This window comes from Saccostrea echinata, unplaced genomic scaffold (genome assembly GCF_033153115.1).
Source record: "Saccostrea echinata isolate AGI-Se365-2 ecotype Australia unplaced genomic scaffold, CSIRO_AGI_Sech_v1 ptg000042l, whole genome shotgun sequence".
In the NCBI taxonomy this organism is placed as follows: domain Eukaryota; kingdom Metazoa; phylum Mollusca; class Bivalvia; order Ostreida; family Ostreidae; genus Saccostrea; species Saccostrea echinata.
In genome coordinates this window covers 2,411,191-2,483,279 of record NW_026889791.1, presented here as the reverse complement: position 1 = coordinate 2,483,279, position 72,089 = coordinate 2,411,191, and the positions used below count along the sequence as shown (strand labels likewise).

The 72,089-nt window shown below is 34.0% G+C and overlaps 3 protein-coding genes, 1 long non-coding RNA gene and 1 pseudogene across 4 annotated transcripts; all 5 read right to left on the bottom strand.

Moving 5' to 3' along the window:
• Positions 1-17,292: 17,292 nt before the first annotated feature.
• On the bottom strand, positions 17,293-38,530 carry LOC133201158 (uncharacterized). Its single transcript, XM_061336943.1, has 3 exons — positions 38,465-38,530; positions 19,484-19,927; positions 17,293-17,537 (listed from the first exon to the last, which is right to left on the bottom strand). Exons 1-3 carry the CDS (start codon positions 38,465-38,467, stop codon positions 17,508-17,510), a joined length of 477 nt encoding a protein of 158 aa, XP_061192927.1. The 5' UTR covers positions 38,468-38,530; the 3' UTR covers positions 17,293-17,507.
• On the bottom strand, positions 29,324-32,231 carry LOC133201104 (P2X purinoceptor 7-like; annotated as a pseudogene).
• Positions 38,531-40,441: 1,911 nt separating the features above from the next.
• LOC133201024 (uncharacterized) lies at positions 40,442-41,593 on the bottom strand. Its single transcript, XM_061336828.1, has one exon. It carries the CDS (start codon positions 41,591-41,593, stop codon positions 40,442-40,444), a length of 1,152 nt encoding a protein of 383 aa, XP_061192812.1.
• A 12,982-nt stretch (positions 41,594-54,575) lies between these two features.
• On the bottom strand, positions 54,576-55,551 carry LOC133201103 (uncharacterized). Its single transcript, XM_061336898.1, has 2 exons — positions 55,457-55,551; positions 54,576-55,058 (listed from the first exon to the last, which is right to left on the bottom strand). Exons 1-2 carry the CDS (start codon positions 55,475-55,477, stop codon positions 54,690-54,692), a joined length of 390 nt encoding a protein of 129 aa, XP_061192882.1. The 5' UTR covers positions 55,478-55,551; the 3' UTR covers positions 54,576-54,689.
• Positions 55,552-66,719: 11,168 nt separating this feature from the next.
• Positions 66,720-67,982, bottom strand: LOC133201106 (uncharacterized). Its single transcript, XR_009723041.1, has 2 exons — positions 67,555-67,982; positions 66,720-66,917 (listed from the first exon to the last, which is right to left on the bottom strand). It is a non-coding gene; the product is annotated as an uncharacterized LOC133201106 (long non-coding RNA).
• Positions 67,983-72,089: the final 4,107 nt, after the last annotated feature.

Genomic DNA, 72,089 nt, shown 5'->3' with positions numbered 1-72,089 from the left:
CAAAGCTGTCCATCAAACTCCAAAGAAATTTGAAATTTCGATCGCCTCAGAATTTAAAATGCATATTATAGACGATATATATTCTTTTTACTCGGTTTAATAAAAACTCAAACACGCTTGATAGCTAAGTTAGATTGCTGAACAACTTTCGGAAGATGTTTATTGACGTCATAGATATAATTTCAAAAAAAATCTCCTGCGAAGTGAAGAGTTACAAGAAAATTGAAATTTCCTCCATTTTTTCATTGGCTGCTATTTATGCCCCAGACCCACACTTAAAGAAAGGGGGTGAATAACCTTTATATGACGTCATAGTATGACGTAGCATCATTTATTTAAAGCCAATGAGAGCGATTCAATGTACTTGTTTTACGAGGTTGTAGGGCTGCTATTGATCAATGAAGTGGACTCCGGATAAAGCATGTTGTTTTGGGACTCTTACCTAACTCTTTAAGACTCTTAATGACTTGGATAGGGGGTGAACAGGAGTGAGAGTTCAGGAGGATCTAGGGGATTCTAGATAAAAATATGGTTATTTTTTTAAACAATCTGTTAATCACGTTTTAACTATTGTATATCAATCGTGTTTTTTCTAAGTACGAAACATATCATGATTCAAAAATGAACATATATTGCATGTTTCCAGAGGCCTGTTCAACAGAGCGAGTGCTCGCGAACATTTCTGTTGGAGGGATAAGGAATTTTGGCGAGCGCTCGCAAACGTTCGCTCTGTTGAACAGGCCTCAGGTGTATACAGATCTCTCTCTCTCTCTCTCTCTCTCTCTCTCTCTCTCTCTCTCTCTCTCTGAAATCTTCGATTCAACCATAACAATGTCATGTACATGTGTATAAGGAATTATAATATTGCAGGCTTTTCGTTTCGGAATAATACCTTGCGAGTGGGTGTAATTGCTTGTTACATCATGTGATATTACGACTTGAGCGGCTATAGGTAATGATTTCATTACAATTGTGCATAAAGACACCATGATTAGATTTAGAAAAATAAATATATGCATAAGTATCTGTCGTGACTTAAACGAACTTTTTTTTCAAATTTTAACGAATAATGATTTTTTTTCAAGATTGAATTTTTCTTTCATAAAAATTTCAAAAATCAAAATGGGAATCCCAGTTTTTCCTTTCCTTTAAATTTGGATGCAATGACAATATTTCAATGCATACAGTGATTTAATTTAAATAGACTATGATAAAAATATCTCAAATAAGACCTTTACATATACTTAAATTTTATATAACATAACCTATACTTTGTTAATCATTTTACGTGGGAAGTGCAGTCAAAATATGCAGTTTCAGAATTAATTTGGTATTTTTTGCGTGGTAAAATATAATACAATTTCAATCGTTTGCCACTCAATAACGCTAAGGTAACAAATAAGAACAAGATATAACGTAACAAAAAAGAAAGGGGGTCTAATTCATACGGAAAAAACGTATATTTAAGAATGATAAACTATATTCAAACTTCCTGTTGCATGCAATTTTGTAGTTAATTAAATCTGACTCTGCAAAGTATATATATAAAAAAAGAAACTGCGTTGCACTTGTCAATGTGTTTGCAAATATAATTGATAGACCATTAATTTGAGTGTGATGTCTTGTTAAAAATTTTATTCATATATTTTATTTACATTTCCTAGCAGGCAGCTGGTAATCTGATGTTGTCGTATACATGGATTTGTATGAGGGTACATGAAAGGGTCTTGATAAATCGATCTATTGCAAGGGCTACACTCAACGGATTCTTTGAAGCTTTTCGACATAAAACTTATAAAGCACTGTAATATTCGAAAAGTACAGAGAACCTAATGAAATATTGCAAATGAATTATTTATTTTTTTTTATTGCAAAGATCAGGTGAAAAAAAACTCAGCACGCGGTCTTATAAAGATTATTAAACAAAGAAATAATAGAAGTTGTCTAGGTTGGCAGCGATTTTCTAAACTACAAAAAGCCTTAAAAATATCTGTTCCTTAAACGGAATGACTTTTAACTTGACTATGTCCACACAATATTGAAATTTTATAGATGACCTAAATACTGCAGATGTATTTGCTTAAGCCAAGTGGTTACCACATCATATGACCAAGCAGTCTAAATATAAAATTTTGTTGTCTAAATGTGTACCTGTAACCATATTATCTTTGTCCGACATTGGTAAAGTTATAAAAAGAAATGCGCTTCCTAATAAAGACCGTACTTTTATCACAATAACTGAACTGCAAATTGTCATGACTAAAATTCAACGAAAACTATATAGTTAATAAAATAACAACATGCACTCTAATGAACAATTTACAGAAAAGTACCGTACACAAACATGATAATTCTGACAATAGCACAATAGAAACCCCCCCCCCCCCCTTTCCGGAACTTAGATCTCGGGACATAAAAAGTAGTGGTAAAAAATTATGGTAAAACTTTATGACATTCGATCTTAGGATAAGTTTATTTCATTGCTTTCTAATCATTATCTACAAGACTAGTATGTTGATAACTTAAAGTTAACCTTTTTTTATTTTTAATTATTTGCTGTACAGTAAATATTATGAAATCACTTATTTTCATGGCGTTAAATTTTCGTTCTTTTTTCGTTGTATTAAGAAACCCACAAACTCATGAAGCCGAACTCGATTTTGGATTAATCTCTTTTATTGGGTAGAAACAGAAGGCAGCCTGTATAATTACAAGAAAATTCTAATTATATGTAATGAACTATTAAACAAAACAACATTCAAAAATATCTAACAATGATGTCACATTATATGCATCAAGATACATATTAATAATGTAATAAGTTACACAAATATTGCTAGGACAGGTCAGGGTCGTATGCCCACCTAAATAACTATAGTAATATAGGGTAACAGCAGTTATTCTGCAAATATATATCAACACTCAAAATGATCATTATGCCATTCACTGGATAGTGTTGTTATAAACACACAAAGCTACTTACACACATATAGTCAACATTATAATACATTCCTAATAGAGCACAACCCAACTGGTGTTTATAATTTCCTGTCATAAACAAATTATGTGTTTATTTAACTACCTAACAAGGATACTTATAATCACCTTTCTCAACCTTCCTAGCTTAGCACCTCATAATACACACATGTATGACTAGAATGCATAATCACTAACTGTACTTGAGTATTTCATAAAGAAACCATTACCACCTTGTCAAATATCAAACAAGTAATCATCATAACTACAGATTTCGTTTTTCATCTCAAAATCAGCATGTGGAAACAATGCAACGGGAAATTCTATTTGCTACACAATCACTGAACCTAAATTGAGACTTTAGTATGAATGGAAATGCAGTTTCCGGAAAACCTAACCACGTTTCTGATACACAAGATAAATTTACAAAAGCGATATAAAACTTATTTCCAGTATTATATAATTAAAAAAAAAAACAGCTAATAATTGTTGTCAGTACTACTAGATAAAAGTATTTCTACAGATAAACATCAAACAACTGGATGGTGAAGCTACCGAAATGGCGGGAATACACAATTGTGATAAGTGTATACATGACATTATTCAAAAGTTACAGATGCTTTTAACTATTAATCTTAGATAAAAATATATAATAATACACATTTAAATATAAGTACACACCTGTGGAGTCGCCCAGGTGGCTCAAAGTAGCTGACACTACATCAAACAGAACAGCACATGGCATCTATCGGTTACTCGTTTTACGTCATAAAGGTAAATGATAAAACAATAATATGTAACGGTAAAGACACAAAAATCTGGAAAGAGGGAAGCGGATCTACGATTTTGCACTTGGCTACACTCATGTCCCCCATTAAAAAGAATTTCTTACTACAGTATCATGTTTCTTCTAAAACCATGAAATAAATTCCCCCCGAACCAATATTTTCCGTCAAACCTTGAAAATTTTATCCAAATAAAGAAAAGTTTGTTTCATAATACATAATATTTACATTTGCTGAAAATTTTCTACTTTATTTCTCGTGAAAATGTATTTCCGTTAATCAATGGATTGTATCTGAACCAGTAAGAACCGGTTTTTAAAAGCTGTCTGGATGAAAGATTTCTTGAATGAAGAGTATTCTTCCATCAATGTAACATATTGATCAACAATACTTTTTTTTTAAATTACTCTCAACCACTTTATATATACAAATAAAGTTATAAATAGAAACAATTAAATCTCATTCGAGGGCTTAAAGTTGCTACTAATGCACAGAAAAGAAATTTAATTATCCGCTCATGCGGGTTATGTGTTTTTTCCTGCAATGTCACAACGATTTTATGAAATCTCTGATTTTAGTCAACAGGGATCTGGTGGGGTTGAGGAAGGGGTTGGGGGTGGGTAGGGCAAATATATGCAATCACTTGCGTTACTTAGTATGTAGTAAATGTATCGTCATTCATATTGTTTTTTTATATGCATATGATCATAATAAGAAATCTTAGATTTCTCTTTTTTTCATTTTTTCAACATTAATTTATTAGGTATTCAAGTTGGATTTCATGAATATCTATTGATAATGAAAGACAAACTAGTGGTAAATGCAACACACAAATCTCTGTACGGGTTGTTCAACAAATAAAAGCTGAGGGAGTGGGGGATCGAGATGAAAGTGATTTTTTGTATAATCTTGACATTATGTGACTTTGATATCAAAATAAACGTGTTTTGCATTTTGAAAAGAATTTGAAAGGGAATTATTTCATCGACAAAATTTCGGATTAAGGATTTACACTTACAAAAGCAGCTACGTTATGGGCATTTTCTTTATCAGAGTATGATAAAAGATGTTTTGCTAAATAACTCTCGCTTTCCGATTTTAAAAACTTGGAATGGTGCTTCTGTCATCATTGCAGAAATTGGACGCTTACATCATTTGCCGAAGTTTTTTCGCTATAGGACCCGCATAATATTATAACTATGTAGGTTTGTGTGATGATATAGAATTGGCATCGTAAGGTACAAGTAAATTGATTAAAAAACTAAACACTCAAACATTAAAGATGTACATTATTAAATGCATCACTTTTACAAACAATTAGAATAATATAGAAACTCTTTAGCATAAAAGTCCTGAAAATTTTCACCAGAAATACAAGCTTTATTTTCATAATGCAAAAACAATGAGAGAAAAGCTGAAAAACTTTTAAACAGATTGATTATTTCTTTTGACAATTAACAAAGGGCTTTTCATATTTTCATTTTGCTTCGAAATGGCTTTTGGATACACAGTGTCAAATTCTGTATACATTGCACAGCAATTCCTTGATTAATGTCTATTCTTGAGGCATTTGCTTTATAATCCGGTAAAGAAAAGAGAGAGAAAAATTAATGGATTCCAAAAAAAAAAAAACCAAAAAACAAAACAAAACAAAACAAACAAACAAACAAACAAAAAAACTAGAGCCGAGCTCGTTGCAATGCAACGAATAGGTCTTCCGTCGGACCTCCGGACAGGACAGAGCGACCTTGAGTCAAGGTCATGCAACATTTTAAGGTTATAAACAATCCTGTAAGGGGCATCAACTTTCAATGTTTCAACAGTAGAAAGACAGTAAAGGAATGTAAAATTCCCCTGTCAGTGAACTTGAACTTGTCCAAATAACCTTGCGTCAAGCCATGACACATTCTGCAGCTTGTTAAGAGCAAACACCATCTTTATGTCACCGACATAAAAAAATTCACAGTCACGTCTTCTTTCAAACTATTAATCCAAAACGTCATATTCTAAGTGACCTCGAATTTAAGTCAAGGCCATTACACACTCTGGATAATATATTTAATATCATCTTTTCAGTGAAATGCAAATGCATGCAGTTTTTTCTATTACAAAATTATAGACTTTTTTGTTTATTTGTTTGTATGTTGTTTAACGTCCCTTTCGAGAATTTTTCACTCATATGGAGACGCCACCATTTGCCGATGGAGATCTGCAAATTTTGACCTATACTCTGGACACATGGCCATTGAGCAGTGAGGGATCTTTTTCGTGCCAAAACCTACTGCCAGACGGGACCTCAGTTTGTACGGTCTCATCCAAAGGATCAGTCTCTGCGTCCCACAGTGGGATTCGAACCTGCGACGTAAGGATCAACTCCTTAATCCACGACTCTAGAGCAGACACTCTTACCACTGCGCCACTTGGGCGACTAGACCTTTTTGAATTTTACACTTATTACTAGTATATCCGTGACCTTGAACTTGCCTAAATGACCTACGTTAAGGTCAAAAACAACCTTTGAACAAATTATGAGCTTCCAGTGATACTCAAATACAAAGATATACCTGAAAAAGAATATTGCACTTTTCTTTCAGTGACCTTGAACTTGCCAGAAAGACCTTGGAACAAGGTCAAAACACATTCTTGGATCTTAAGCAATCTCTGTATCAAGTAAAAGCTTCCAGTGATTTTATATAACAAAGTTATAGCATGGGGAAAAAAAATAATATTTATCTGCCAGTGATCTTGAACTTGCCGGAAAAACCTTTGTTCAAGGTCAGGACAAACCCATCTCAAGCAATCTGAGAAAAAGTTTCCTGTGTTCCTCCCACCCCTTATAAATTTATAATCCAGGCACGAATTTGCCACTTCTTCTGCCAGTCTGGTACTATGTTATCTCAAACCGGTGGATCATAAGCAATCTTTGTTCCAAGTATGAGCTTCCAAAATTATAGCACACACAGTAATTTTACACTTTTCTGTCAGTGACCTTGAACTTACAGGAATGACCTTGGATGAAGGTCGTGTCAAACCCTTTAATTTTGTCATAAGCAATTCCTGTATCAAGTATGATACTTGCTATTTTTTTTTCCAGTGACCTTGAACTTGCCGGAATGATGTTGGATCAAAACCATGACGCATCTTCGGATCATTATTAATCTTTGTACCAAGTATGACCTTCCAGTTTCTTCATAACAAAGTTATAATATCCTTGGCAAACTATCACGTAGAGACGGACAGCTAGGCAGACGGACAGTGTGATTCCAAAAGACTCAAAACACCCCCACCCCAAACCCACACACTTCGTTTGGGGGAATATATAAATTCCTATGTTAAATTATGAACACTCTTTCCGGCCCAAACCTTCTCCCTGGAATCAAGATTTGAAAAAAAAAAATGAATGTATGCTATGTTGGAAATTTTCTCATTCTAGTCCAGGGATTCTTGAGAATACTAATTTCAAATGACCCCATGCGCTGATCTAGAGGGGGTTGGGGGGGGGGCAGTTAAATGTATATATGTATATACTAAACAAGTAAAAGTGACCATGCCCTCCCCCCCCCCCCCAGAAAACGCGGACCCTTCCTCGAAAACGCGGATCTGTGTTAAAATGGTATGAAAAGTCTTAGGTATGAAGCTTTAAAAGTCAACGACCCCCACTCCCCCCCCCCCCCCCCATTGACACACACAAACACACACACGAAATAGGTTTTTCACGTTTTGGAAAAGAGTTTCTTTTTTTTTTTTGGCTCGTCAAGAAATTTCTGGGTTGAAATATTTTTTTTTATTGGGATCCCCTCCTCCCCCCCCCCCCCTCTCCATGGAAAAAAATTCCTTGATCTGCGCCTGGACCCCATCTAATTTTTACTACATGTATCCGTTAAAAGAGGATGTGACCCTTCATTTGAACAAAACTTTACCAAAAATATTCTGTGTTAATTTTTGTTGTTATGGTCCAGTGGTTCTTGATAAGATAAAAATGAGAAAAATTTACGAGTAGCTTTAGAACAACAACAACGATAATGCTTATAAACACCAAGATAGCAAACAGAGATGAAGAATTATGAACAGCAAAAGCTTACTTGGGTCTTTGGCTTGGGAGATGAGATACTTATTAAAAATTGAAATTATTTTTTCATTTATTTTACAATCGACGGGCCTGCATTTCAAAGAGAGAGAGAGAGAGAAAGAGAGAGAGAATTTCTAACTAGGTCTTAGAATAACAGTGAGATCGGTTCAGAAAACCAGGTCCCTAGGAATGTACATGTATATAAAATAGGTAGGGCCTTTCTCTCAGAATTCATCACCTGCTTCTGTAAAGCTCAAACCTCACTTGTACTTAATGTACCTGGTTAAACCAACCGACTGCGAAGGAAAACATTCTATTTATTTCGAGGATGGGGGTTTACGTATAGTGATGAGAGAAAATTTATTCATCTATACGTTTATTAAATATGAAAGATTGCTTCTGAGTATTTGTATACGATCGCACGACTTTCGTGTTAGTTTATAAAAGTTAGATTATGAAAGCAAAGAACTAAACTAACATTTGTTGTAGATGAATTAAATACATGTAATTATTTAGCCGTTTATAAGTTTTTTTAACATCTATAAGAACCACTTTATTTTAAAAAACAAATAATCGTCCTATTTTGGGCGCCCATGATATATTAGACTAGGTGTTTAAATAAAACATAATTCAGATATCGACATCCAAGAGAACAACACATTCTTTTTCAGTGGCGGATAAAGGAATCTTGAAAAGGGGGCCCGACCAGTTTTGTGTCGGGGTAGGGCCCCAAAGCCACATAATAAATTGATTTATTAAATCTTGTGTATATTTTGGATACAAAAGGGCGTCATGAGCGGATACAGGATTTGTGATTGGGGGGGGGGGAGGGGCGTGGATAACTTCGTTCAGGCAGGGGGTCTGGGGGCCGCCTTAAGGCCCCCAGTGGGTCCAGGGCGAAGCCCTGGTGGTGGCCCAGGGCGCGAAGCCCCCGGAAGCTCCTGGGTTTACGTGAATTTTAAGAGTCAGTAAAACCAGACACAAAAATAGTTGTATTGATTACTTCCTTTACACAAAAGCCTATTAATAAGATATGAATTTAGTTTGTAACTTACAGTACTCTAAAGTCTTTGTAGGAATTTCACGTCTGCTTCAGAATAATGCACAAATTTATTAATCATTCGATAATTTTTATTTCAAATTTACTCTTGAGAAAGCAGAAACTTTGTGTATCTCCGAACTTCGTGAATCTCCGAACTTCGTGTATCTTAGAAGTCGTTCTGAATCATTGTTATTTCAGCAAGGATGCTAGTCAACCTGATATTTGTATGTAACTCTAATGTTATTCCAAAAAGTGTTGTTTTTTTTTTTAAATTCCATTCACTGGCCTACACATGTATCTCCACCGCAGCCAACGAAACAAAATAAACAAACTCGCTGTAACGTGCAGTTCCCTTTATAGCAGTATGAAATAAACGAAGCACAATGATGCACAAAGAATATCTGAAAAATTAAATATTGCAACGTTGTTTTTATAAGTATTATACATATGACAGATACACTGTAGGGTAGGGTGGAGATAGGGTGGTGTAATTTCGACTGATTATTTTTTTATATTTAGATTTGTTCAAGTATGTCACTGCCTATTACATGTATTACGCTCAACTTTTACTGGATCCTTTTTCCTTCGGAATGCCTTTTATTGTTCAGATTAAATTGTCAATCGCAACTTTTCGGGCCTCTCCGACTAGCGGAAAAACAACCTCGAATGTATTACATAGACGCCGTGACACCCCCCCCCCCTTTTCACAAACATTGAAATAAATGTGGGAAGACCTCTTATCCGTGGAGTATGGAGTTTAAATTTATTGAATGTAAAGATATACCTAAAATATACCATAGAAGGGACTTTGAACTCCGTCTATCCAATACTTAAATAAATAGGAAGAGACTATGTTGTAAAAATTTTTAACATCCGGTGATGTTAATACATTCGAGGTTGTTTTTCCGACCTCTGACGGAAAGGCCCGAGATGATGCGATTGAATAAATTGTATTATATGTATTATTCGTCATGATATAAAATAAATGTGTTCCATTTACAAGATATGTGTGTTGGGTAACTTCGACCGCACACGGGGTATTTTCGATCGGTGTGCAAATATAAATGAAATTATTCGCGTCATCTCTAATTTAAAAATATATATATATATTAATTTAAATTATTCTGTTGTAAAACATAAAAGATTGTGAAAAAATGCTGACAAAAAGAAAAAAAGTAATTTTCAAAATGTACCTAATTTGAAGACATTAAAGTGCACCAGGTGCCTAGAGACTGATTTACCGATTTGTCAAGGCATGCTACAAATGTATATAAATGCGCAGGCATCTAAACCGCATGTAAACAAAACAGATGATTTTTTCACGGTTATAGAACTAGTTTCTACGGAGTATTCTTGTACATAATACTTATCCTAATACTTTTTTATACGGACGGTGGTCATGATTTTTTTTCTGGTAACAAATAGCATTGCGTCATTTTCATTGGTCGAACTGAGTTACCTGCTGACGCCGTATTCATGCAAAGGGTAACTTCGGCCGATTTCTGTTCAGCTGATTTGCATTTTATTTGTAAAAACTAAATACTATAAATTTAAAAGGTATGAATTTAAGTGCAAATTTAAACATAGTTGATAAATTTCACGCCAGGAATATCCACTGTGTCTTTCTGTATATACAAGATATTTTCAGAGGTGATAAACTGATAATTCCCCGCAATGGTTTAAATATACTCGTCCGTAATTTTTCGGGCGATAAAGTTTCTTCTTGGATGTAATTTTCCATTGAAGAAATAAATTTCGCCTATTATTATCGACATTGATTTGTATATGAAAAATGCATTTTCTTTCTGCATAAAATAGATGTGTGTACACTATAATGGGTCATAAACAAATTATTTTAAGGTATTTATGAACGGTCGAAATTAACCAGGTGGTCGAAGTTACACTGTGACCATCCTAACCTATATCCTGACGTTAAAAAAAAGTCTTGTATCTATGTAAGTAAATTACTGCATAGTTACACCATTTGATAAATAAATACATCAATCAGTGGATAGGTTTGTAACGTAGACCGTCTGATTTTAAATTCGTTAATTTACCTCACTCGGCACACCTCGGCCGATTCGTACCTCATCTGGATGATGGTGACGGAATCAGCCGAGGTTTGCCGAATGTTATTTACCTTCGACCCTTATTAGGACCTAATTTTCTAACCTTAAATATCCATCCTGTATTAAATACTTTATTAATTCAAAGCATTTTAGAGTAGTAAAGGATTTACCAAGAGAAATTTTCAAAAATATAATTACCTAAGCAGTAATTAATTAATGAAGATTGCATTGATGTCTATGGGGACACGCAAGTTTTTGAAAATAAAAATTTAAATACTATAGAGGCATATCCAAAAATGCTGTGGTGGAAAGATGTATTCAATTATAAGGAATAGAAAAGCGATTGAAAACTAAAGTTTTACGAGATAGATTTCTTTAGAATTGATTTTTATTAAATAAAAGCAAAGGGGGATAACTCTTCAAGGACAGGACAAGGTCAAGAATTAGGACACATTCCGCTCTTACATATTGATACTAAAACATGAAGATTAATATGTCTACATATACTGAGTATTCAGCCAATATATATCTGTTATACATTCAAATTCACTGAATCTGAGGCTATTATGGGTCGGATAACTTAAATATTGCAGTATTTTTCCTTGCATCATGATAGGATATTGACAAGTGCTGTTTACCCTTCAAACGAAATCGGGAGACGTTTTCCGGTTTGAATAATTATGAGATAATATTCATAGCCTAGAGAAGGCAATGTTTTCAGACTTGATTTTTAAGAAAACCGATATTTGGTCATAAAATAAAATTACCATTTTTTAATTGACCATTAATTATAAAACCAAAGTATGGCATTATTAATATTAGTCATGTCATATTTTGAAAATTTTAGGGTGGGGGGCTTGCGCCCCACCCCCCACCCCACCCCCCTTAAATCCGCCAGTGGGGGGAGGCCCCCTGAACCTCCTCTAAATCTGCCAGTGTTTTCTTTCATTATAAGGACTTGCAGAATAAGCGAAATACTCCAGACATTTAATAAAAATCTCAAACCCGGTCTAAAACGCGTTGACAAAGTCAAACCAGACGGTTTTAGTTTTTAGGGCATTTTTACAGTGATATGAGAAAAGTCGGATAATTGCTGTTCATTTTAAGAAATAAAGTTCTGCATTTTTCAACCTCGTTCGGTATAATATAATTTACTGATAATTTTTTCCGTTAAGGAGGAACAAATGGACGAAGGATAAAAAAAAGCGGTATTCTGCATGACTTGTACAATGTACATGTACACATCATTGCTATAATTGTGTACTCGGGATTAAACCCAAAATCCTTCGTTACATTGTACTTGGGTATAATTTTCACATGTTCTCAGGCGGATAATCATTTATTTTTATCTGTCTAAAGACAATAATTTCAGTTAATAGAGAAATGTTTTATTTCGTCGTTTTTTCCCATCCTTTTGGTTTACACGTTTGCTTTGTACACTAAAGCGTGTGTTCATATACCGCTGTTTCTACACGCTATCGATGTGATCAGGGAGAACATGATATCCTCCAGCAATTTACTTCTTATGAAAACACTTAATGAAAACATATTAGGTGAAAATATATATACCCGTTAGTATCTTAGTACCTTAGTATCGACCTGTTTAATTGCAATGGCCCCAACCGTAACGATCGCTGGCCAGGACTTGAATATAATTTATTACCGTTATTAAAACAACTCGTCAACTGAGCGGACCTATGATTTAAACAGTAAAATAGGGAAATTCCAGAGTTCGAAGTGTATTTATTTTGGGCGCTCTTCCACATAAACAAATTAAACCGCATTTACGCGTACTTACATGCATGTACCAGTAATTCGTGTCATGGGTAAATTCAGTTTATTAGATGAAATAAAACAAATGCATAAGATTAATCTTCCCAAACAACACGTTTTTAAAACAATCTATCTGATATAACTGACGGTATAAAATAACAAAGAAAATAACGGGTTTGTGTTTGTATTTAATTTGGGATGAGAACAAATCTTAACCTGTCAAATCACTTATAAAACATACTTCGTTTTCCAGACACTAATTGTCATGCGTAATCTTCACATGCACTGACCAAGATGTCACAAGTTTGAAATGTATGGCTTCTCATTGCGCGAGTTTTGTCAACACATGTCGGAGTAGACTATCTAAGCCAATTGATTCCCAAAGAAAACTGCATAGGAAGGGTTTTTTTGGGGGGTACACTTTTTAACGGGTAAAATTCATTCGACGCTCGATAGAATTTTCAAATACAAGTGAAATATTTAGGTTACTTGCACCCGACCTAGTATTTTGTATGCAATAATATTGTAAGTTAGGAAGAAAATAATACAAACTCAAAAGTACTTAATTTTGTTTTCGATTTTCCTGACAATTAAAAATGTGACCTCAACATACAATTATCATGATAATTATATACATCCTGTTTCATGTTCATGAAAGAAATAGCAACTCGTTAAATAATAACATAAGAGAGATAAATATATACTGTTTCTTTAATACGCAAAGAAAGTGGTCTTTTCGGCATTCAAAATGCATTGAATTTGAATTGAATAAGTGAAAGGCAGTTAAGACTAGCTGATTAAAACGAGCGAGTGATAATTAAACAGTAAGACGAAATCATATGAAAGATTCGAAATGATTTTAAAGTAATTTTCCACAAAGCGCATATATCTCAACAATGCAATGTTTATAAGAATAAATATGCAACTTTCTTGTAATTCAGCGAATAAAATATAAATTGAAATGTACTAGCGACTTAATCAAAGATATGAAATAATCTGAAAGATTCAACATATTTATCCACTCATCACTTAGTTAAAATGTATTTGGAAGGCCATTCTATGATTTGTTTTGTGTATGACCTTAGGTCGCTGGTTCACACGCCGATTGATCCTCGGTGACCTCCTTTGCCACGCGCTATCGGGAGGGGTTACATAATTGTAAACACACAAGGTGAATGTAAAAGGCGTGTACTTAATGGCTGTGAATAGTCTATGTTTAAAGTTTTGTTTTATTTTCTAACTTTATTGTTTGTTTTTATATGATAAGAAGAAAAGGTTATCTCTTTTTTCCCTGTTTAGTAGGTTGGTTTACCCAAATTTGAAAACAAACGAAATAAAAGGGAAAGTTGTCAGTAAATAATTTGGAAATAAAGCACAAAATACTTCAAGAACTTGATTCTAAAGAATATTAGCATCTAATGTAGCAAGGTTTATTATTTATAGTAAGTTTATTTTAATTACACGCATGAAGAGCTCTTGTTTACTTGCTGAATGAAAACACTTACCTGTATATGTGTTATGCTTCTAGCTCATTTAGAACACAAGACTCAAACAAAATAACGTTTTCTTGAGATCAATAAGATGTTAAATAACAACTTTTATTACGGCAGCTATTTCGAAATATTTACCGTTTTTGAGTTATAAAGCAAAAACTTTAAAGGGCCCCAGATCCCTAATTTTAGGGGCCAGACCCTTTTTAGTGGTCTCAAATGAAAGGCCTTAAAATTGTGCACAACTTTTATTCTACATGTTTTATCAAAATATTTTTAGTTTAGAAGATAAAAAGGAAAATATGTGTAAATTTTCGCTCTTTTAGGCGTTCTAATTTTTGACCCCTCTCTAGCGCCATTTTGAATACAGAAATTGAAAAACAAAAACCGATGTGCACAACTTCAGTGCTTCCATTATTTAAATTCGGTAGAATTTCTACTCCAGCTTTTGTAGTCTCTGAGCCTTTGTCTGGAAATGAAGCCTACTAAATTTTCATTTAAAGGGAGATAACCCAAAAGCGGAAGTGGATTTTTGAAATGTTTGACAGCATTCTGGTAGAGTTTTGTAACGTCTATAAACCCTGCAAATTTGAGCAAAATCCGTTGAGAAATGAGCAAGATATGAGGTCTCAAATTTGGCGTCTAGGAAAAAAAAAAAAGAATAATAAGAATAATCTTAACCATCAGAATCAGTAGAAGGTCTTCCGCCTGGAGCGGAAGACCTTAAAAAAAACACAATGCAATACGATTTTGTCCAACTTTTTTTTTTTTTTTTTTTTTTTTTTTTTTTGTATTTTATTCCTTGATATCTTGAAGGCAAGCTGTTTGCATATTTTCGCTGATGATCCTAATCTACTGAATGTCTGAAAATTATGTTCCATGAATGTCGGTTTCACACCCAAATCTGTAAAGAAGTCAGTCAAACATTGAAAAAATCACACATTTAAAGGTCTTTTATTTTGGACATTTAAAAAGATTTATTGTTTGCCTAGTTAAAATGAGCCACTAGCATAGTACCAAAAATTGTGAAATTCGGGTACCCTGGATCAACATATAAGACCCTAAGGCGGTGCAAAATTGGAATATGCTAAGATAAATATTAAAAATTTGAAAATCTTGTTCATTAATGAAGATCTAGCAGACAATCAACTGTTTACATAATTATCATGAGCAACTATGAAAATTCTTGTCCCTTCCATTAGGACCCAACGGTTTTTTTTCTTCTTAGTCTTATAAAGTGAACATTTATTGATTGATAAGTTTCTTTGACATTCATCGTATTTCCGGGCCATTTAGCACTAAAATGCTTGCATGATAACATAAGCAAGAACAAATTACTCACTTGAAAAAAGGGGCAGGTAACAAACTGTGATCATCTCGTAAATCCCGTAAACAATACAAAACATGCAAGGTAAAAACCGGATCTCAGTTAAGATCGGATTCTAGGAGGAATAAGCATCCCCTCTCTACCGTTTGGGTCAGATGGCTGTGGGGGTCTCGAGAGGTGATACATATGCCACGAAGTCTCACTAATAACACTTCAAGTAAATGTTTGCCGTATCAGAGTGTCACATGTCACACCTCTTCTTTATGGTAATGTTCATTGTCTAAGGCAAAAGACGAGTCCTCAGCGCCTTTAAATAACTGAAGCCGGTTGTTGAGGAAAGGAAATCCCCAACAGAAAAACCTCCGGGTTCAGGGGATTGTGCTCGGGATCAGCAACCCCAACACATAAAAAATTAACTGCTACAGAAACGGACCTGACTTATGTGAAGAAATTCATAGAGAGGATTAAATAAGTAGCAAGTATTATTGTTTGTCAGTAAAGTATAAAATTTAAGGACAGAGGACTTTGTCACAATGTAATATGTATGGGGTGGACCTTAGAATATACCTATTGTTCAGATGCTTGTGGATTTAATGACAGCAATGTTAGCGGCCTAAAAGCATCTAGTTATGATTTTATTAAAAATGATATGGTGTTTATTTCTGTTTAACTAGGACTATTGAGACAATACGCATTGCACTTTGTAAACACTGTCATAAACAAAACTCACGTTGTTATTGTTTTTCTAGACGGTTTTGTGAGATATTCTTGTACAGATAGTAAGAGACAGTGATATTTTGATGTTTGACGTCATTTTTCATCGTTATCTACCATATTACGACTGTAATTTATTTATTTGTTCAAAATTCACAACACATGTTGTACATTAGGTGCTTGCAATCTTTCTTACGAAGGAAAGTGTCACGGGACATAAAAAAACTGATAAGTTCTAAATTAAACTGTCCGTGTTATCAAATACTCCTGATTCGTACCTGCATGTTAAATAATCGGAGGATTGTGATCTTTTTTTTATTTGATGAAACTTGAATGAGTACCATTATACTGTTATCCGCATATCGTTGCCATTATATTATAACATTGTGGATTGCAAGTGTCCGTTTTATTACAGATTATTTATTATTCTTATTTTGAAATGCATGTAAAGTTGAATTTATAACCCCTTCGTTACATAAGGAAAGAGAAGGGACATTTTCAGCGATTTCATTTTCTTTGTATTACACTAAATAAGTTAATTAAGTGATTTCAATCTTTGAATTTGAATTGGGATATACGATTATTACTTCCATGTTAAAGTTACTTTCTTGAATAAATAGTTAGACTGTAGAGATAAAAACTACAATAGACTAAAATGATACAATTACAATGCATATAAGCATGGAAATTGTTTTCTCCTTATAATGACCAAAAACAGTTGTCGGGATTCTTGTGTAAAGTGTGATAAAAGACGTTTTGTTAAATAGTTTTGCTTTGAGATTTTACTGACTTGGACTGTTACGTCTGTCACAATTGCCGAGATTGGACATATTACTATTGAGTTCCCATTTTTTATCTATCATTTCACGTGACTTTTTCCATGGAGCTTTAAGACCGTTATCGGACGCACATAATTTTGTAAGTATGCAGGTAAATGAGATTGATATCATTAGTATTATAAAGAACAAATTAAAAAAAAATATTCAAAGCCTACTTATTTACTGCATACATGTAATTTTAACATACGATAAGAATATAATGGTTAAAGAATCTTGAAGCTTGTCCCTTTATTCTGACAATAAATACGTCTTTTAATAGTGCAAAGAGAGTGAGATTATAGCAAAAGCGCTTTAAACAAATCCATACTTTTTTTCCGGCAATTTACTTAAGGCTTTTTCATATAACTTCCAAATGGCTTTTGGATTCTCATAGTCAAATTTTCTATTGCACAGCAATGTTTTAATCAACGTTTAAGACGAGTCCTATTCTTTAAACCTCTGCTGCACCATCCGCTAGAGCAAAAGAAAAAAAGAAAATTAATGGATTTCAAAACCACAACACATACATAAGAGTGTATTGAAAGCGGTTAAGGTTTTATGTGAAACTTCGGGGTTGAGGATGACACTCGAAACACATTTGGCTGATATGTAATGTATTCTGATATGATTAAAATCCATTCTAATTGTATTAGTTTAGTGTTAACAAGAAATTTTTCAGCTGAAGGAAGCATATCTGTATCTATAGTGTGAGGTGCAACATGTTCTAGATAGAATCGAATAAACACACTGACAACGATGATAGTTTTGTGACCACTATGAAGATGATGAAAGTTAGGCATTGGTTTCCTAATTGATTTCCTAATATTTTTATTTTTATATCTTGTATCCTGCATACAGTACATACGACCCTTATCTTTTATTGTACTGAATATGAAACTACTTTACTCTTTTTCTCAGTAAATAGCAAAAACTTGTTACTTGTTAATATTTTTGTTTGTTTGTTCGTTTAACGTCCCTTCGAGAAGTTTTCACTCATATACTAATATATTGAGACGCCACCACTTGCCGGTGGAGGGCTGCAAATTAAGATCTGCAATAACGTCCTTTGAGCAGTGAGGGATCTTTTTCGTGCCAGCACTACTTCGACACGGGACCTCGGTTAAATCATCTGAAGGACCAGCCTCCAAGTCCCTAGGATTCGAACCCACGACGTAAAGATCAAATCCTTACTCCGCGACTCTAGAGCAAAAGCAGGCAGACACTTTAATATCATCATGAATCAAAACATTTATTTTCCTTACGACAGACAAGTAAAAGTTGCAACGAAAATTTGTTCCACATTGAATTATTTCTGAAAAATCTTAAATTGGCGTTTAATTGATTCATACTCAGGTCTGGCGAAATCACTAAACTGTGATTTAAATTCACAGCGTTAATTTTTAAGAGAAAATAATAGAGATGTTATTTTCATATGAAAACATGTACATCTCAAAAGTCACAATGGCAGATTTGCTGAACAATTTGGTGAAAAATGTAGGATTGGTTGCCTTTGTTTCTTTACAGCTCCTCTTATATGATGCAAAACTAATAACTTTAATGAAAATAATGATCTGCTACTTTTTAAAAGGATAGGTTCACCGATGGAGTTCTTTATTGACTAAATGAATTCTGGATTGGTACAAAGATTTGAATCGCTAGATGGTCCGTGGTCTTAAGATATTTCTCAGATTTACTGTATAAGTGACTTTTCTGTTCAGAAGATAATTATTTGTAAAAGTATATGTTTTCCCCTCCTTTTCCAGACCAAAACATGATTAAAACCCTATCAGTTAGAGGAGTGGACTCTACTCTCTGAACATGAAATATAAAAAAATATTAATATTTTCTCAATGAATTTTGTTTTAAATGTTGAAGGAGAATATGAAATGAACCTTCTTAATTTAATGCCCGGTTAGCATTTTAAATTTATAATTACATAATTCCCTTAAACCTGCATGGTAGATTTCTGAATGACAAAACTTGTAAAACGTAGATATGTTTCTCTTTCTGAGAAAGAAAACAAATGTAATGTTACGACAATAAAAACTTCACTCTCTGCCATCGGCTCATATATTCATCCCTGGCTCGCGTATATCACAGTAATAAGCACGAGAAATAGTGCATTTGTTTTAATTAAATATGATTAAACGCCTGCGCTAATGTTTGTCATTTAAGGCTCTACTCGCATAAGTACATCTTAAACTTTTTGTTTCATTTATTTAAAAAACAATCATGTGAATATCATATTTTTTTCTTGATGTCAAAAATCTTTAAGCTAGCCCATTGCAGAGGTGTCTGAAAGAGGAGCGAACTACAACTCTGCATGGGAGATTGTAGAAAGTTATGTTATGATGGGATCCTGTAGCAAAATTAATATTCACTTTTGAAAGTAAGAAGAGAATCTTAAAATAAAACTTTACTTGAAAATTCTTTCTGCCTCCTCCTCCTGCTCCTGTTCTTTCTCTGAAAGATCTTCTAAACCTAATGTCTACCCCGACTCCAACTTCTACACCTCTCCCTGCATCTCTACCGAACGTTGTAATATCAAACTTGCCCATTTTAACACCGAGGCTTGCATCCCAACGTCCATCAGTATCTACTGATCCCTCGCCCGTAATTTCCAAATTTGGTGTCTTAACATTTAGACCCCCTCCAACTTTTCCACGGAAATTTGAAGATGCCCATGCTGTTACAGGTGAATTATTTTTGTCCGGAATTTTAATGATTCCCTCTGGTCCACTGTCTCCAAATGTTACACCCAACCCAATTGGTGGAAAACTTAATTGGGTGTCTGGTATTTTCGGACTTTGAGGTTCAACCGATGTCAGCAATGCAAACAAAAGCAAAGTCAAGTGAAATTTTACCTAGAATGAATAAAGAATAATTGTAAAGTGTACTTTTGTCAATGAAAATAAGGCCAATATCAAATTATTATATTAAGTATCATCTAAGAAATCAAGGGAGGGGGGAGAAAAATTAGTGTATTTAATGGTCCAACAACCTGTGGGAAAGGGGAGGAGAAGAGTACCTGAATTAAAGCCATCAAATCATCCACTTACTGTGACATTCTTTTATGCTCATTTAAATAAAGTAGGCAAACTATTTGCATGTGTATAAAAGGAAGATAAATGTCTACAAAATGAAAAAAATAAATTTCTCCTTCAGGAGTTCAGGCCCTACTGATAGACTAAGTTTCTCCTATTTTGCAATTATATTAAAAATTGAAAAAAAAATCTTTCCACGTGGATAACTATCAAGTTTAGTGCTTGCATGATACTTATCAGCAGATATCCCTCTTCCAAAATTTTGAAATTTACGTTCCTTGGTTCCAAGGACCAGGGTGATGTTAAAGTGGTCATAATTTGATAATCCTTTTTTACTCGTGTTTTACTCGTTGATTTCTAAAAGGCTGGTCGTTTGCAAGATTATTATTTTTTACCCTAGTCTGTGGATAAGTCCATGAAAAAGTGGAACATAACGAACAGTGATCGAGCTCAAAAAACCTTCAAACAATACAATCTGTTGAAATTCAAGAAGTGGGATCAGGCGGAGTAGGTACATGTATCCCTGTCGACCTGTCACACCCGCTGTTAGCCTATTTTAAACATCGAAAAACATTCTACTTTTTAGAGGTTCTTTATTTTGGACATTTAAAAGGTTAATTGTTTACATAATTATAAAGAGCCGCTAGTTTTTACCAAAAAAAAAAAAAAATGAAATTCGTGTACCCTCGATCCACAAATTAGACCCTAAGGAGGCTCTTAGTTAGACATATACAGGTAACTCTTGATGGCTAAAACTTCGATCTTTCGAAGTTTTTGATCTCTCGAAAAGAGTCTCCGGTTCCGATTTTTTTCACTATATAACAAAACAAATTTACTCTTGATCTCTCGAAGTCTCTCAATCTATAGAAACCCTTGATCCCTCGAAGTTAAAATGCAGTCCAGCTATGCATAATCTATTGTAATTTTCCCTAGATACCTCGAAGTGGCTATGAGTACGCAAGCGTTAATTACCTGGACATTTAAATTGCCTAAGGGATTAGAGGCGGGACCCGAGGAACAGGATGTTTATTTAGGTGACACTTGTACTGCAAGGTGATAATTCACTGATACAAATATAATTAATTATATTGTTGCCTGTCTGCTCTTAAAATAATTAACATCGACAGTTTTATAATAATTTGGAGACGCAGTGACTCGTATAGAAATTGATTATGAGACGAGACAATTCTGAGTAAGTGTCAAAGTGAAATAAATAATAAAAATGCAGAAACTATGCATAACAACTTTAATGTCAGTATATGACGACTTTTGCAGAACAAATGTTACAGAACTGTGTTCGATGTTTGATATTAAAGATACAAATAGACTTTGCTACAACGCTATGCAATTTCATTTTCATGTAACAATTGCGTAATATAATGTTCGCCTTACATAGAATAAATAAATATAATGACAGTATACACTTCTGTCCTTCATTCAGTTTTAAAGAAAGCAGATCTGTATATTCACCTAAAATATACAAAGAAGTATTAAGCACGTGTGTAAGATTAGCACTGGAAATGAATGAAAATCAAATAACAGCCGGTTAGACTAATTTTAAAACCAGTTAACCAACCCCAAAAACTCGAACTCTTGATCTCTCGAAGTTTTTTCCTCGGTCCCGTGGACTTCGAGTATCAAGAACTTGTATTGAGATAAATAATGCACAACTGAAAATCTAATTTACTAATGGACATCTAGCAGAAAATTAACTGTTTTTATAATTTTTATGAGCAGCTTGTCTGAACATCCATGTCCCTTTCGTAAAGACCCAATTGGTTGGGCCATCTTCAAAAATATGTTTGCTTGCCCTCTCCCGACTAAGGATAGAAGTATAAGGTGGGTAAGTAGGGGAACAAATTATTCAAAAAACATGCGAATCTAACGTTAAAATAGTTATTGATGGTTTGAAAAAAACTTAAAAAAAAAAAAAATAATAATAATAACTGTTCTCTGGAAAAAAAAAGTTTTGAGTCTAGGCATTTTTAGTCTGTGGGTCAGGAGAGGGCAAACAAACATTTTTTTAAAGATGGCCTTGGCTTGAAGTCTTATAATGCGAGTATTAACTGAAAATTGCCCTTGCTTTGGGTCCTATTGAGAGATAAGATCGATCATCTATTACAAATAGATTATCTTTTAAAATCTTTCCATGAGGATATCTAGTTGGTTTACAGTTTGCATGATCATAATAAGCAACTTGCCCTATTCCAAAAGTTATGCTCCCTGGTTGCAGGAATCAACAGGCTTAATTTGACATATATTTAAAATCATATTCTTTTGCATGCTTTGTTTTTCTCAGGGACACTTTAAAGTCTAATTGTTTGCATGATAATAGTCAGCCATCTACCAAAATTGTGAAATCATGTCTTATGGATGCAGGCTAATGAATGCCTTTGTATGGGGATGTTAGTCATACATATTAAAAATACACCTTGAAAGGTATTTTTCTTTCATGCTCGATATTTAAGAACCTACTCATTTGCATGATTATAATAAATCGCTGTCTTATGTATATTAGCTGTCTTATGTTTTTCAGCCGGATCCATCCCAAAACCCAGAGTTGAGGTCCATACAGCTAAATCATTTTGACTCTGACAAAGAATCAAGGCATTCTTCTAAGCGTGGTAAGGGGTAGGCATCTTTGACTGTCACATCATTCAGTTTCCAATAATCGACACAAAATCTGGTAGAACCATCTTTCGTGGTAACCAGGACGATAGGAGATGACCATGCGCTATTTGATGACTCAATGACATATCTTTTCTGCAATTTTTCCAGCTCCTGTTTCTCCACTTCAAGTTTGCCAAAAGGTAATCTCCTTGGAGACTGTCTAATTGGATTTGCTGGACCAGTGTTGATACTGTGCTGTACCAAATCTGTTCTCCCAAAGTCATCTGATGATTGCGAAAAGACATCCTGGTACTTAATTAGCTGGTTCTGTAACTTGACAGTTTCTTCATTCTGTAGGAACTACGTTGAAGAAGGTCAAGAAGGTGTTTAGGCAGTTTGGGGTTGCTGTCATTGGGATTCTTAGATTCTGAGATCTTGCAACATGACTGGTCTGGAGAAGTAGGCTGTTCGGAGAAGGACTCACAAGTGTCAAGTTTCATATTTGGATAAAAAGTAAGTTGGCTGCTGCTAAAATTTTGGATGGTTGAACGGGTGTCTACAATTCCTGGGACAAGGGAGATGTTTTTGTCTTGAAAAATTGCTGCTGGTGTTTCTAAAAGGCCAAACTCTGCTAAATGCTCTGCTTGAGGCATTAAAATTGGAATAATAACTTTTGTTTCAGGTGAAATGATCATCGTCTTCTTGACTGTAACCCTACAAACCGTGCTTGCTTCACCTCCAAGCCAGCACTTGATATCACCTTCATGGGTACATAGAACCATTGTCCCCAGATCCAATTTCTGCATATTCTTCATCAGGAAATCTTGACCCAGGATACCTTCATTCAGCACATCACATACAACCACAGGAAGGGTACACTTCAATGGACCAAGTACTGCTGGAATTTCTGCATGACCGTAGACTGTAATTTCTCTGTTGTTAACATCAACCAGTGTCCTTTCTTCCTTCCTTAGCTTTGGCTTGACATGAGGGTCTATGCTGTCAAACACATACTTGGAAATGATTGTTGCTGTTGAACCTGTGTCAACTAAAAAATTGTTTGAAGACCACCCACCAACCCCGATAAAAAAAGGCCATCATCCCACATCTTTTCAGTTTTACCAATGTGTCCTAATCTAATATATTCATCACAATCTAAATTTTCTGTAGGCCTTTCATGTCCATCATCCGCCAAGCTTCAACCTAGTAAGCCGACGGTTTGAAGTTTCCCTGTCTGGTTGCTCTCTGTTGCTTGCTGCTAGGATTGTAAGATCTGTTTCTTATGTCAGAATTTTGTTTGTTCATAGGGCAATCTGTCAAGAAGAGGTCAGGGGCATGACAGATGTAACACTCTCTGTTGTTGAAATTCTGTTTTCCACCAAACTTACCTATCCGTCCGGACTCTATCTTTTCAAGCCTAGCTAGGATCTCCTTTAAGGTATCTGTCACTTCCGTCTGGACTGCATTGGCACCACTCTAACTTTTTCTGATGTCCTTCTCTTCCTCAATGTCTCTGACAGATTGTTTCAGTTTCTCACCATCACCTAGGACAGCTTCATATCGCTCAATGACTTCTACAGCATCTGCAATCGCCTGGCAGTCTTTATCTATGCAACGGCACTTCATTTCTAATGATATTCTTTTAGTATATATATATAATGTTATACTTTTATAGAGCTGACAGTGCCTCTTGTGCCAGAGCATCCAGGTTAGGATAGGCTTTCTATGACATCCGCCTGAAATCGTCGGCAAAAGCTGCTAGAGATTCGTTTGGTGTGCGTCTCCTTGATTCATATCTAGAGAGCCAACGATTTTGTTGTCGGGAACTTCCAAATCATTGCTCAAGTTTGTCAACAAGGACAACATATGGTTCCCTAGATTCAACAAGTAGACTTATGCAGAAGGTGCGTGCAGGGCCCCGTAAACATGCAGCTAGCACTAAAACCTTGTTATGGTCACCCCATCTTCCCAATTCAGCACAAACTTCAAAGTGTGAAATATACTTTTGCCAATCGTCGCTGCCATTGTACGGTTCCGGTTTTAGATTTAAACCCATCGCACCTGGTCTAGGTTGCCAGTCACCTGCACCTCGTCTATCTAAGTCAAGATCAAATTCATCTTCATGTTATGATAGCTGATCGACCTCATTCTGTTGGTCTTGTGGTATATTTAGAACGACTTTGTTATCAGGAGATGCAATTTTGCGTCAAACAGAGATCTTAATCACAAGAAGATACTTAAAGAGCTCCTGCAGTAGTTGTTCAAACTTTAATAGTTAAAAGATAAGCACAAAAGAGACAAATTCTGAAAATTTCATGAAAATACATGCAGGCATAAGCAAGATATATACCGGAAAAACTGCGATCCACACCTGAACTGTTTTATCGAACGAGTCGTTTTATTTAGCCTGACCACTGTGACGTCACATAATGAACCGATCGCCATTTTGAATAGAAAGAAGTAGCAAAATGTCGCGGCAATTTTGTGCTCGTACGGCGTGTTTCGAAGGAATTCGGCTGTAAATTTTTGTTTGACTTGTAGAATTAGTGTTTGTGTTTATGTTCGTAGTGTTAGTTTCCTTTCTTGTACATATTTTTGGATTTTATTTTGTCCCTTTTGGTGGCATGGCTCGGCACGATTCCAGTGTCGATTACAGAGGAGGAAGACGATATGGTGTCGGAGGTTGTAGTGGAATGAACACTGATGGACTTAGCCACCACCATTTCCCATTTGACAGGCCTGTGATTTTACGACAGTGGGTGCAATTTGTGCATCAAACTCGTAAGGACTGGAGTGGGCCGACCAAATTCTTCGTTTTGTGTTCCCTGCACTTCACAGAAGATTCGTATCCAATTAAATACAGGGTCTTGGAATCGAGTGGAGTAACTGTAAAGCGATAGGTCTTGCAGCCGGATGCTGTTCCCACAAAACAACAATCAACAACACCCAACAACACCCAAACCTGGAAAACGTCTGAATAAACCTGTATCGGGAACTCCCATGTGCAATACCCCAAAGAAGCTAAGACAAGCCTCCTTGAGTCGCCCGCGTGGTGCAGTGGTTAGAGCGTCTGCTCTAGAGTCGCGGAGTAAGGAGTTAATCCTTACGTCGTGGGTTCGAATCCCACTGCGGGACGTGGAGATCGGTCCTTCTGTCCCGTGTTGCAGTAGGTGCTGGCACGAAAAAGATCCCTCACTGCTCAATGGCCCTGAGTGCCGAGTATAGGTCAAAATTCGTAGCCCTCCATCGGGAAGTGGTGGCGTCTCCATATGAGTCAAAAATTCTCGAGAGGGGCGTTAAACAACAAACAAACAAACGAGCCTTCTTGAAAAGAGAATCTCAGAGAGTAATTCTATTCTATTTTTGTAAATAATACCAATGAATATAACTAAGTTGAAATGAAAGATTGAGGATACAGTCCCAGAAACGTTCTACTTTCCCACTTGAACGATGAGCGAACGGTGAACGAACGGTGAACGAACGCAGAGCGAACGGTGAGTGAACGATGTGTGAACACTGAACGCAACTTGGTGAACGATGTGTGAACGGTGAACGGTGAGCGAACGCAGAACGCGAACGGAGCGCAAACGCGAACGCAAAGTGAACGGTGAACGAACGGTGAAGGCAAGATGAACGATATATTCGGAATGCCTCTGATCTTTTCCTTGCATTGAAACTATTTTATTGTATTATAATGTCAGGTGCCAAAAAAAAAATAATAATAATAAATAAGTAAACAAATAAATGAATGAATAAATAAGTCAATAAAATAAATTCTCCAAAATTGTCCTCAGAAAGACGATGCATGCACATTAAGTTTTTAATCACACGATTTTTATCGCATTAAAACATTGCAATTGTTGCCGAACGCTGAAGTATAAAAGATATTATTTTTAGTTGGAAAATAAAAATGTTTATTCTTAGTTGATAACAAATCAGAGAAAACTTATGATTTATAGAATGAATTAAAGCGGTTGTAACTTATACTCATATATATATCTCCGTCAAGGCGATTTCGTGTAAAGTAATGAAAAAAAATTAATTACATTTATACGCTCGTATTTTGAATTTTTAATACAATAATATATTATGTGTCATTTCTATTTTTCATCATGATTTATTGAGCAGACGTCTACATGTATCTCTAGATGGCCGTGATTAGACTCGGACAAGATGATACAAAGATACATATTCATATTATTTGTTATAAATTCAATTTTCAGAACTTGATAATTAAGTAAGATGGTGTTATAGTTTTTATTTAACAGACAAATGAGAGAGAGAGAGAGAGAGTAATATTCAGTTTTAGCCTCCCCCCCCCCCCTCCTTTCAGGCTTCACCAAATGCTTGTACCTATATTAAACAAAAACTCAGAAATTTTTTTCTAAATATATCAGACAGTGAAAGTAACTTTTTTTTTTATCAACAAATCATACCCATTTGTTTGACAGCCATACTCGTTTTTATTTTCCTGCTTCAAGTTCACAGGAAGTCCACGTGCTTGTCCTGTCAATCAAAATCAAAATCACACTGTGCAGGTGTGAAAGTTTCGTCACATCGAAGACGAAGTGCGAGTATTTCCAACAAGTTATAACATTTATTTTTATCATTTCTAGATTTGATTCTAACATTTGAATAATAAATTAGTAAAATACATTGGGCATTAACACTTGAATGTGAAACATACTCTCTGCCAATTTCAAATACCACCGCCGACACGTGTACATTTTGATCTACTATTGTTTTGTGACTTTTTTAGATGCATGTTTGTTTTGAGACTGAAATTTTTGTTCTAAAAAAGACCGTAGTTTTTTTTTTAATTGTTGATTAAAATATTCTGGAAAATGCGGTACTGACTAAGTCACCGATTTAGGGGGAAAGGGGGGGGGGGGTATTAATCATATCGAATGGCAAACATATAAAGTTACGGTGAAGAGAGATTTTTTTTTCTCTATAACTATAGACTTTACATATTACAGTAGAGAAATTCTGTAGTGCATTACATTTTAAATAAATATTTCCTTTAACCACACTATCAATTTAATTCGTTCTAAAGATAATAAATTAACAGGATATCCGTAGTACTATGTATAACTCTCAGAACTAGTTCTATTATATTTTGTAACAACATTTATTTTCCAGAGTAATTTAATAAATAACCTAACAGCTAAGTTAGAATAATAAAAATATATATCGTAGATATTTTTCCTCATGAAATAATGATTCTTCAAACACGATATGTTAGTTAATAAATTAAAAAAAACTGTAACTCCTTAACTACAAAAAGATACGTCCTTTCACTTCGGAGTTCCGAATGACAATGAAAACTGAACGATAGGTGAACGCTGAACGCAAGGTGAACGCAAAGTGAACGGAACGAAGAGCGAACGCTGAACGCTTTGTGAACGGTGAAGGCGAGCGCACGGTGAACGGTGAACGCAAAACTGTGAACGGAGAGCGAACGGTGAACGCACGGTGAACGAACGGTGAACGCACGCTGAACGAACGGTGAACGAACGGTGAGCGGAAAGTAGAACGTTTCAGGGATTGTAGATCACAGGCACTTGTTTCGGTAATAAATTTTAAACCCATAGTATAGTATTAACACAAGGTATCCAACAGCTGTCCAACTCCGAATTACATGGAGTACCCCCTCCTCCAGAATTGCACTCATTTACACTTTCAGAGGAAATGCACTGGCAAACTGTTTATTACCATTGTCTTCTACGATAATTTATCTACACAACCATGTATGTCATTCCTTTCTCTATTTTTTTTTATCTCCATAAACAGCGTCAAAATTCTGCTTGCTGAGTGGAAAAGTCAACTTACACCATGGAACATGTTTTAATATTATTCTATTAAAATTTATAACAAAAAAGAGTCTGTGGGGTAGATCCTAAATAACCCATGTTTACTGTCAGATTTTATCATTTGGAAAAGCACATGTATCTTACATGTGGGATGCTTGATATTTTGATTATATGCATAAATATTACATGTATGTTTACTAAAGGATTAATATCATGTGTGGCAGTCAATTGCTTGGTGGCCAGACATTCCAGTACTAGGGCACCTACAGTCCCTGAAACGTTTTACTTTCCCATTTTTTCGTTCGCTCACCGTTCGTTCACCGTTCGTTCAGCGTGCGTTCACCGTTCGTTCACCGTGCGTTCACCGTTCGCTCTCCGTTCACAGTTTTGCGTTCACCGTTCACCGTGCGCTCGCCTTCACCGTTCACAAAGCGTTCAGCGTTCGCTCTTCGTTCTTTCACTTTGCGTTCACCTTGCGTTCAGTGTTCACTTATCGTTCAGTCCTTATTGTCATTCGGAACTCCGAAGTGAAAGGACTTATCTTTTTTTAAGTATAAGGATTTGCAGGTTTTGAATTTAATAATTAACATATCATGTTAATAACAACAGGCTGTTACACATGACGGTACTCTTAGGTACAAGATCTCATTTCTAAAACAAGGAAGTAGACTATACAGTGGAGAAAGTAAAGGCTCAAAGCACATAAGGTAAATTTTATTAATTTTTTACTGATATTATATCACAAACTTTCATAGAATTGAAAATTCACTTTTTCATAACAATACTTCACACATTTTCATAAATTGAAAATCCCTTTTCCTTTCAGTACAATTCAATTAAAACCAACAAATATTTATTGTAGGATGCTAGTATGTCCATCAGCTTATCAATCGAGCCCAAGGAAAAGCTGCAAAAACCACCATGCCAAGATGTGAAGATGCTCTGGATGCTGCACCACCACCACTGTGTGATCAGTTTGAACACCCTGACAAAGACGAAGCAGTTGACCAGCTTATGAACAGGTTCAGGCGAAATTATATCCCTTGTATTGGCCATTCTCCTCTGGAAACGGGTTGCGAATCTTCACTGCACAGGCTGGCAATGGAACACGGACTTGCTTTCCTAGCCATCCCCAACACCATCTTGCCAACTGCCTGTAGGCTATATATCTCATTCTTCTGAAAAATTTTTTTAAAAATTGTGAAATTTTTTTTTGTTTGTTTAATGTATGACTTTTTGCATACATTTTATGTTTTTTGTTACATTATATATTTATTGTTGATTTTGAGCATTCAATATATTGTTTTGTTGTTATTTTCTTTTGAAGTGGATCTTTAAATTATTAATGAGATTATGTTTTGATTTTTTATACATGTTTTTGCATTGAATATATAATATATACATGACTGGTTTTTGCATTGTGTGATACACTATTTCAGATTTCTAATAGTAATAAGCTTGATAAAATTTAAGATTGTTATGTCTACATTTGTTATTCAGATATTTTGAAGGCTGTTTGTTAAATTGATATCTTTGCAATTTTTTTTTAGCTGTTTTGATTGATTGATTGATTGTATGTTGTTTTACGTCCCATTCGAGAATATTTCACTCATATAGAGACGTCACCATATACCGGTGAAGGGCTTCAAATTTTGACCTTTACTCGGCACTTACGGCCATTGAGCAGTGAGGGATCTTTATCGTGCCAACGCCTGCCGTGACACGGGGCCTCGGTTTTTAAGGTCTCATCCGAAGGACCCGCAACTTTCACTTCAAAATGCCGAGCGCATGGCGAAGGAACAGTTGCTACTCATTTTTTATCGACTTAGGTCAGTCGCGGCCGAGATTCGAACTCACGACCTCCCGATCACGGAGCGAGCGCTCTACCGACTGAGCTACCGTGAACGGTTTCAACTGTTTTGAGTTGATGTATTATGTTCTGTTTTCGATTTGTTGGATTAGATTGGCAAGTTTAGTTTTTAATATATATATATATATATATATATATATATATATATATATATATATATATATATATATATATATATATATATATATATATATATATATATATATATATATATATATATATATATATACACTATGTACAGATAATTTTAATAAAACGAAAAAATTAAGTGCATTATTGAGTGCCATATTGTTTTTTTAATGAGAAATGAATATGTCTGTTTGTTGCTATTTTACATCCCCCTTTATTTTGTTTTCATTTTGTTGTTGCTGTTTTATACCATACCCCCCTTTTTTGTTGTTTGTTTTCTTTGCATAGGCTAAGTTTTTGTTACTGGATACCATGAACATAGACAATGAAAGGATGTAAATTTAGTAGACTTTAAAACTCTGTCTTCATATATAATAGAATATTCAAGTGTCAACAACAGTTTATGTACAAAGGCCAGAATCTTCTAGTGGAATGATTGTGTGTCTTTTACAGTTCTAATTTTTTACAATAAAACAATTTTATGGTACCTGTGATTAATATGAATATTTCAATTAGGGACAATAAAAATAAATATGAACAATTTAACACTCTTGTTGTAGTTTTTATTGATTTATCTTTGGTTATTATTATTACCCATTTGTTTCTGGAATTTCCTCGTACTGCTGTTTTGTACACGTAATATGTTGTACGTAATACAGAAATGGAGGCAAACAGGATGAAAACTATCATGTTCTGTGATGCATTTGTTGTTGGGGTACTCTTCAATTACTGTCAATACCTCTTGAATTTCTCGTCAGCAAAAGGATTCCCTCACTGTAGGCATAGCAGGACAGTGGGTGCACTGGCACCTATAAAAATTCATATGAAAATTGTGCACTCAGTCAATTTAAGGCAATTTATGTGCATTATTTATAATTTTGACTTATCTTAATGCTCTTTTACACTTAATGTTCATTTACAGCTTCTTTATGTATTCTAACTTTTGTCAAATTTGAAATATAGGAACAGCTTTTTTTCAGAATTAAAAAAAAATCAGAGTTATAGCAGAGACTTGCAAAACAGCTATGTTATTTTTGTCTCTTGTTACAGACAGTTCTGTTGAATAGATACTAGTTTAAAATATGTAAAAATACAGTTTGATTTATGCTCAGTAAGGGCCGTATATATGAGTTATGTCAATAATCCTTCCACTGAAAAACATTGTTAGCCAACCTTGCCCGTGTTGCGTCGGTACCGCGTCCGATATCGTGTTTGACAACATGTATTTAAGTCTAACGTAATTGATTTTGGTTTATATCGACTGTCCTGTTACATGGTAAAAATGTCTATTATTTTCAAGTTGAAAATATCCTTTAAAGATAAAAATGAATTAATATTCCGTTTATCTTACCAGTCGTTATTGCCCAGACGGTCTGTGTCAGAGGCTCTGTCTTCCAGAACGAATTCTTCGACTGAATCGGCCTCCGGCTTAAAAAGATATGGTTGGTTGCCGAAAGCATAAGCTGTTGTATTAGAATAATCTGAATCTGACGATACATCTGACATGTAATGGTCCATTTCTTCGTTTTCAATGCACGTATCGTCGCTCAGTCTCTCCATAATGACCGCCTTTCGGTTCATTAATTGACATCACGGCTTCCCAGCCTCGTTTTGGACTGATTCTATTTTTGCTTAATTATATTTCCAGGGCAGGTAAATATGAGCATTTTCAATGCGGGATAACTCCGTTTCCTGTGCACCGATTTCGGTGCGGTTTTTTGCGTTCTCAAAATTTTAACAAAACGAATTTATTCTTGAACTCTTAAATCTTACTGCAGGAGCCCTTCAAAAGAGAGAATATAGCAAAAAATATCCTACACAGAAAACACAACTGACGAGAGTTCGTATCTCGGAAATTACAATAATGTAACATCCCACTTCTGACACCAGTTTGTAACAAGTCGAGCGGGCCCTTGTCAAAAAATAAAAACTCCTTTGTCAGGCATAACAAGTTTTTATTGTGGATGGCAACAATCAAGAACAATAACAAGGAATGAGATGCTGACCATTTAGACAATAGGTGACCCGAAATTAAAGGGGTGAACTTGTCTTACGACTACATTACACAGTTAATTTATCTTGACAAGTATCTGCAAACAACTTTAATTCTCGAACTCAAAGTTAAACAACTTTGCGTGAATAATTCCGTGAAAATAATTGATACTTATAAATTAAGCTATTGCCGAAAATAATTTAACATGCATCAATCCGGACAGTCCCTAATTATAAGAAAATCTAAATAAATAAACTATATCTGCATTAAACTCTTAAATATCCCTAATATTCAACTCTAATACCACTTAACTTATAAAGAAATTATGCGTAAACTATCCCGAACATGTGTATATTCCTAAAATGAATTTATTTTCAGCTCAAGCTAATCCGAACAAATACTGCCAAATCTGGACAACCCATTCCGGACAAGAATAACCTATGTGAACTTAACTGTGTAAACTACTCTGGAAATCCGAACAAGCGACCCGGACAACTATTAAAACATGTAAAAGTCATTTAAACTAACAATTAAATATCCGAATTTGGGAACAACTAACTCCTAATAAGCCATAATTAATAACTCGAAATATAAATAAATAAACTAGGCCTATTGGTCTATATGACTGGAATAATTTCTATATTCTCATATTTACTATCCAGTCGGACGCACAAAGTCCTTATAAAAATTAGCATCATTCACTACAAGATTTATCATCTTGAATACCTTGGACTTTCTCTGAAGATATGGTTTTAGAACTAACAACCCAAAGGGATGAAGAATCGAGAGTGTCGAGATGCTGAAGCTGGGTCCTATATATAACCTTCTATGACCAATCAGCGTTAACTTTGTCCTTTTTGTCCGGAAAATTTAATACCCAATCGAAACACTGTACGGATCTATGAAAATTCCAAACAATTCCCGATATCCGGACAAGCTGATTTAAAACCTTTAATAAACATTAAATGAACAGAACAAGACCTTGACCGGATTACTTTAATTAAATGGACACTAAATTATGTAATTAGTTTAATAAATGAAAATACCTAAGATTACGTAGTTTTCTTATAAAAATCAAGATTTGAATCAAGTCGCCTTCTAAAGTAAGTAAGTACAGAAGTATGACTTCACAACTTAGCGTTGATGAGATCGAGAAAATAAGACGACAGTTCACCATAATAAGGTAAAAATAGACAAAAATAGTGGTCAGCATCATATTACAATAACTCAAGAGGCCTGTTCAACGAGCGCGAGCGCTCGCGAACAATTCTGTTGGAGGTATAAGGAATTTGGTGAGCACTCGCGAACGTTCGCTCTGTTGAACAGGCCTCAGGTAAAAATTAGTTAAATAATGAAAACCCAGGCAGCAGAATCACCAGTGACGAGATCAGTACTAAAGCGGTCAGTGAGACAAAGGAAATACATGGTTAAAGTACACAGAAGTTCGCGAGCGGTAAAATGACGATTTCACATAGATGCGTTGATACTGAACAGAATAGAATTACTGGTAATTATAAACAGTTGTAGTTTAACATAGAGCATTTTTTACCGTATTTACGAAGGAATATAGAGAATGAAATTTGTAAACAAATGATCGAAATTGGGGGATGTTGTAAAAACACGAACGGTAATACTGCAAATTATGTAAACTAAATCTGAGTTAAAATAAATTTCCATCCAAAATGAATTAATTATAAACAATATAAAAATTACCACATGAAGGTCTCACATATTACAATTATAATTAGTTGCTTGCGGGAAATTCATTATCCTTGCTTGACACGCATCCGTTGGTCTTTGTTGCTGCATTTAGCTACCAAACTGTATGCTGATGGCATTAGCTATAAATCCATTACTATCTTGAAACATTAATTCGTATTTCAAGGTCTCATAAGACAAACCGGGCTGTAAGATGATTAATATCTTTCTAAAAGACACTGATGTCGCGCACGCTATTGTCAAAAAGTCTTAATTACCACTGCGGTAGCATTTATGCTATTTATATATTTTGGAAACAGTTAATTATATGAAATCGTCGCACACGTAGTAGACAAATGTTGATATCTTCCTTAAATTATATGTTACAGAAAAAACCTTTAAAAAAATAGGTAAAAAAGTAAGTTACTTCATTTGTGATGTCATTCAATCCATATGCTGTGGACGTGTAGTTCAAAATGCAAGATAGAAATGTAGATATACGTTCACCGAGAAAAATAGAGCATGACCAAGATATGTCATTGGGTATTTGGAAAAATACTACATATGTTAAATCAGATTTTGAAATTAGATCTCGATAATCCTTTCAATTTTAAACTACTATATTTTAAAATAGAATGATATTGTTTGATACAATGTAGGTGCCTGATATTTTGTTGATTCATTGGGATGATGTTAAGTTTAGAGGTTCAATGTCACAAAGTTTTAAACTTAATTTAAACAAATCAGTAGAATAGCTCATTCTGTAATACTAAGTGGACATTAATTTTTTTTTAAACTTTTGATATTATTAAGTAAAAACACATCTATTATAGTAAATTCTAACTTTAGATGTCGTTTATGTTCAGAATAATTGTGGTATCACATATGTAGCTATTTGTCACAAATTCGATGCAAGAAAGTCACAGTTAAATACGACATTCAATAAATTGATATCAATTCAATTGTGCAAAATCGAAACTTTATTGAGACAAGAAAAATTATTCTTGAAGGAGGTGTCTGGTTTAGAAACAAGCTATGGTGTCAAAATTGTAAGTCATATATTGTCCAAAACATATAAAACATTATTATGGTATAATTTTGGTAGGACTAATCATCTGTGTTGTCATTAAATATGAATATATTAAAATTTTAAGGATTTTTATCAGATTTGTGTCTCTTCAAAACATTTGAAGCATAGCAAGCAAATTCAAATAATTGTGGTCCCCCGCTTTCGGTGTCTTAGTGGTTGGGATGTAGTTATTTATGACATATTGTAACTGTCTTGTTTGTGTGTCCTTCAAACTTTTAGGTGAAAGTCATGAAATCAAAAATGATATAGCTTTCTGAAAATTGTTCTTATAGGTACATATGTAATGTGCATGGACTGTATGTCAAATATGAAAGCCCTATCGTCTTTCAATCAAAAGTTATTATCAATGTAAAAAAAAAATGAAAAAGATTGTAGGTTAAACTTTCAAGCAAATTCACGAGGTCAAAAACCAGAGTACGTTAAGAAAGGTCTTGAAACAGGTAATGAACATGTCAAATATAAATGTCCTATCTTTTCTCATTCACAAGTTATCACTAACATTCTTTTTTTGAAAATTAGGTCGAACTTCAAGGTCAAGGTCACGGGGTCAAAAATATTAGTACATTTGGAAAGGCCTTGTCACCGGTAATATAAATGTGAAATATGAAAGCCCTATCTTTTTCCCATTCAGAAGTTATAACTAAGTTAATGTTTTTGTGACAGACTCACAGACTGACAGATGAATGCGATTTAATGTCCCATCGCTTTCGCGAAAGGGGGCACAATTAAAAATTATATCAATGGAATGGAGAAAAAAAACAACAGAGAATAAATTTCAACATGTTTTGTCATAGACTTAAAAGTAAGGCGTTTTAACATTATTGCGTGCAATCATCTAAATATCATATAAAAATATCACAAGATTTTACGCCTGAATTTACTATTATTGCTGAAATGCAAGTAACAAAAATTTACCAAATTTAATAAATTTTAGAGTAAATCAAAGTAGTGTGTAATTTTTTTTATATTGAACCAATAAACATGCGTACACTGCACCAGTATATTATTCTTGTCAGAATCTGTCAAAAACTACTCATGTACAGTTCGAGTTTTATGAGGAAAAAAATACACATAAATTAATATGATGATTTTACACTTGATTGTCCTGATATTAGAATGTGCCATAAGCTTTTTGAGGCGTGTACTGCATACTACATCAGGGGCATATTTTTCTTTAACATTTGTGAGATTCTTAAAAAAAGGATATGGATATATATATATATATTTTTTTTTTTTTGTGTACGAATAAAATACTGTTTTAATGTCTACGGAATGAATTAATTTTCTTATGAATAGATTCACATTTTGGCCGTTATATTTTATGGAAGCCGGTTGGTGCCAGATATAAAAAATATTTTATCTGGCGGCCGCCACATAAATATCTGGCTGCCGCCATATAAATAACTGGCGGTCGCCAGAAACTTATCTGGCGGCCGCCAGATAAAAAGATCTGGCGGCCGCCATATAATTTCTGGCGGCCGCCAGATAAATATTTGGCGGCCGCCATAAAATTTTCTGGCGGCCACAAGAGAAATAGATCTGACGGCCGCAATAATTTTCTGGAGGGCGTCAGATAATTTTCTGGCGGCCGCCAGATAAGTTATCTGGCGGCCGCCAGAACTTTTTATCCGGTGGCCGCCAGAAAATTATTTGGCGGCCACCAGTTATTTATGTGGCGGCCGCCAGATAAATATTTGGCGGCCGGCAGATAAAATATTTTTCTTCCTGGCACCTACCGGCTTCCGTAATATTTAACATTGGGTAGGTGAATTATACCAGGAAGGATGGGGAGGGTGGAGGTTGGGGGAGACTCGCACCTGATTTGACTTGAAATTCAGATTTTCTCTATTGTATTGATTAATATTTCATTTTGTCATCAACCTTTTAGCACAGTTTGAAATAAAACCATATTCGCATTCGTATTATGTCACCATAACTGAAGTCTAGTCGTGCATAGAACATTTCGTTGTCATGGAAATGGAGGAAGATGTCTTTAGGATGACATATCTTCTCCCTTCAAGAGCAAAAGATTTTAGCTTTTTTCTACTTAGGTTTAATTTTTTTTTTTTATCAAAAATGTAATTTTAAAAGAAGTCACGTTAAAAAGTCTGACGTCACGTAATTTAACGTCAGACTGACATTATCGAAATTGGCACCAAAAGCGTACTCAACATCATTTTATTTTTTTATACCTGAGAAACATATGGATAAGATTCATTAAGTGTAATAATTTACATTAGAGTCCTCACTTACTTCTCAAATTCGTGTCACTTGAGACCAGCTCTAGAGTGAAGCTAGACTTATTTCAGCAATTTATTGAAAGATGGTTCATTCTATCCATACATGTCCAAGAACAAATTCGATGTCGATATCGACCGTATCATGTCGATTTCGACGATATCGACAATATCATGTTGATATCGTATCGATATCGATCCTGATCAGTACAATGAAATTGAAAATAGTGAATACTGTGTTGACAGCTAAGAAAAAATAAGTATTCTAATCTGCATTCACGTAATAGGAAATATTGTGGGGAAAAATACAAGTAGTTCGAGATCGAAACAGTATCGTGGATATCGAATATCGACACTTAAGTAAAACTTTTCATAGTGATAGTATTCAAATAACTCACATGTTTGTAAAAAAAAAAAAAAAAAAAAAAAAAAAAAAAAAAAAAAAAACAGTATTAAGGGCGGTAACAATGATCGATTGGATAGTCTCCATTCGATATCGATACAATATCGGGGATATTGACAGTAAGGAAATCTTTCTAAACCGATATTATTCTAATATACATGCAAGTATCAAGAAATATTGTAGCAAACGATAAAAAAGTAAATTGTCTATATAGTATCTACGTCGTGTCTTGGACAAAATTCATTTCCATAGAAAATAAAGAGCAAGTAAATTAAGAAAAATAGGCGTTCATTCCTCCTTCCATATCATCAATAGTATTCCGAAAGTATTCCTTCGTTGAAGAGCAATGAAAGTTTTCAAGTACAAAAGCACAGGTATTAACAATTCAGAGAATGTTCATAGTGAATTATTTCCCAAGAAATAAATTGCTTAACCATACATAGTAAACAATTTTCTTCAACATAATTTCATTAAAAAAATTGAAAATATAATGATTTTTTTAAGGACGACTTACCATATCTGCAACGTTACTACTTAAATGGATTGAATACAATACAGTCGTGCTTTAAATACACATTTTTAATGGATTTTCCATTTCCACCGAGTTTAAAAAAAATGAAGTTTTTTGTCAAAATTGTAAGTGTCGCATGATATAGAGGTTACTTTTAGGATGTTTAATATGCACATCAGTTATGTAATATTCTGCGCTAGTGAAAGGAAAATACATTAGTTGCGGTTGCTAACAACATATCATAAGCTCTTATTAATTAACTAAAAATATTAAAGTTTTTTAGGTCCGTGTTTGCTCTGCTCCTATTTTGTATTGTTTAATGGACTTCTGAGCTTGAATACTGTTCGTTATCTCCATATATTTCATTATTCTTTTTTTTTTAAATATAACAATTTCATCGAAGACACAGTAGACATTCCCCTGGCTTAAGATCATCACTCATACTTTCATCATAATGATATTTTAGTCAATAAAAACAGATAGATGGATTTACAGAATTGGTACTTGTCCCCCAACCAGCTTTGTTATGAGGGAGACAGGTGGATAGACGGACACGGTATTTATCCTCCAGCTTTGTTATGAGGGAGACAGGTGGATAGACGGACACGGTATTTATCCTCCAGGTTTGTTGTGAGACAGATGAATGGACAGTTTAAGTTTATGATCCTTTGTTGTGAGGGGGACATATGTATGGCCACGGGATCATGAAACATCTTTAGCTTATATCAAAATCCGTACTTCATAATAAAATGTTGTAGAAAACAAGCAGATCAAACTTAAAAAATGTTTCAATATTGCTTCACAGAAGAGGTGTTACAGTTCCTGAAACGTTCTACTTTCCCCTTGAACGGTGAGCGAACGCTAAACGAACGCAGAACGAACGATCATTGAACGATGTGTGAACGCTGAACACAACTTGGTGAACGGTTGGTGAACGATGAACGGTGAGCGAACGCAGAACGCGATCGGAGCGCAAACGCGAGCGCAAAGTGAACGGTGAACGAACGGAGAACTCAAGATAAACGATTTATTCGGAATGCCTCTGATCTTTTCCTTGCATTGAAACTATTCTATTGTATTCTAATGTCAGGTCCCCCCCCCCCAAAAAAAAAATAAACAAATAAATAAATAAATAAATAAAATAAATGTTCCAAAATTATGCCAAGAAAGACGATACATGCACATTAATTGAAAATATTTATTTAAAATTTCCTACAATATTTTCTGCACATATGTGTGATATTTAAATTCAACCTTTAAATCACACGATTTTTATCGCTGTAAAACATTGTACATTTTGTAATTATCACTGCATATAGGCAGCTAACCACACAATCAAACTGTGTTTCAAGTTTCAAGTGTACTGAAGAACGTGGTGTAAGGCTGAAATATATACAAAATGAACTTGTACATAAACACATAACAGTCATAGAGTATTCAAACATGCAACAAATATACTGACTAGATAATCAATTAATTGCCATTTATCTGATTTACATACAATTTGAAAGTTATAAGAATACACAGTAATGATATATTACAATATCTCATAGAGCAAACTATGCAAATATCTCAATGCAAAATCATACACTGTAAATTTGGCGGTATCTGCTATTTTTAGAAACGACAAGAAAATACACAAAACGTATGACACCTATGCAAACATTTAAGCAAAATCAAATACTATAATCATGTAAACATTTACAAACATAAAAGCTTACAATGTGCTGTCGGCCGGATGGACAATATTGAAGTTATAGCTGCAAACATGTGCTGCATCCTGCACCAGCATGGAGAACTTAAATGCATTAAACAAAACAAAAAACTGTAAACCAGGAAATATCCGGTCGCACTTAAAAAATGGGTTGTACACAAACTAATTCGTGAACACTACACTCCCCGTCTTATATCATAGATATAACCAATCACTAACTAACATTGACAAAAATCTCAAACTGTTACTGCATAACTACAATAAACTTATTCACAAAGATACAGTTCAAGCAGGAGAACCATCTCGGTTATGGGTCGGTAGTAAACCTTCCTGTCCTTTGCGACACGTACAACAGCTTTCCGAACCATTGCATCATTGCTCTCAATCGGGCGCTCGACTATCCCCATCGGCCACAGGTTCCTATGGACATTTTTCTCACGTGTGAGTACAACATCTCCGGTCTTCAGATTCTCTTTATTTGAGTGCCACTTCTGTCTCTTTTGTAAACTGTCCAAGTAGGTAACGTGCCACTTCTTCCAAAACATATCAGACAGCACCTGAACATGTTTCCAGCTGGCTGTGTACATGTCCTTGATACCCAAATGTTCCGAGAATGATCTGATTTCCCCGTTTCTGGTCAACAGTACGTTTGTGCTCAGTACCATGGGTGATGACGGGTCCATATCAAGCATTATCGGACGAGAGTTCAGTATGGCACAAACCTCTGCCATGAACATGACTAGTACTTCGTGTGTCAGTTCTTTGCCCCTGTCTTGAAGCAGTTTAGAGTTCAAGATCCTGCGAGCACTACCAATAACTCTTTCCCACACACCTCCAATATGGGATGCATGAGGGGCATTAAACAGCCAGGTTGCTCTGTTCTCCTTCAGGTAAGTCTTCATCATATTCTCTTCAACGTTGATGGCATTCCCATCAAGGTCCTCCACAGCTCCAATAAAATTTGTTCCCCTGTCAGAGCGAAAAAGTTTTACTGGTCCACGCAAGGCTATAAAGCGTCTCAGGGCATTAATGAAGCACGAACAAGACATGTCCTCAATCACTTCAATGTGGACTGCTCGTGTAGTTAAGCAAGTAAAGAAGACGGCACATCTTTTACTATGAGCTGATCCACCACACGTCTCTCTGATAACTACAGGCCATGGACCAAATACATCAAGTCCTACAGAGAAAAAATGGGGGTCCTGAGGTGGGCCGATCAACAGGGAGATCTGCCATCTTCTGTTTCTGGGGCATCCTACGTAGCTTCCAACACACAACGCAACCATGAATGATGGAGGATTTGAGTTTCTTTGCTCCCAGGATCCATTAGCCATGAGAACATATGGCGCCTTCAGTAATCGTTCTGACCTGGTGGAAAACCTTGTTATGAATGAAACGTAACAGTAGTACTGCCACATGTCCGTTGGGAACTATAACTGGTTTAAGTGACGAGAGTCCTGTGCTCTTCAGCTTGTTAAAACGACTTCCAACTCTGAGCAGACCTTTATCATCAATAAAGGGAGATAAATCCTGAATACGACTGTTCCTAGGTAGGTCCTATTTTCTCTCAATTGCTTCGAGTTCAGCACCAAAGGCCTGAGCTTACAAATATACTGACTAGATAATCAATTAATTGCCATTTATCTGATTTACATACATTTTGAAAGTTATGAGAATACATAGTAATGATATCTTACAATATCTCATAGAGCAAACTATGCAAATATATCAATGCAAAATCATACACTGTAAATTTGGCGGTATCTGCTATTCTTAGAAACGACAAGAAAATAACAAAACGTATGACACCTATGCAAACATTTAAGCAAAATCAAATACTATAATCATGTAAACATTTACAAACATAAAAGCTTACAATGTGCTGTCGGCCGGATGGACAATATTGAAGTTATAGCTGCAAACATGTGCTGCATCCCGCACCAGCATGGAGAACTTAAATGCATTAAACAAAACAAAAAAACAGTAGACCACGAAATATCCGGTCGCACTTAAAAAATGGGTTGTACACAAACTAATTCGTGAACACTACACTCCCCGTCTTATATCATAGATATAACCAGTCACTAACTAACATTGATAAAAATCTCAAACTGTTACTGCATAACAACAACAAACTTATTCAAAAAGTTACAGTTCAAGCAGGAGAACCATCTCGGTAACGGGTCGGGTGTAAACCTTCCTGTAATTGGCGACACGTACAACAGCTTTCCGAACCATTGCATCATTGCTCTCAATCGGGCTCTCGACTATCCCCATCGGCCACAGGTTCCTATTCTTACGTAAGAGTACAACATCTCCGGTCTTCAGATTCTCTTTATTTGAGTGCCACTTCTGTCTCTTTTGTAAACTGTCCAAGCAGGTAACGTGCCACTTCTTCCAAAACATACCAGACAGCACCTGAACATGTTTCCAGCTGGTTGTGTACATGTCCTTGATATCGAAATGTTCCGAGAATGATCTGATTTACCCGTTTCTGGTCAACAGTACGTTTGTGCTCAGTACCATGGGTGATGACGGGTCCATATCATGCACTATCGGACGAGAGTTCAGTATGGCACAAACCTCTGCCATGAACATGACTAGTACTTCGTGTGTCAGTTCTTTGCCCCTGTCTTAGAGTTCAAGATCCTGCGAGCACTACCAATAACTCTTTCCCACACACCTCCCATATGGGATGCATGAGGGGCATTAAGCAAACAGGTTGCTCTGTTCTCCTTCAGGTAAGTCTTCATCATATTCTCTTCAACGTTGATGGCATTCCCATCAAGGTCCTCCACAGCTCCAATAAAATTTGTTCCCCTGTCAGAGCGAAAAAGTTTTACTGGTCCACGCAAGGCTATAAAGCGTCTCAGGGCATTAATGAAGCACGAGCTAGACATGTCCTCAATCACTTCAATGTGGACTGCTCGTGTACAGTCCCTGAAACGGTTCTACTTTCCCATTTTTCCTTTCGCTCACCGTTCGTTCAGCGTGCGTTCACCGTTCGCTCTCCGTTCACAGTTTTGCGTTCTGCATTCACCGTGCGCTTACATTCACCGTTCACAAAGCGTTCACCGTTCGCTCTCTGTTCGTTCACTTTGCGTTCACCTTGCGTTCAGCGTTCACTTATCGTTCAGCCTTCAATGTCATTCAGAACTCTCAAGTGAAAGGACTTATCTTGTTTGTACATGTAAGGATTTACAGGATTTAAAATTTAATAATTAACATATCGTGTTTAAAGGATCATTATTTCATGGGAAAAACATTATCTACAATATGTTTTATTATTAGTCTAACTTAGCTGTTAGGCTATTTATTAAATTAATCAGGAAAATAAATGCTGTTTTAAGTATGTACCTATGTAGAACTATGCTGATAAATTAAATTTAAATACGGGCAATATACGGGTACTTCAAGCACTGCAACATTTTGTTGTTATGTTAAAGACGACAAATCGTTAATGCAGAGATAATAATCCTTGTCAATTAATTTACCAACTGCAGCAAAATTACGAAAGTATTTATTACTAACACGTTTTTATTGTTTTTTTCAATTACTATAGAAATACATTATTAAAACTAGTTCTGACTGAGAATTATAAATAGTACTGCGGATATCCAGTCAATTAAATATTTTTGGAATGAATTAAATTGATAGTGTGGTTAAAATATATTTATTTAAATGTAATACACTACAATTCATAAATAAAGTCTAATGTTAGAGAGAAAAAAATCCTTTATTTACAATAACTTTATATTCATTCGATATGATTAAGAACCCCCTCCCCCTTTTCCACCTAAATCGGTTACTTACTAGTCAGCTTTTTCAGTATATTTTAATTAATATTTAAAAAGAAGTTAATGTGTTTTGTAGCACAAAAATTTCAGTCTCAAAACAAACATGCATACAGGTATAAAAAAGTCATTAAACAATAGTAGTTCAAAATATACACGTGCCGGCTGTGGAATTTTAAATTGGCCAGGGAGTATGTTTCAAATTTATGTTTATGCCCAATGTATTTGATTTATTTATTTATGTTTTGGAAAAGTTGGAATCAGATCTAGAAATAAAACAAAATGCTAAAACTTCTTGGAAATACTACAGTGTAGCACTTCGCCTTTGGTTTGACAAGACTTTCACACCTGCACAGTGTCGAATGATTTTGATTGACAGGTCAAACACGTGGACTTCGTGTGAACTTTAAGCAGGAAAATAAAAAAACGATTATGACTGTCAAACAAAACGAATTTGTTGATAAAAAAAGGGGCTAAAACGGATAAAACGGAATCTCTCTCTCTCCCTCTCTCTCTCTCTCTCTCTCTCTCTCTCTCTCTCTCTCTCTCTCTCTCTCTCTCATTTGTCCGTTTAATCAAAACTATGACACGTATTACTTAAATATCAAGTTCTGAAATTTTAATCTATAACAAATAATATGAAAGCTTCTTTGTATCATCTTGTCCGAGTATAATCAGGGGAAATTGTCTACAGATACGTGTAGAAGTTTGCTTAATAAATCATCATAAAAAGTGAAAAGACACAAAAATAAATTATTGCATTAAATTTTTAAAATACTAGTGTATACATGCAATATGTTCACAGACCGTAGCAAAATATTTTAATTTTTTTTTCATTATTTTACACGGAATTGCCTTGACACAGAAAAATTTGTATCATTGTTACAACCGTTGTAATTCATTCTATAAGTCAGTAATGTCCTCTTCGAAAATCATTATTTGTAATGGTTTTATATATCAAAAAAGAATTAACATATTTATTTTGAAACTAAAATGATTTTATCTTTTAAACTAAAGCGTTCGGTAACAATGACAATGTTTTACAGCGATCAGAATAGTGTGATTAAACAGCTGAATTTAAATATTGTAAGAAACTTAATTAATAGTTTTACTTAATGTGCATGTTTCATCTTTCTTAGGGCAGTTTTTGAATATTTATTTATTTATTTTATTTGCGCCTGACATTAGAATACAATTGATTAGATACAATGTATGGAAAAGATCAGTGGCATTCCGAAGAAATCGTTCACCTTGCGTTCACCGTCCGTTCACCGTTCACTTTGCGCTCGCGTTCGCGCTCCGTTCGCGTTCTGCGTTCACCTACCGTTCACCAAGTTACGTTCAGCGTTCACACATCGTTCACTCACCGTTCGCTCTGCGTTCGTTCAGCGTTCGCTCACCGTTCAAGTGGTAAAGTAGAACGTTTCAGGGACTGTAGTAAAGCAAGTAAACAAGACGGCCCATCTTTTACTCTGAGCTGATACACCACGCGTCTTTCTGGTAACTACCGGCCACGGACCAAATACATCAAACTAATTCGTGAACACTACAGTAATTGTTACCGAACACTAGTATAAAAGATAAAATTATTCTAGTTGTAATGTAAATATTTTTATTTTTATCTGATATATAAATTCATAACAAATAATAGGGATTTTAAAAGGGGAAACTACTGCCTTATAGAATGAATTAAAACGGTTATAACAAACATACATGTATTTCCGTGCCAAGGCTATTCTGTGTAAAATAACGAGAAAAAAAATTAAAATATTTTACAAAGGTCCGTGCACGTATTGCATAAATACACTCGCATTTTAAAATTTACATGCAATATTATATTTATGTGTCATATCTATTTTTTTATGATTTATAGAGCAGACTTCTACATGTATCAGTAGACATTTCGCAGTGATTATACTCGGACAAGATGATACAGAAAGGCATTCATATTATTTGCTGTAGAATAAATTTTCAGAACTTTATATGTATAAAAATAACATGCTGTCATGGTTTTATCAAACAGACAAATAAGAGAGAGAGAGAGAGAGAGAGAGAGAGAGATTCCGTTTTACCCCCACCCCTCCTTCTCCAAATGTTTGTACCTCTAGCAAACAAAAATTCTTAATTTTTTTCTAAATATGTCAGGCAGTATGAAAAGTAACCTTTTTTTATCAACAAATCCATTTGTTTAACAGTCATAATCAGTTTTTAGATCTAACAAATTTTTAGAGCAAACAAAAATTCTTAATTTTTTTTCTAAATATGTCAGGCAGTATGAAAAGTAACCTTTTTTATCAACAAATCCATTTGTTTAACAGTCATAATCAGTTTTTAGATCTATTCTCTGCTTCAAGTTCACACAAAGTCCACGTGCTTGTCCTTTCAATCAATATCATTCGACACTGTACAGGTGTGCAGGTTTGAAAGTCTCGTCACAACGAAGACGAAGTGCTTGTATTTCCACGAAGTATTAATTTTTAAATAAATAAATGAATAAAATACATTACCCATAGGAATAAACACTTGGAATGATTCAGCCGCGTGAATGTGAAACATACTCCCTACAATTTTAAAATACCATCGCCGGCACGTTTAAATTTTGAAACACAATTGTTTTTTAGATGCATGTATGTTTTGAGACTGAAATTTTTGTGCTACAAAACGCATTAACTTCTTTTTAAATTTTAATTGAAATATACTGGAAATACTAAGTAATGGATTAAGGGAGGGAAAAGGGTAGGGGGCTTTTAAACAAATTGATTTTCAAACATATAAAGTTACGGTGATCATGAAGGAAGGATTTTCTCTCTAACTAAAGACTTTTTATATATGTAAAGTAGAAAAAATTCTGTAGTATAGTATATTTTTAAATATTTTTTTTTAAAACCACACTATCCATTTTATTCGCTCCAAAAATATTTAATTAACTGGATATCCGCAGTACTATTTATAATTCTTAGAACTAGCTCAATATCTATTTTTATAGTAATTGAAAAAAGTGGTAGAAATAAATATTTTCGTAATTTTGCTGCAGTTGGTAAATTAATTGACTTGGATAATTATCTCTCCATTTACAATTTGTCGTCTTTGACGTAACAACAAAATGTTGCAGTGCTTGAAGTATCTGTATATTGCTCGTATTTAAATTCATTTTTTTTTTTCAGCATCGTTCTACATAGGTACATACTTATAACAACATTTATTTTGCAAGGTAAATTAACAAATAACCTAAAAGCTAAGTTGCAATAATAAAAAAAATTGTAGATAATTTTTCCCATGAAATAACGATTCTTTAAACACAATATGTTAATTATTAAATTGCAAAAACTGTAAATCCTTACTTACACTCTACAAAAAGATAAATCCTTTCACTTCGGAGTTCCGAATGACAATAAAGACTGAGCGATAAGTGAACGCTGAACGCAAGGTGAACGCAAAGTGAACGAACGAAGAGCGAACGGTTAACGCTTTGTGAACGGTGAATGTGAGCGCACGGTGAACGCAGAACGCAAAACTGTGAACGGAGAGGGAACGGTGAACGCACGGTGAACGAACGGTGAGCGAACAGAAAAATGGGAAAGTAGAATGTTTCAGGGACTGTACCTGCAAATCTAGAGATTAATTCAATAATTGATAAACATTTTACATGCATTTGAAAATTTGACTGCAGTTGAAGTCTGTTTCGTAATCCTGGAACAGGGAGTCAGGATGGACATGATATCTGTACCCCAGCTTTGTTGTGAAGGAGACAGACGGATGCAGTCAGCATACACATGGAATATGCCCCCCCCCCCCCCAAGCTTTGAGGTGAAGGAGATAGACAAAAGAGAAGGACTGACATGCTCTGCGGAGTTGTGAGACAGACAGAATGATAGATATGGAATATAACCCCCAGCATTGTTGTGTACCAGCTTTGTTTTGCAGCAGGGGTAGGGTTATCTTGATTATTCTCCAATATGTAATGTTTAAAGACTAATTATTACACACATTCATATTCTGTGTATGCTCGATTTCTCAACAGAGGCAGCTATTAGATAACATACAAAAACTGTTGAAACAGGCGCAGCTATGTTAAGGCTTCCCGAAGCTTTAAAATGTGCTCAAAACATAATATGTCATTGCGAGGTCGGTTTTGGTTTTAATTTATAAGTATTGAACTTTAGTAATTTATATAGAGGGTTTCCTCGGCTTCATATAAAACATATTTGTTATGATATCCCATGACTTTGTTGATCACGTGACGGTCATTTATAATTTTTGGAAGTGTTTAATATAAATCGCTTCGGCGCAGCTGATTAACACAATAATTATTAACATTTTGTTATATAAATAAACTCATCGTTTCTTTGTGTATCCGAAATGTGCTTGGTAAAAGTTGTAGTATTACTTGGATACAAAATATTTCGTGATAAATTCAACTTACCTACAAATTTGAGGGTATTTTCCAAACAAAATCGTAATCTGTATTAAAACAAAGCCAACACGCATTTTTCCCAAGCAAGATTCAGTTAGAGAACAACCTCTTCTTACAGATTTCCACAAAAATTCAGATTAATCCTAATTAATCACCTGTGTCAGACTCTTTAATACACACAAAATAAATTCTACCTCCAACCATGGGTATAAAACAGAGTTCATTTCAAAAGTATATTTTTCATAAGCATTTTGAACATGCGGAATTACAATCAAGGGAAGGTTAACGGTGTATTTTTACAATAATCGGACATATAAGACTTAAAAAACCTTTAACGACCTATGAATTTTGCAATAGCTATCTAGCATTTTACATGTAGTTTGAAATAAAGTGTAAAGTTCATGACACTCTCCCCGTCATAACACCTCAAGTTTGCAGTGACTTGACGTCATTTTCCATTATGACGTCATATTTTTGTAGTTCAGAGATGTGAAGGCACAGAGTGCACTGTGATATTTCTTCGGGAAGCCTTAACCTACCTGCGGGACTTGATTAGATTCAGTATTTCGAAATTTCTATGACCTTTACATGACCTTAATTGCAAATAAAGCCTCTTCTTTGGTCAATTTTAACTAACTTTTTCACTTCAATTGTTACTTTCAAGCTAACGTTTGACTGGGGGGTTACTCCATTGACAGAGAACAATTGCCTGTTGTGACCTCCTGACTCGGAGGGGGCGGTTTACCGTGTCCTAATAGGTACTTGATCCAACCCTTGGTGTTTTCAGGGGTCCATGTTTTGCCTTGATCTCGATTTGTACTGTCAATAGATTTATCAGATTGCAATTTGATCATAATCTTCATTTTTTTTACTAATAATCTTTTTTTTTTTTTTTTTAAAGAAACTTGCGAGGGTTGTCCGGTAAAACCGTTCACTAAGCGGGTGTAAAGAAAAATATTTGGCGCACTGAGCTGAAATTTTTAGCAAGAGTTTACAAATAATATTTAAGCATGACTTTTAATTTTTTGACACAATATAGACAAAAATGGGGGTTTTCTTAAGGCACACGGCCAAAAATCAGGGTTTATCATGAATACACTGGTTTAATTTCAAAATAAATCAGGTTACAGTAAAAATTATTACATTCGAATTCACTATCTACTGTCATTTTGAGAAGTTTGAAGTATTTACATCACTTTTGACAGTTTCCCGAGATGTTAAAATGAAATGGTGGTAAGCACAACAGACAAAAAGGCAATGTTTGATTACGTTACGGCTCACCTGACAACTGTCTAAATGAAGATTTAGGACTTTTTAAAAATAACATGGTCGACTTTTTAAGTAAAAAGTTTGATTTGGACTCCCATAATAGCCTAACATGATGATTATTTTCCATTCTAGACAACTTGTCTTAGATTTTACTAGACAATCCTCGTAATTGTAAAAAAAAAATAAAAAAATAAAAACCAAGAAAATCAAAAACAATAACGACAACAAACGAGAATATATGCAAATTGTAACAAACTGTTTTAATCCATATTTATGATATGTTTATGTGTATTTAGTTTTGTTTATTTAGTCAACGCCAAACAAACACTTCATTATTAATTTTTTGCGTCATTTTGTCAAAGTATTGCTGTAGTCTGTTTTAATTTTGAAGGTCATGTCCAGCTTTGCTTAAATTATGTTTTCGTGGGAATATAATTGAATAAATTAGGATCGATTTTGTGTGAACCTCATTTCATTCCAATTTTGTCGTGCAAATCAAGTTATGTTATTTATGACATCATCAATTCGAGGAATCTCTAATTCTATTTGTGAATACATCAGATATCGGACGCTTACCAAATGAAATTTATACCTACAGGATATGAAGTAAATTAAGTTTTTATTTAAACTTCCATAACTTCCTAACAGAAAACCTTTTTTTTATATATTGTGTAACTGAGCAGAGAATAAGGAAAATTCTCTTGGGATTCAAATAAAAAAGAGAAATATAAAGCCTTGACCCACATATTTGCAAAACACAGAATTTGTCAACAAGCGATGTAAAAAAAAGTATAAATTTGAAGGAATTGCAGAGAGAGAGAGAGGTTTTATAGGTTCAATACTCATTGCATCTATTTCACTAATCAATCTTATATTGTTAATGAGTAAATTACTTCCCATGAATAAAGACACATTCTGTGACAATTGAAAAATGATACTTAGTAAAAGTCAATGTGGTTTTGAAAAACTATATCTTTCTGGTTTCAATACAAATTAACTTAAACATAAAGCAGTTGGATATTAAATACAAATTTTATTGCACGAAGTAACACAATGTATAAAAATATTTGGGACTATGTTGCATGTGACTTCACTATTCTGAAAAATCCACATGATTTTTTTTAGTGATTCCCTTATTCTTAATGAGGCAATAATTTCCTGGCGATCCTTTGGTTATTTGAACACTCCTTAATTACAAATGGAACTCTTCGAGAAAATTCATACTTGGCGATTCTGCCGTCTAAAAGGAAAGAAAGATTATAACGCCTAAATAGACAAAATTATCAATACAAATGTATTTTCATAAATTTTACCTGTATATCAAAATATGTTTTTTCATCATTTACCGTCATCAATATCATTCAAAATTCATGTCACGCATGATAATTTTATTAACTTTTCAAAATAATTAAAATAAACAATGTGAAAATAAATTTCATAAACATTTTTTTTTTTCAATTAGAGGAACAAATGAACAAATCAATACCTTTGTTAACATCTAGATCATTGAATAGTTGAGTGCCGAGCTCCGGGTTTTCAAAAAGACTGCTCATTTCTTCCATTGTAATGATGTCATTATCATTACCATCATAGACATGAAACTGACAAGAGTTGGCCAGAATAACGATATCATATCTTCGAGGAATCTTTAAGGGAAAAAAACATATTAATTTCCAAAAAAGGCTGAATTTTGTTGAATTAATAAAAAAAATATACAGGAATAGTTCCGCCCCCCCCCCCCCCCCCAAGATTTTTAGCAGACAAAATAAGATAATTTATATAATATGACAGTATTAAATTAAATAAAAATAGAGTTGCGTGCAGGTTTTAAAACTCATTATATTTTGTATTTTTCTACCTCATAACAAATGCTGCATGATCTATATTGTTTCATTACATAAAGTTACATTTAAGCATAAAAGATGAAACTTTAAATATTAAAGTTATGAAAAATTAACCGGTGCATAAATTTCAACACGGTCAAATTTTATCAATTGTTGTCAATGGCATAAAAAAAATATCTGCTTTACTTGAAAGCTTACACCCTGCATGCTTGTTTCTAAAATTTCTAGTTCAAATGTTAGACAAATATTGTTAATTTGCCTGTACTGCAATGTGAAAAGATTAAAACATATCAATGTAGATTTTGTAACTAGTGGTTGGCATGAGAACTCTAAATATTGACAAATATGTATATATATATATATATATATATATATATATATATATATATATATATATATATATATATATATATATATATATATATATATATATATATATATATATATGAATGTTCCGAAGGAGACAACCTCTTTAATCTACACAACTAAAAATGAAGCGTCTTTAACTTGGCGTGGAATGTTATGTAAAAGATATATAAGATGTAAAAATATTTTGAAGTAAGTAGACTCATCCTTTGTCAACTTGAGTCATCATTCCTCAGGACATTGCTTTTAAGGTAGACTTTAGTAATGAACATTAAAATTGTTTCTTTCTTTATGTTAATACTTATTTGACAATTTAACAAGGGATTGTAAAGTTCTAATCTACTAAAAGGGATACAATTTTTTTGTTTAAATATATTGAATTATGCACATAAATAAGTTAATTGCGTATAGTTATTAGCATGGAAAAAATTACTTTATAAATGGTTTGTTAACTATAAACATTTTTTTAGATATATTTATGTAAAATATTTTTATTGTTCAAAGAAATGGAAACATTTTCTTGATATTTATATCTGTATACCTTATTCGCATATTCGGTGAAAGTGTGACAAATTTCTCATATTGATCCGTGCGTTAAATTGATGGAAGAACGCACTTTTTAAAAAAAATTAATAAACAAAAAACGGGGGCCGTGTCTCCCCCCCCCCCCCAATAATTTTGCCGATATATAGAATACTATAGAGAACATAGCTATTGTACATGTATGCTTGTGCTCCCTCAATAATAACGTCTGATGACCTTTTTTTTTTTTTTTTTTTTTTTTTTGCTTGTCAAGGAATTTTGGTAGTTGATAGTGCCCCCTAACTGAAAATGTACAATTGTGCCCCCTCAAAGTGAAATTGCTTCCTACGGGCCTGATTAGTATGCATCAGTGTTCATCAATCAAATTCGTCATTATAATTTGTAACCAGAAATTGTTCAGATTTCATATCGCATAAACTTCAAAGATTTGGAAAAAAACGAAGGAATGCATCAATTTTTAATCATTTTACATTGGAATAGACACGTGACATAAATTCGTTTCGTAGATTTTGTAATTTCCATTATATCTGATTTAAATTGACATAAATGATACGAGTTCTGTTTCAACGTAACGCATGGTGTTGGTTTATACTGACGTTTTTGAAGCCATGGCGTTGTTATACATAACTATTTTAACGTCATTTATAACGTCAAACATTAAATACAACATATATCAAGAAAAAATGGCTATTATAAAAAATGATAATGTTGAATTTTTTATAGAGAATATTTAGATATTTATAGTGTGGGATTGACATTTCATAGGATTTCAAAAAAAAATCCTCTTGTATATCTTCATAAAGAGAAGTGTTTCTTCCAAATTTTGATTGCAGATGAAGACAAACATAGGTAGGGTAGAACGTTAAAGGTTTAAAAGACTTAAAGGTGATTTTGAAGAACTCCATCCTTAGAGTGTGAACTGTGAGTATAAGTTGGATTCCCAGATGTAGAAGTAAAACCAAGTTCTTCGAAAGTTATAGTTATAATAATGAGACTTACAAAGACAATATTGTTTTAAACCTTGTCTGCTGGAAAAAAAAAAAACATATCGTTCATGCAGTCTTTTTTGTTCTTTTATCACTTTCAATTAAGTGAAAACGGAAGGATGTATGGTTCGCAGATTGCCTGTCTACGTCAGAATAAAAAAAATTCAGTGTATTTCTATAAGACGTTTTAAAATGATTGATTTTAGGCCGTCATTTTCAACTTTATTTACATCATCAGCTGGACCGTAGTTGAAAGAAGAAGAAAAGCAAAAACACCTAAGAGGATTTTGTTTTAGATGTTCAATATCTAGAAACTGTAAGTTGTTTATAATTTAAAAGTTTGGAAGCACCAATTGGGGATTATCTGTAGTAAATGCAGGGTGAGACTTCAACTTGAAATATGGTGGAATGCATATACTGAACTTTTATTATGATTAAGTAGTTGACTCATATTCACGCCATATGCATGTATTCCTTCATCGGCAAATTTGGGTTGAAGAGACCGACAGGTTGATTCGGAATTTTACCTTCCAGCACTCGTGGTGGCTTAAAGGACGAACAAATAATTCCTTATATCCGAATTGAATTACCTTTTTCAAAAATTCAAAAATCTCCATAAATTACTTCATAAATATTGTTTTTATTTCAGATTTATTACAATATAAATTATGTCAACAACCCTTCAGCCTGGGATCTCTAAACGTCTCTTAAATCATATTATCCTGTCCCATATTCATTGGCAAAACTTCTACCATATATATTTGAAATATTGACTACAGTTTCCTGCACAATATAATGCAATACTTAACCTGTTAAACAAAGTACAGGTATATTTCAATGTTTTTGAAGCATTCTTTACCAGAATAAGGAAGAGATATATTATTATTAAATTGTTCATCGTGGTTAAACGGTCATATAACAGATTTACTTTTTTATACCCATTTTTTTTTTTTTTAATTTATATTTTTTTTTTAATAAAATCATAGATTTCATATTGCGTTTCTGACGTCTTCTTTAAACTTATCAAACACTAGACTATATTTTTCATTTTTTACAAAGGATTACAATGTTTATTTTTTACATGATTTTCAATGTGCCTTTTTCATATTCTGCATGTTAAAGTGTGGGTTTTTTTTCTCCGAATTTTTGTAGTCACAACTTTTAATAAAACAAGACAATAAAAATTATTATAAATTAAATTTTATTTAACAGATATTCAAATCATTAGCAGTTTGTGTCATGTACACATGTATTTCTAGTAAGTCAACATTTTATAATCAAAATTACTATCAGACAATTTAACCTCTGAAGACCCTTCTAAACCAGGATCTTCTTCTTGGTTTGCTTTTTCCGGATCCGCCGATATCTATTTTTACTCTGACACCGGCTTCCACACCATTACCGACATTTTTTGCATGACCTGAAATATCTACATTGTCCTTTTTCCAACCGATGTTAGCGATCCAATGTCCGTCTACGTTTGTTTTTCCAAGCATTGAAAAGCCAGAATCTTTGGGTTTGATTTTGACCCCAACCTCTGGTCCACTATCACCGATTCCTCCAAATATGTGGACGGGAGGTAAACTTACAATGGATTGTATTGGCAGACTTTGTGGGTTAACAATTGTAACCAATGTTGATAGTATCAAAACGAGGACCAAGTTCATCTATATAAAGAATCAAATACTTTATATAATTTATGTGTATATATTACTAACATCATACTGTAGACGTACTTTTCCGCCTCAGATTTATTTACGCTATGTTTACGCTGTTACAAATTTTCCGCGGAAATTTGTCGCAGCGTACTTAAGCTGCATTTAAGGCATATAGTGACAATCTAAGAAATCCGCGTAAAATTACACCCGCGGATTAAACCAAAATTTTGATTCGGCGGAATAAATAACTTGTGCTGAAAAGTACGTTTACAGTATTCCATTGTGTATTTTTAATGAAATTTTCACGTGCATGCGTCGTATATAACGATATTTTTAATGATTATTCTGGTATACGAAAAGTTCTGAAGAAAAAACTTTAGCTAGGGATAAATCTTACAAGAACTTACCTTTCTTATAGCTTTGTACATTTTTGTAGCTTTTATCCTTTGGAAATAATGTACTTTAAGCTGATAAAATCTGTTTATATAGAGAGTTATATTGGAATTTTCTATGTTCGTCAGTGTTTAACTTTTTATTGGAAAATCCCTTATTCTATTTTGGAAAATTTATAGTGTCGAAGAATGCAAGTCTGTCAACTGACAATCATTTTTATGCATTAATAATTCATATTTCGAGAACTGTAAGATTTTGCAAAATGAATGGACAATTAAATGAAAATCTTTTACGTAATATGTCAAAGGTGAAAAACGGTGCTAATTTATCAAAAAAAAATAATAATAATAATAATAACAATAATGAAAAATGCTGCAGAGTTCAACATCGAACAATTTTCTGAGGTGATACTTATTTAAAGCAGATAAATTAAAATACTATTAGCTATTTATTGTAAATGTATATTTTGCGAAAGACAATTTCTTTAAGATAGAGAATGCCTTGATCATAATTCAGTTTTTTGTATCTACTTTTATTTGGACGCTTTGTGTGACGATTTAAATGATATTACTTTCACTCAAATGAAAACGTCCCTTTTTTCTCATCAGAACTGAGATGAGAATATTTTTTTTAACAATACTTGTTCTTGTTAAAAATACCTTTGATTTAAGAAAGGGGGTCAAAAATTCTACATGTATTTTAAGGATTTTAGACAGAGTATACTGAACATTACTTTATCAAATGTCCATCATATATTGTTCAAAGAAATTTACTGGTAAAAAAAAAATGATATTGATGTTGTTTCTGAACTAGACACTCTGTTAAGAGGAAAAAGTCAATGTTCCTATCAAACAAACTGTAAAATATTTTCATATGTACATGAATTTATAAAATCTACTAAGAGACTTAGTTGAGTACACTGTAATATTTAATACTCTGTTGAATGCATATAATTTTTTTTACAATATTTATATTAAAGCTGGAACAGTATGTAAATAATATGTATACATCATCTTTTTTTATGATACTGATGAATAATACTTGATTGTGAATCTTTATATTTTATTATTAGCAAGTTTATTACCATGTTCAAGCATTATTATTCAATGTCTATGTCTTGACCTATTATACAAGGAGAGGGTGTGCATAGGCTTTGCCTGTTGCCCAATCCTTATTGAATTACTCAATAAAATATGTTTAAAGTATAAAGGGGGTCAACAACCTTAATATGACGTAACAGTATGACGTAGCATCAAGTATTTAAAGTCACAGAGAGCGATTCAATGTACTTGTTTCACGAGGTTGTAGAGCTGCTATTGATTAAACGAAGTGGAGGCCGGATAAAGCATGTTGTTATGGGGCTCTTACTTAACTCTTTAAGACTCTTAATGACTTGAGTGGGATGAACAGGGGTAAGGGCTCAGGAGGATCTAGGGGATTTTAGATAAACACATGATTATTCTTTTAAGCAACCTATCAATCATGGTTAATCATGTTTTAATATCTCTATATTGTATGTCAATGGTGCTTTTCTAAGTACATAACATACCATAATTCAAAACTGTAAATATAGTACATGTCTCCAGATGAAGATCACATTACACATGTTAACAATACATTTCATGTAGTTCCTCGAATGATCTGGCCTGTGTTAGAATTATATGCGTTCTCTCTCTCTCTCTCTCTCTCTCTCTCTCTCTCTCTCTCTCTCTCTCTCTCTCTCTCTCTGAAATTTTAGATTCAACCATAACAATGACATATACATGTGTTTAAGAAATTATAATATTGCACAAGGCGCACTTTTCATTTCGGAATAATACCTTGTGAGTGGGTGTAATTGCTTGCTACATCATGTGATATTACGACAAGCGGCTATAGGTAATGATTTAATTGCAACTGTGCATAAACAAACCATGATTTTATTTAGGAAAGGAATATATGCATAAGTATATATGTCGTGACTTACACGAATATTTTTTTAAATATACCAAATAATGACTTTTGGGAAATCCCAGATTTTCCTTTCATTTAAATTTAAATGCCATGACATTTTTGCCATGATAGTAATTTAATTTCAAAAGTTTATAAGTATTTACAATAACTTAAATTTTTTTTATTAAATTACACTACTTTTTAACCCTTTTTCTTTAGAATTTTATGTGCAGCCAAAATATGCAATTTTTAGATTTAATTATTATTTATTTATTGCGAATATCCTGTGATAAATTTAAAATCGCACATGTAAGATTACAAATAAGGGGGGGGGGGTATCTAATTCATACGGGAAAAAACTATGACATCACACACAAATAATGAATCTTTAAAATAATAGAAAATATAATAATTCGGAACTTGACACAATTAATAATATTATATATATCAATATATAAATAGTGCACGTTTTTGAGGGTACCGTAACAGTTGAAATTGACACCCCAAGGAAAACCATTGTCAACCGACGCGTCAGGGATGTCAATTTCAACTGTTACTCTCAAAAACGTGCACTATTTATTTTATTATACTGAATGTCTTATTGATTTCGGATGTCATAAAAAAAAAAATCGGAGATTAAGTTAAGTTCACGCTTAGAACGCTTTCAAACTCCCCGCTTCTATTTTTCTCAATAAGAAAGCTTTGGAAAAGATTTAGCAACCTCTTTATTGTTTGTTTACAATTAAAAAAGTCCTTTATCATCTAAAGTTTGCACTCGCAAGGATGTTTCGTCTGTCGTTTGTTGTTTTCAAGTAAGCTACATCGGACGCAAGCTTTTATTGGCGCAAATCTGACGATTTGAGAATTCTACGGTGAACCGTGCGCGCATGATTTAAACGCATGTGATATTTTCGTAATGTTACCCATTGTCATGTCTGTTGTTAACGCTGAGGGTAACATTACGGATTGTTAAATGCGTCTAAACCAATCAGGTTTTAGTATTTAACATGAAAGTATAAGACTTACTGTTGCATGCAGTAATCTGCCACTGCAAGGTATAAAAAAAAGAAACTGATTGCGTTGCACTTTTCAATGTGTTCGCAAATATTCGATAGCCCATTTATTTGAATGCGATGTCTTTAATAATTTTATTCATATATTTTATCTACATTCACATACATTTACATTATCTACACAGGCAGCTGATAAAGTGACAATAGCCATACATGTTCAAGAAAGAACTCGATATCGATATCGGCGATATCGACAATATCATATCAATACTGTGTCGACATCGATCCTGAACAGTACTATGATATAGCATATATATTGTAAACTTAAGATGTCTAATATTTTTATCTGAACTTTTTTGGAAAAATACCTTTTTTTTTCCTTTTTAAGATAAAGACGCCAACATTAATTATTTGTTGTACAGAGAATATTATGAAATGTGGTATATTTTCGTTGTTTTCCCCCTTATATTAAGAGACCCGAGAACTCATTGTCCCCCACTCAGGGTCTGACGGCACGTTGCTCGAATATCTGTCTTGTATCTCTTTGTAATATACAAAAAATGATCATAATATTCAGTATAAAGTGACTATTTTCAAAATCTCTAAATAGTTAAAAACACCAAATAATGGTGAAATAAGCAATGCTGGTGATTTCTTATAGAACTATATATTCGATGACATCCTCTGATATCTTACACAAACGCCTGGTAAGGTACCTTGATTTTTTGTGAGGAAACTTGTAAATGTAGCAATTGTTCAATGATTAATATATTACTTACTTATTTACTGCCCGTGACGCCTTTGGCGTATAGGGCAGTAACAAGGGTTCTCCATCCTTGTCTGTCACTGGCTAGCTTTTGTAGTGTGCCCCAACTTCTCTTTTGTTCTTTAAGTTCGGCTTCCACTGTTCGCCTCCAAGAGACTTTGGGCCTTCTTCTCTTCCGTTTTCCCTCTGGTGTCCAGAAGAGAGCTCTATTTATGATGCTGTCTGAGACCCTTCTAAGTACATGGCCAAGCCAGTTCCAGCGTCTTCTGATGATGATTGTGGCCATGTCCTCTTGCTGGCACCTGTTGAGAAGGTCATGATTTGAGATGGTATTGGGCAAAAATATTCTCAAGATCCTTCTCAGGGACTTTGTATGAAATTTCGACAGCTTGCTCATGTCGCTCTCTGCCATATTCTCCAACACTCTGACCCATACGTCAAAAGGATAGGTAGAATGCAGCTTTTGTATAGTTTTAGTTTTGTGCTAGTGGTGTACTGACTCGATCTCCAAACAGTTTGTAGGTTGTTAAATGCTACTCTTGCCTTGGATAGTCTCTGTTTGATATCGGTCTCTGCTCCACCATCTAATATAATTTTACTACCCAGGTATAAAAATGTACTGGTACACGGGAGGACAGGTGTGATTTTCCACTTTGACCGCTGGTGGGTTGTTAACATTAAGGGTCATGACCCACAGACACTTGTTTCTGAATAAATTTTTAACCCATAGTATAATAATAACACAAGGTATCCAACTCCGAATTACACGGAGTACCCCCCTCCCTAGAATCGCACTTGTTTTTTGACTTTCAGAGAAAATGCTCTGGCAAACTGTTTACTACAATTGTCTTCTACGATAATTTTTCTACAAAACCATATATGGCATTTTTATCTGTATTTTCTTTTATCTCCGTAAACAGCGTCAAAACTCTGCTCGCCGAATGGAAAAGTCGACTTCAACCACGAAATGGTATGTGCTAATCCCGGACAGAGAGCAAAACTAAAAAAAAGGAGTGGGATTAAAAATTCAATTCCAGTGTTTAAATATTGAAGTGAATAAATAGAATTTGTTTAAGTCTGATTTTCCCTGCAAACATTACTATGTTTATCCGATGTAATTTTAGAAACAGATTATTAGCCAGTCAGTTTTGACGCTGTTTGAGGAAATAAAAGAAAATAAAGACAAACATGCCATATATGGTTGTGTAGATAAATTATCTTAGAAGACATAGGTATAAACAGTTTGCTAGTGCATTTTCTCTGAAAGTAAAAATGAGTGCAATTCTGAGGGAGGGGGTACTCCAAGTAATTCGGAGTTGGATACCTTGTGTTATTATTATGCTACAGTACAGGCCACGAGTTTTCCCCGAAAAACACGGGGCCCCATGGACCGCAAGTCCACGCTTTTGCGTGGACCTCGATCAATGTCGGCGTCTTTGAAGTTAGGATGTCTGCGCACCGTGTAACACGGTGTGTACGCGCAGTGTATCACAGTGTCCCATTACGATATCACGCAGAACTTAAAAAAAATATTCATTGTCGTTGTTTAATCAATTATATCAATTTCCTTTGAAATAAGTGTTTTCTTTTTTAACTTTTTTCTTAAATATTAGTTCTTTATTATCGATATACAGACGTTTGAACAAATAAGATGTCCTAAAATCTAAGATCCACGTTCTCGTGCCCAGCACCGAAAAGACAAAGTCTTCAAATGTGTACACACATCCATGTCGTGTTTTCAAAACCTAGTTATACGAGAGAAAAAATACACTTTCGTAAATAAATTACCTGGTTGTCTTTTCTTTCTATTATAGCTGTGTTCATTTTAATTACAGTCATTTTCATATTTTTTTTTTTCTTTTTGCGGCACGTATGCATTCATGTGTCGTATTTATCAGATGCATATTTTATTTTATAAATCATTTCTACATAACGAGAATTAAAAAAAAAAAAAAATCTAAAATAAAATTTAAAACGTGTCAGATACACGCACATAATTCATAAACTCTCTGATAATTTAAGGATTATTGCAGTCTGTAATCTTGTAAAATATGGAGGTAAATATATATCACACACAAAAAAAGTCGAGTATTGGTATACTGTACAAAAATTACCTTATCCTGAAATTATTTAATGAAAAATGTGTCTACCGGTTTGCGAAAAAAAAAATCAATTACATGTAGCGAATGTAGTTCGGGGATGTACATGCATAGAATAAAGCTTCTCTTATGATCAAAGTCTTTGTAAAGTTATTATCATGGTTTTAGAGAAAAAAAAATGTAGTTACATGTAGTGAAATCCCTAGCCTCTTTCAAGCTATTACGTTTGTTACCTCTCCCCCCCCCCTTCTAAATTAATCGAGAGTCTGAAGATTTTTTTATGTTACGCTACTGTGAAATAAAACAACCATAATCTAACAGGTTACATGTTTATATGTGTCTGAAAAGGAATAATTTACAAAGTAAGTTTGTAATCAAGCCAAAATACACGTATGGTGGCGTAACTCGGTAGATGAATTTCGCTGAAAGTCAGTTCAGTGTGTCATACACTTGATGTGGTCAAAGACGAAAGGTGTGCTAAACACACAGCGCCCCCGGCCCTCCGACTGCATCCCAATATATTTTTAAGAAAGGTGTGAACTCGGAACTGACCATAAGAATGTTTCAAATCACAAGACTTTCCGCGTAAACAGACTTCCTGGGCCATCTTGCCTCGTGCGATTTTGATTGACAGGTGCAGCACGAGGATTTCGTGTGTAACCGAAAACAACATGTTGCAACTGGGTTGACTATGAAACAATGTTAGAGAATTTAAATAGTATCATAGAATGGTTAATTGTGACATTGGTAATGTAAATAAAACGAAGAATTAATATTATTATTATTTATTTATTTATTTTTTTTTTACAGATTTATGTGAAAGGGGGTTAAAAGAATCTCTCTTTCTCTCTCTCTGAATTTTTTTTACACACTTTTCAATTACAGAAAAACTTATAAAATACTTACACTGAAAGGGTTTTAATTTAAAACATAGATACTAGTTTATAAAAAGAAAAAAAAAACGTCGGTTACGAGAAATACGCTTCGGCATTATTAAACGAAGAATTAAATGATTTTTTTTCTTCAGACATGTGAAAGGGGGTTAAGAGCATCTCTCTCTCTCTCCTTTCTCTCTCTGACATTGTTTCTTTACATAATTAAGGAAAAAACATTAAATTCTTACACTGAAAAGATTTTTAAAACAGAATTCATACTTACTAGTTTATGTAAAGAATTTATTCTGTTACGAAAAAGTACGTATACGCACATTATTGTACACAGGAATTTTGCTCTCGGTTCTCGCTTATAAATTCAGAATGATATAAGATTAACAAAATAAATTTGCTCTACACAAGAATATAAATGATTGGTTTGTACACTAAAACAAATACATGCAGCTCGGATCGTATATCACATGTAACACTGATCATGCCACTTCTTCGTTACGTGATTAAGTGGGATTAAATTCTTCAGACATAAAAAAATTTCAATCCAAGTAATAATTTTAAAAAATAACTAGTAAACAACTTTACGAAATATGAACTTCTGGGCGAACGGTAAATTCAACTCCACTTAATTTTTATGTTACTGATATTTAATCCTGTTACATGTATCATTAGTACAATTCAGAACACATGTCAATGTCTTCTAGATTAGAAAACGATAATTATACATATAAATCAATGTGCTAATTCTTTTAAAATCTTAAAATATTTTATCAGAACAAAATGATTTTTCTCTGTAATGTTATGGACACGGTGCGGCACGGAGGGAATTTTCTGGGCACGGTGCGACACGGGGTGCATTAGCAGGGATTTTTCTAGACACGGTGCGGCACGGTGTGCCTACCTGTGTATTTCAAATCCACACACACCGTGCTACACCGTGTACACGGTGTAACACAGAGCATTTCACACGGTGTGTTTTCCACCGTGCGACGGGGAAAACTCGTGGCCTGTACTGTATGTGTTAAAAATTTATTATCGAAACAAGTGCCTGTGTTCTGACCTCTACTTTTTGGTATTTATCTTTAGTTCAATGCTTCCTGCGTATTTGTGGAATTTGCTGGTTTTGTCTTGAATGTGCTGGTGGGAGTGGGAGAATAAGGCTGCATTATCACCTAAATCCAGGTCTTCTAGTGTTGTGAATGTACTCTATCTGATGCCTCTTGGAATGTCAGATGTTGTATTCTTCATTACCCAGTCAATGGCTATGATGAAGAATGGTGATGACATTATACAACCTTGACGGACTCCTGTTTTAACGTCAAACTCGATGCCGGTGTTTCCAACTCTGCATCTGAATTTACATAAAAACTCTTAATGGCATCTATTAGATGTTGTTGGATGCCGTATGACCGCACAATTTTTCGGAGACTGTCTCTATGAATGCTGTCGAAAGCTTTTTTTCAAAATCAATAAAATTAATATATAATTGTCGATGCCATTCTGCACACTGTTCTATGATGTTTCTTAGTGTAAATATTTGATCAATACATCCTCGTCCTGGTCTAAATCCAGCTTGTTCTTTACGCAGTTTGACATCTACAGCTATGCTTTTGATGATGATTTTGGCCATGATCTTACTTTCCATGGAAAGAACTGTTATTCCTCTCCAATTGTTGCAGTCATTTAGGTTGCCTTTCTTTTATTTTTTAATGATGACTCCATGGTTCCATTCATCTGGTATGATGTTTCTTTCCCAGATGTCATGGAAAATTGGCTATGAAAATTGTGGCTGTTAGATATGGATCTATTTTGAACAATTCTGCATTTAAGTTGTCATATCCAAGAGTTTTTCCATTCCTTAGAGTTTGTATTACAGAGACAATTTCTGGAATTTTTCGTGGTTCAATGTATATGTTTAGGTCAGCTCACTCATCTGCTGGATCAGTTATATCAGATTCATGAGTTGGAGGTGATCTCTTTTAAGATTTCCTTACAATGTTCTGTCCATCGTTCCTCAATCTCTTTCTCTGATGACAGCAACTTACCTCTTTTGTCCTTGACAGGTCTATTCCTGCCACTCACTGCCTTTGTTATTTGTAAAGGTTTTCTTGCTCACCCCTGTTGGCTGCATCTGCTGCTTTTGTTGCTAGGGCATCTATGTGTGCTCTCTTACATGTATCTGTGCATAGAGCGTTTTTCACTTCCTTCTGTATTTGACTGTATTCATTTTGATCTCTCTCTTTAAGCCTCAGAGATCTAGCCTCATTTACTTTTTTGGCATCTCTTCTTGAGCCATTCATTATTCATGTTCTAGGCATTATCCAGCTTTTTCTCCTTTGTTTTTGCATATAACCAATACATTTTTTACTAGTTTCAGCGTAGATGTTGCTAATTTTCCCCCACTTTTCGTCCATTGATGTTACATGTATGTTGTTCTCTGGTTCCAAATTCCGTAGTATATCAAACCTATCCCTCAGCATGATGTTGAATTCATTTCATATCTTGATGTCTTTAAGTTTGCATCAGATTTCTTCCTTGTCATGTTCTTTCCCTCCGTGCTACGAGGTTTTAGTTTGATAGTTGCTGTTATCAGGTGGTGATCGCTATCAACATCGGCACCTCTCTTCACCCTCACATCCATTAATGATCGTCTCCATTTTCCATTTATTATGATGTGACCAATTTGATTTTTGTCTCTCATTTTTGGAGAGTGTCAGGTAAACTTATGAATGTGTCAGTGGGAAAAAGTGTTCCTCCAATTACATGTACATAGTTGTTGGTGGAACAAAACTCTGCAAGTCTCTCTCCATTTTTATTCATAATTCTACAACCATGTCTCCCATTGCTCTGTTGTATAGTTCATTATCTGCTCCGACTCTGGCATTCATAATGATGATTCAATGATTAATTCTTGGAAAAAAAAATATTGAGGAATCTGTCGTCTGAACTCAAAATTTCTAACTACGGTATTATGTGTCTTCCAAAACCACGAGACAAAACCATCCCGAACCATATTTCTTATCAAACATTGATACAAATAAAGAACAGTTTCTTTTACGATATACAAATATTGACTTGGGTTGAGGGCAACATTGATTATGTTAGCCCCAAGGGATGAAATATTGCTCGACGCGGAGCAGAGGGCAATATTTTCGTCCCAAAGGGGACTAACTTAATCCATGTTACCCGAAAACACAATCAATGATTGTTTTGTTATATGAAAAACAAAACATCAATGAAATAGTATTTTGATTTTATTTATTAAAATTACGCAACTCGTATGTATCCAATACATTGTCTGCACGTTGATTGTAGTGCTAGCGAATCTTCAAGTTGTCATGATTGCGTTAAGTGGTTTTTAGTTGTGACGTTACGATTTTTTTGAAGTCGCGACGGCATCATTACGTCACAATAAATCAATCTACTAATCAGAATCAAAATTAATAATATTGTGGGAGAACTCTCTTGCCCGATCAATAATAAAAATTAAATGACGGTCAATATTTTTCAGAGGAGCTACTATCCATTATGTTAACTGTTTCTCTACATAGAGAAAATAGAGACTATTCATTACTAAATATAACAATAGATAATATTTACATTCACTAAAACTTTCTCTTTTATTTCTCATGAAAGCTGATTTCACTTATAAATTGATTATATCTGAACTAATAAGAACCGTTTTTAAAGCTCTCTAGATCTGTATAAAATGTTTCTTTGGAAGTGTGTTATGCCACCAATGTACGTTATTGACCAATACTACAATATTTGAATTATTTTTGTCCACTTTATACAAATAGACAACGAAACGCCATTCTTTGTTTATAAGGAGTCCTAAGGGTTACTACCGATGCAGAAATTAAAAGTCACAAAAGTAGCTTATGCGGGTTACATGTATATATTTTTCTGCAATGTCGAAACCGATTTAATGGAATTTCTGGTTTCGGACCATCTCCTGTGCAAGGGTAGGACGGCAAATATATGCAATTTATTACGTCACTTAAGTACTCAATATTAGCTCTTCATATTGTTGATTAATTTTCTTTTTATGCATATGACCATAATAAAAAAAAATCAATGATTTCTCTTATTTAAAAATAATTTGTTAGGTACTTAGCTAAAATTACATGTACAATTATCTATTAATTATCAAAGACACACTAGTGGCAAAGTAAATCACACCCAATTCTTTGTGTGGATTGTTCAACAAATAAAAGCTGAAGGGAGGGAGGTCGAGATAAAGGTGATTTTTTTGTATAATCTTAACATCACGTGACTTCGATATCAAAATAACCGTGCTTTGCATTTTGAAAAGAAATTGAAAGGAAGTTATTTCAATCAATGGAATGTGTTGGTATTTAGGATTACCACTTGCAAAAAACAAACACGTTATGGTTATTTTCTTCTACAGATCCTTAGTTTGTAAAGATTAAAAAAATATAATAATGTACATAAATGTCACAGCTTTTTTTATAAATCTTAAATGGACATCCGCATAATTTCATTCATGGAGATGCACATGTAAATTGTACTTGCACTTTATAAATTATTCTTCTTTTCATAGTGCAAGAAAAATGAGATGAAAGCTGAAATCATTTATTAACAGATTGATAATTTCTTTTGACAACTTACATAGGGCTTTTCATCTTCCTTCTAAATGGTTTTGGATACATTATGACATTCTGTGCGTATTGCATATAACGATGCTTTATTTAATGACGTCAATTTGTATAGCTTTAAAAGGAGCCCTATTCTTGAGGTATTTGCTCCATCATCTCCTAAAGCAAAAGCAAAAAAAGAGAGAAAATTAATGGATTCAGAAAACACTATGAATGCATATACATGTAATATGTCTAATGCGTGTTATGGTTAGGAATGTAACTTTTGGAAGACGAGATTGGCAATTAAATATCTATAGACAGGGGATTTTACTAATATGAAATGTGATTTTATTATTTAAATTATACCAATGAAGTTATCTTTTATTTTACTGGAATTTTTCAGTATCATTTTCTTGTAAAACAAAAATAGTGATTTATGAGAAAAAAAAAAATAAGATAAACTTGCGTAAAAATTATGCATATGTACATGTATTGGATTTTTTCATTCATGTTTGTTTATGTCAAAAGTATTCAAAACATATTTAGTTAGTTTACGAAGGACACGTAGCTATGCACGAGTAGCATTTTAAATTTGCAATTACATAATACTCTCTAGCCTGCAAGACACGTTTCTAAATGATTAAATTATGACTGTAACGCATTATTAAGTTCTCTGTCTGCAAATGAAAAGAACACGTGTAATGTATTGTAACGGAAATTAAAACCCCCTTTTCATGAGTGGATCTTATAACAACACTTGATATTCATTTTTCTAAAAAGTTAGAAAAGAATCTTAAAAAATAAAAGTCTTTACTTGAAAATTGAGTCTTCCGCCTCTTCCACCTCTTCCACCTCATCCTCCCCTTCTTCTGTTTGACCCTCCAAACCTATATATGATGCCGCCACCAACTTCAAGACCTCTTCCAGCATTTCTACCGTACCCTGAAAAATCCCAATTGCCTCTTCTTGCACCAACTCTAGCGTCCCAGCGTCCACCAGTATTTACTGATCCCTGTCCTGTGAAATCCCATTTTGGTGTCTTTACACCTAGACCACCTCCCCATTTTCCACGGAAATTTGAAGACCCCCAAGCTGTTAAAGGTGAATTTTTGTCCTGAACTTTAATGATTCCCTCCGGTCCATTATCACCACGCGCTGCACCTAGACCAATCGGTGGTAGATTTAACTGGGTATGTGGTCTCTTCGGACTTTGAGCTCCCACCAGTGTCATTGATACGAACAAAAGCAAATCAAGTTAATTTTTACCTAAAATGAAAAAAAGAAATTATTTTTTCGGAAATGTTTTCTTTTAAATAAAACTATGGTTTTAATAATCACTTTAAGTTTTAAAAAAATGCTTTTGCAAACGTTTTGAACTTCAATTATCTATTCAGCTATTTTAAATATCCCATTTCTTTTATAGAACGATTTTCATTTAAAGGTTACTTTGTAACTAATATCCATTTTATACATTCATTGGCTTATTTTTATTACATTAATTGACTCATTTTAAATATTATTTTCCCCTATTTTTGTTTGAAATTTTTTAAACATTTTTATCGTTTCCTTTCAGTAAAATCAGTATCATTTTTAAAAGAAAAAAAAAATACATGTCCTCAAGAGCAAGATTCGAGAACGATGTTTTAAACCAAGGTGGGTTATCGAAAGACAAGTTAATTTTTCAGGGATTTAAACATTCTATGGTCGCTATAATGACCTTGTTAACAAATATAACCTATTGGTCATATTTCGGCTGACTTGTTTCATACCAATTGTTAGGTCTTTGTTTTTATACTGAATTTCACTAAAAAATGTTCTATCTACTTGATCAATACATGGGGCTCACGGTGGTCGTGACCGGCCGACAGGGTCTTATTTCTCCTATAAGTTAGGCACCTGATTCTGCCTCTGGAATTTCCAAGGGGTCATGTTTATGCCCTTTTCAAATATTCCTATTGTTTAAGGGTTTGAGATCGATCACTGTTACATATGTTATTTTAAACTTTTCATTGTTAAGACAACCCAGTCTTATACGCAAAACAATCCCTAAAGATCATCATGAAATTCAGCTCATTTCAGATCATTCTGCAATAAATCTACATGCATAATTGCGTATGAAAACCCGTTTACTAACTTGAAAGGGGAAAAAATGACAAACTTTGATCAAATTCGAAGATCTTGTAAATAAAATTAAATAGGAATAAGGCAAGTACACGAGCCTCAGGTAACACGAGATGTAAGAGCGCGTAAGTTAACGAAAGTTTACTGGTCATCCCAACCGAATTCCAATTAGAGCAATCCTTATTCTTAGTGAGTGTAAAATAATGACATAACAATCATAAAAAGGTCAATGGACCTTATATGCTTTTGAAAAAGATATTGAATTGTGATCAAGGATATTTTTATAAAGAATACTTACCATGTCGCGATGATAATGCCTGAAATAGATTTTATATAGTGAAGTCTTACTATATATGTGATTGTTTAAATAGATATCCATTTCCACCAGTTTTAAAAAGCAATGATAAATGAAAAAAAAAACTTTTTTTATTTTATTACATGATGAGGGATTGATACCTTCGGGTTGTTTTTCACACACATCATAACTCATTTTAAAGCAACGTATAAAAAGATTTATGAACTGCATTTTTAAAAACAACGTATCATATTATATAACTGTTTCTCTTATTAAAATATTTATAAGAGGTTTTGGCAAAAGAAAACAAATCTATAACACTATTAATACATTTTCGATTTTAACCAGGTTCAAAATCCACACTCATCCTTTGTTCTTTAGAAACTTTTACGACCAGTTGAATCTTCGAAATTAACTTAGTAAATTTTACTAGATCGGTTAAAGTTTATTCTTTTTAATCTCATTTATCACGGTAATATCATACCATAAACATTATTGTGCCTAGAAATTCTCTTTTCTAACTTTTTTTTAAGTAGCTGATAGATTATTGCACCCAGATCGTAAGTTTTTAATCAAGATGCCCAAAAAATCTTCTGATTTATTCATTCCAGTCTAGATGACAGATGAACAACACGGAGAAAATATTTTTCTATTTCCATACAATTAAATGATAATCTCTAATTTATCCTTTTCCTTTTGTTATGAAGCTTGGATTTTCCCCCAATTTTTCAGAAATACGGTAATCATTTCAATAAGTGTCCCTCAGAAGCATTCAAGGGAGCATACAGTAACACTTTATATTATTATGCTTCCTGTCAGTTTGTCTCTATATAATCAATACCCAACTATTTTCGCACAGTGTTCTAAGGATTTGTATAGCGTAAGCATACTATACCGAAATAGTGCACGGCTTCTTTTTCTGAAGAAAATCCGACATTGCCCACGGCGGGGATCGAACTCACGACCCTGAGATTGTCGGTCCGACACGCTACCGATTTCGCCACAGACGCCGTTACCTAAAGCACTGTATTATAATATATATATAAACTTAGTTTCAAATACTTTACATATAGAGAAAAGAAACAAAATAATTTTTCTAAAATAGTTTCTTGCAATTTTTCCCCCTTCACTCAACTAAAATTCTCTGAAACTATCTATGCAAGGAACATTCATAATTAAAGAAAAAAGAATATGACGTACATGTAGCAAAACGTGACGTCATAATAGGGGTGTACTATCTTGAATGTAGGAGGTGATGAAACATTGAAAATGGAGAAAATATCGTCCTTTTATACAACAGTCAGCATAATAATATCAATAGTGTTGTACTTTGCATGCGCTATGCCTAAATAGTAGTCAGGATTTGACACATAGTGCACTCGCCTCCTGCTCGTGCACCATGTATCAAACCCTGACTACTATTTAGGCATAGTGTATGCAAAGTACAACACTATTATATAAATATTGATCGACATATCCATGGAACTTAAGATAAAATGCTAGGGATACCGAGGTTTAACTGTACATACACATGTAAATCATCACAAGCATATTAATAATAAAAAATATTGTATTACCTAACGGCATAAATATTAATACTGTCATATAAAATTGTCACCTGCATGTGGTGCCTTTGTCTCGCAGCTGATGCAGCGTACACATGCCTGTTCATTATACGATAAATACCCAAATAGTGACAGACAAGTAATACATAAATGTAAAAGGGTGAGATAACAAAATAGTTATCAATCTCAGAAATTATACATATCAGACGTCTTTAATTGTTAAAAAAGCTCATAATTCTTGATCACACAGGGCCTTGCTGTACTCTTAACAAAGTTTGAATGGTCTGGGCAACACATCCTTATGCCTGTAACTCTGAACTTTTAGTCATAAATCAATTCTTTACTTTTGAACCTAAAATTACTGCTCATCATCTTCAAAAGTTAATACATAATCTTCACCCATTTGTAATGCTACAGATTGCAAATATTTTGCTTATTCCATTATATTGCATTCTCTCTGCTTCCTCTCACTATGAACCTGCACTCAACAGTTGCGTTCATAGGACTATAGACGCAACTTGTTCTACTATGAGTGCAAGTTCGTTTCTCACACTCGCACAGTACAACCTAATACACTAATACAATGCGTTCAGAAGTATATATACCAAATGTTCTACAAAAGGAATAAATATTAGTTTTTAATAATATTCTCATGAAAAAAAAAATTCAAAATGATTAAAATTGTTGATTTATATCTTTAAAAAATAAATTTTGGTCAATGTATTTTATTGTATAATAAAACTTTTTTACAAATTGAAAAGAACTGCTATATCTTTATTTTTTCTGTTCATATTTACACATATTTTTGCAAAGAAGGATAACTCTTCACACTAGGGTGTTTCACGTTTCACGAAATTTCTGTAATAGTACATCTATTTTTAGAACGATTTCAGCCCATAAAATAAATTTTAAGAACTCAAGAACATAGAAAAAACATTCTTAAGTTAAAATTAATATAAAAGCATTCTCTTTTTTCATTATACGGTTAAATTGTTAATTTTTCTCAGAGGGTTTCAATGACGTCACAACTGCATCAAAACAAAGAAAATTACGAGAATTTGAAGACGACGCGGTGTGTATCCAGATAACTGTGGTTGAGAATCAAATACCATATATATAATTTGTAATTTATTTAGAAAGGGTTGATTAATCAGGTCTACGCATTTTATTGTCATGTTTTCTTTCTTTACTGGAGACAAGCAGCCGTTCCTCTGATATTTTTGACAACAACACATAATGCAAATATAAGTAATAAACAACGATTATTCAGTGAACATGGCATTATGAATAGCAATAGTTCTGCTGGCATATTTTCCATGATGCGCGCTTGCGGTTGAATTTTTTGTATGAAGAACTATTATGTTCATT

What these genes read in the sequence shown, in the direction of transcription:
- LOC133201158 (XM_061336943.1), bottom strand. An exon ending in GAGGCAGAAAGAATTTTCAA is followed by an intron (nt 17,538 to 19,483) that starts GTAAAGTTTTAT and finishes CTTTTGCTCTAG; the next exon opens with CGGATGGTGCAGCAGAGGTT.
- LOC133201024 (XM_061336828.1), bottom strand. Translation starts at nt 41,593, where the DNA reads ATGTGGCAGTACTACTGTTACGTTTCATTCATAACAAGGTTTTCCACC.
- LOC133201103 (XM_061336898.1), bottom strand. Translation starts at nt 55,477, where the DNA reads ATGTACAAAGCTATAAGAAAG. An exon ending in TGTACAAAGCTATAAGAAAG is followed by an intron (nt 55,059 to 55,456) that starts GTAAGTTCTTGT and finishes TTCTTTATATAG; the next exon opens with ATGAACTTGGTCCTCGTTTT.